Below are 69917 nucleotides of genomic sequence, written 5' to 3'. Positions count from 1 at the left end.
TGAAAGATCCCCTTCAGCAAGCAACAGCTTCAGTTCAAATGACCCCTCTCTCTTCCCACTGGCTCATCCGGCTGCTTGTCAACAGAGAACCCACTCTCTCTGGGTTTAACCCTTTACAGGCACTCGTTCATGACAGGACTTAACCTCTTCCTGCCTGCACTTTCACCCACGGACTGGAGATGGCTGGGTTGTGTGGGTGGCCAGCAGCAGCCTGCCTTAGCTGCCTTTCAACAATGTGGGGGCAGGAAGGGTCTAGCTGCTTCCAGGCACAGAGGAGTAGGGGAAGGGGAGGGAAGAGAAGATCTCTCCAATAGATGGCCCAGATCATCTCTACCCCCTGCTCCCAACCCCCTGCAGCTGGAATCAGCTCCCATCCCCTCCCTCCTACACAAGGCTGAAAGGCTCCTCCTGGCCATGCTCTGCTGTCAACCCTAGCAGAAATCAGGGGAGTGGGGCTGTGACCCTGTGCGGCCCCCACAATTTGCCTTGAGATGATGCAACTCCCTGTATCAGGAGAGGAGGGTCCATCCCAGGGTTCCATCCGGGCATGGAGGGTGGAGGGAAGCAGGGAGGGAAGGTTGGGTCTGGTCAGTGCATTATTACCATCCCCATGTGATAGAAGGGTGTGTGTGGGGGACTTTTCCCCATGCAAACCTCACAGAGAAGAAGGTAAATGAAGAGATTCCAGCTTCACAGTATTTCTTTTTAACAGGGTACAGTCAATTCGATGCTAATTTGAATGTTTGTGTTGCCTCATTCTGGCTGACAGCCATTGAACTCACTTGAACATGATCTCAGAGGGGTAGCCGAATTCATGTGCAATTTTGGCACATTTAAGCCGGAGCTTAACAGAGATCTCAGTTATCTTACTCATTGCATTACAATTTCCCCACCTTTGATATTTTCAGGAATGTCAGACATCCCACATAACTTACTCCTGCCACAGGTCCTATTAACCAGAGGTGACCTTTTCTTTCTCTCTTTTCTTTCTTTCTACTGCCTGATATATATATCTGCACCCTGCTTGCTCATTTTTGCTCCAAAATCTGAAGACGTGGGTCTTATCCAAGAAAGCTCATTACCTCATCAATACAATTCTTAGTCTGTAAGGTGCTACAGGACTGCCTGTTTCGCTTGAATAGGAGTGATTTTACCAGGAGATCCAAATTCAGCGTAGGGAAATGTGGTCGTCTCCTTCCTGCCTTGCTCGTGAGAGTCTGAGGAAGTGAAAGCTGCTGATTCCATACTGAGGGAGCTGAACCTTGTGAGGGATGTCTGTGGCTCAGTGCTTGTTTCCCCGTATCTTTAAAGCACCTCTGAGTAGCACAGCCCAGCCAGGCGAGATGGAAGTCAGAAAGAGGAAGGTTCTCATGGACTCTGCAAATCTGTTGTGCTTCAGCCTACGTTCCTGCTGATTGCAAGTGTGAGGTACGGCCGAAAAGCCTCTCCCACCACAAGACTGGGAGGTCCCAGCAGCCCTCAGCTGACCAGCAAGGTTATTCAGCGGAGAGGAGAGCGGTGTATCTACAAGGACCTAGTTTTGTCAAGGAAACTAACGTCAAAAGGCAGAAAACAACAACAGCAAAGTTTCCAAGGTGTGTTCCCTCTTGTCCCTCTCTCGACACACTGTGTTCACACTGAGAGCTTCCCTGCTGACCAAAGAGCAATGCATTGCGGGTATGAATGCCGCAGGGCCGGGCCACATCATTTATTGCTAGGCATTCTGGCAGTGCAGAGCAGGTCATCTTGAGGCTGTGCAAAATGTCCCCTCAGGCACCGCTTTGTTCAGGGGTTTCCAGCGTCCGTCTGTGCCTTTTTTCCAGCTGCCGTTCTCTGCTGCGCGCTCCCGAACTTCTCCCACGTGCTCTGTTGACGGCTGTGAGGACCTCACGCGTGGAAGCAGAGATCATCTGGAACTACCTGACAACATGCGTTGTACATACAGTGGTAAACTATCATTGCGTTTGGCCCCCGCCCACAGACCAGCTGTACAGGTTAGAACAGGGGGCCGGCGTCAACAACCCCCAGCACAGGTGCTAAGATTTTCATCAGCATGTGAGGCAGGAGCTCACCCCTACCCGTCTTCCCCCATGCAGCGGGGGCTTCCTCAAAGCCAGGCCAGCTGTGGAGTAAGCAAACACCAGCTAAGGCTACCAACCGCCCCCTCAATGGTAAAGCTCTGCCTCTTCATTCGTTTATTATTGAAGGTGTGGTAGGTAGGACGACACTGCAAAGTTATTTCGAAATAACTTCGAAATGGGGTTGGCTCATTTCAAAGTCGGTCAACGTTACTGTGATCGCATCTACACATAAAAGTGGATTGATCTTTTTCATCCACTCTGTCGACAAAAGCTCCACTCCCCGCCCCCGCCCCCGCCCCGGACCGTCTACAATGCCTTTTTGTTGACAGTTTCTGCCCACAAAACGCATTTTCTGTGTGGATGCTCCATGAGTTTTGTCTATAACCCCCCCCGTTTTTGTCTACAAAACTCTCCGGTGTAAACGTAGCCTCTGTGAGGAATAGTGCCTAGCAGAGACTAGAGCACGGGTGTCCAACCTTTTGGCTTGCCTGGGCCGCATTGAGTGAAGATAGTCTTGGGCTGCGTACAAATTATATAATATAGTTAATGTATATAAATCACATAATAATGTTAAAAGTTTACGATCTTGTGGGGCCGCATTACTAGCTGTCCACGACTGCATGTGGCCCGCGGGCCGCAGGTTGGACACGCCTGGACTAGAGTCTACTTCGAAATAAGCCCCTGTGCGTCCAGTGACTCTCTTTCGAAATAGGCTCTATGTGTAGATGCTCAATTTTGAACTAGCCGAGGGCTATTTCCAAGTGCATTTTGTGTTTAGCAGCACAGCTCAGCCAAGACCAGTGGCCACATTGAGGGGGTGGGGCCTTGTAGTATTTCTTTTTTCCCAGGTCCCAAAGGCGAGATGCCGCGAGGGTTAAAAGACAAAGACAAACATAAAGACAGCAGGGGACCAACAGTTCTGAAGTCTGAAGGCCCTGAGTTTATTATTCTCACAGCTTTTATAACCAAGTGAGAGCACATTATTATGAGAAAAGCAATCAGCTATAATTCAACTAGCTCAGCACAACTATCTCTAGTGAAAGCACATCGTTCCTCCCAGTCCTTGAACATGAACTCTTAGAAAACACCTGGTTCAAGCAACACAGCTCCCCCGTGGCTTGCCTCCAAGAGAGCAAATGTCTTGTTTGCAAAACATGTTATGTTGCTTCAGATGCCAAGAGTCCAGCTGGGCCTGGGAGGTATGTAGGACGGAAAGGCAAAACTCCTTCAGGGCCTCAGGCAGAAGGGGCGGAGCTGCGGGGGGTCTTGTTTCTCCAAACCGCGGGGTCACCCCCAGCCATGAGCAGCATGGCCTGGTTACTGGTGAAGGCAGGTTACTGGGGGGTGCCGGATCCCTGCCCTGGGCTGCCGAGGCAGTTCCTGTCACCTTTCCGTACCATCGGCTGTTAGTGGAGTATAACACAGGAAGATACACTCCCTCGGCCGCTCATTGGGAGCTTTGATACACTTGTCTCTTCAGAGCAGCACACAGGCACAGCGTAAAAGCCCGCAAGCCAACAGCGATGAATAGCTCCATTGTTAGCCAAACAGCCTGTGAAAACCGAACAGGGTTGCCATTGTCTCCTGTCCTCTTCTTCCACCGCTGGCATCTGGACCACACACTGCAACCCCTGCCTGGCCTGACATGCTAACGCCAGAGAGGCCGAGGCGTGGAATTCCAAGCTTTTCAGTAGCCCGTCACGCTCCAAAGAGACAAACAATTCCACACCACGCCCGCTTTCTTCAGCTGAATCGGTTGCTCGTTGACATCCCTTGACTTACATTTACTCCGTTACGGTCTTCCTCGAGAGTTTGTGACATCGGAGTGCACACAACAAGCTGAACAAGGATCATTTGCATTAAGGTTTCAAACCCGCCACAGAATACACCGTCTGAGACAGCGAGCACGGGCGGATTTTCAAAATCTGATTCATGCCGTGCGAGGGATGTTGAATAAACGATAACCACTGAAAACGGCTCCCCTCTCTGCCAGCTGGTTGGAGCTGGGATGCAGCATTTAAACCAGGCCAGGTTGCAACGAAGCCAAGGTCAAATTTCAGCACTGTGCCTTGGAAAGGTTGCTGCCCCCCGTTATCGTGTTACATGCATGATCTGTATTAAAAAAAAAAAAAAGGCAAGCTGTCCTGTGGCACCTCGAAGACTAACAATTTTATTTATTACGTAATGAGCTTTCGTGGGTCAGACCCACTTCATCAGATTCACATGCAAATACGGAGGCAGGTGCTGTTCTCGGCTACCCAGGCTGCCCCGTATTAGCTTCGTTGAGCTACAAAGGTAGATGTGAGGACAATGTACTTATGAACAGGGGTTTGATCTCATTTACTTGGACTCCTTAGGGTTGCTCTGGATTTATTTCTGTTTAAATGAGATCAGGGTCTGGCCCAAGTTGCCCACAGTAGGAAAGGAGAATGGGCCACCTAGATCTCACAGTAAGTCAGAAATAGACGCTGTTGTAATCATTTTTTTCTGAAACACATCAGCTTTCAGCAGATCTGGTTGGCGTCTGTAGAAAATCCCTGCTGTTGTTCCCCTTCCCTGACATCTGGCCAGCCTTCGGCTGTTTGCTGATGTATAGGGATCACCCCTTCTTGTGTGTCTGGAAAACGTCCTGCTGGTGAATGCTGAAAACAAAGGACTAATAACAAACAAGGCCCAGAAGTGTGGCACACTAGGGACTAAAACTCTGTCCCAGCTCTGCCATCTCAGGAAGCTGGCCCATAGAATCATAGAACCATAGAGCTGGAAGAGACCTAAAAAAGACATTGAATCCAGCCCCCTGCTCTAAGCAGGACCAAAGCCATCAGATCAGCCCAACCAGGGCTTTGTTGAGGCGAGACTTAAACACCTCCAGGGATGGCAACTCCACTACTTCCCTGGGTAGATCATTCCAATGCTTCACCACCCTCCTAAGCTACGTCTACACGTGAAGCCTGCATCGAAGTAGCTTATTTTGATGTAGCGACATCGAAATAGGCTATTTCGATGAATAACGTCTACACGTCCTCCAGGGCTGGCAACGTCGACGTTCAACATTGACGTTGCGCAGCACCATATCGAAATAGGCGCTGCGAGGGAACGTCTACACGCCAAAGTAGCACACATCGAAATAAGGGTGCCAGGCACAGCTGCAGACAGGGTCACAGGGCGGACTCAACAGCAAGCCGCTCCCTTAAAGGCCCCCTCCCAGACGCAGTTGCACTAAACAACACAAGATCCACAGAGCCGACAACTGGTTGCAGACCCTGTGCATGCAGCATGGATCCCCAGCTGCCACACCAGCAGCCAGAAGCCCTGGGCTAAGGGCTGCTGCACACGGTGACCATAGAGCCCTGCAGGGGCTGGAGAGAGAGCGTCTCTCAACCCCTCAGCTGATGGCCGCCATGGCGGACCCCGCTATTTCGATGTTGCGGGACGCGGATCATCTACACGTGCCCTACTTCGACATTCAACTTCGAAGTAGGGCGCTATTCCTATCCCCTCATGGGGTTAGCGGCTTCGACGTCTCGCCGCCTAACGTCGATGTTAACATCGAAATAGCGCCCAACACGTGTAGCCGTGACGGGTGCTATTTTGAAGTTAGTGCCGCTACTTCAAAGTAGCGTGCACGTGTAGACACGGCTCTAGTGAAAAAGTTTTTCCTAATGTTCAACCTGAACGTTCCCAACCACAACTTGAGACCATTGTTCCGTGTTCTGCCTTCCGTGACCACTGTGAACAGCCTCTCTCCAGCCTCTTTGCAGCCTCCCTTCACTAAGTTGAAGGCTGTTATCAAGTCCCCCCTCAGTCTTCTCTTCTGCAGACTAAACAGTCCCAATTCCCTCAACGTTTCTTCACAAGTCATATGCTCCAGCCCCCTAATTATTTTGGTCGCCCTCCACTGGACCCTCTCCAGTGTATCCACGTCCGTCCTATAATTGGGGGCCCAGAACTGGACACAGTACTCCAGATGTGGCCTCACCAAAGCCGAATAAAGAGGAATAAACAGAGGTTGTTTTAGCACTCTGGGGCTCAAATCGTTCAGATGATCCCAAATGTCATGAGCAGCCATGTCTGCAGCAGGTCGTGGGTGTTACCCCAACCATAGAACAAGACCAAAGGTATTTAGGGTGTTAGCCCAACCATAGAACAAGGTCAAAGGTATTTAGGGTGTTAGGTCCAACCATGGAACAAGGCCAACGGTATTTAGGGTGTTAGCCCAACCACAGAACAAGGTCAAAGGTATTTAGGGTGTTAGCCCAACCATAGAACAAGACCAAAGGTATTTAGGGTGTTAGCCCAACCATAGAACAAGGCCAACGGTAGTTAGGGTGTTAGCCCAACCATAGAACAAGGCCAAAGGTATTTAGGGTGTTAGCCCAACCATAGAACAAGACCAAAGGTATTTAGGGTGTTAGCCCAACCACAGAACAAGGTCAAAGGTATTTAGGGTGTTAGCCCAACCACAGAACAAGGCCAAAGGTATTTAGGGTGTTAGCCCAACCATAGAACAAGGCCAAAGGTATTTAGGGTGTTAGACCCAACCATAGAACAAGGCCAAAGCTATTTAGGCGCATAACACCTACTGAAGTCTAGGGGAGTTAGGCACCTCAAGATACATTTAACTGGGGGCTTAACAGAGATCTCAATTATCTTGCACATTACAAGGACAATTTCTCCAAATTTGATATGCATAGGAATGGCAGCCAGCCCACTTAATTTGCTCGAGGACTGCCTGTTTGGTTTTTTGGGGTTTTTTTGTGACGCTACCTTCTGACACGGATGCTCCTCTAACACCTGCTAATACCCGTGAGGATCCAGGCCCAAGCGCCTTCAGCTTGTAAGTACTCACTTTAAGAGCATAAATAGGCCCCTGGGAGCGAATGAGAGTGTTCATGGGCTTCATTGGACCAGTCCGAGTACACAAGAGAGGGAACTTCTGAAAATATCAACTGTCCTGCAAAGCAGAACAAAACAAAACCAAAAACACCCATGACAAGGAAATAGAAAAGGGTAAAGTTAATGTAAAGGTTAAATGTAAAGTGTGGGGGTCTTCTTGGCCCTAAATAATCCTAAACTCCAGAGGTGGGAACAGTACTCCAAAAGTTACTTGAGTAAAAGTGTAGCTGCTTTCACTTCTGGATACTTGAGTACAATTTAGATCCAAGGGGGGGGTGCGCGTACTTTTACTCAAGTAGTTTCCCAGGGACCACCTGTAACTTGTACTTCAGTACATGCCCCACCCCACCCCAAGTAGCTACACTTTTACCCAAGTAACTTTCTGGGTACTTTCCCCTCTGCTAGGCTCTTACTCAGAGGCATGCAAGGGCGGTGCTCACCTCTGGAGCGCCTCCTGCTGTTGCGTGTGGCCTTACTGTGCTTTCCCTGCTCCTGGTGCCCCCGGAGGTAATTGACCTCAGTTGGCCGGTGTCCAGAGGCTCAGTCCTCTGGTCAGGTCGCTCAGTCAAAGTGAACCCTCCTGGGGCAGCAAAAAGTCCGGTGAGGGTTTTCAGCCCCAGTCTGGGCCTTCCAAACTCAGCCCTTCACTTGGGCTTCCCAACGGGCCTTGTCCCTACCTCAGGGTTTACAGCACTTTGCCAGTGGCTGTGGGGAGCCTGGTCCCACCTGCTACTCTGGGTTTCAACTCAGGAACTCTGTCTGCTGCTGCCCCATACCTCTCCCTCTCCTGTCAGCTCATTCCTGCCACGTCTTTTCTCTGAGGCCGCTGGGCTCTGCGTGGCTCTTTCCAGAAGGGTAGGCCTCTCTAGGCAGGCCTGGAGAACCCACCTTTGCTATTCCACACTGCAAGGCAGGGTGCAGCAGGGCCGCCAGGCCTCCTGTAGGGAGCCACAAAGGCCAGCTTGTAACAGGGCACTTTCCTGGGCCATCTTCTGCACACCTGGACGGCAGCAGAGCTGAGAGATGTGGCCAGAGTCGTCACACTGGGGCACCGTGGGGCCCTTCCAAGAGGCCAAAACAAAAAGCAGTCAAGTAGCACTTGAAAGACTAGCAAAATAGTTTATTAGGTTATCATAATATTATTTATTAGGTTATTATAATAGTTTATTAGCAACTCTTTTGCTAGTCTTTCAAGTGCTACTTGACTGCTTTTTGTTTTGATAGCGTATAGACTAGCCTGGCTCCCTCTCTGTTACTATCCAGGAGGCCAAGAATGTCAAATTTCACACGGCTCCATCTGCACTATCCTAAAGTCAGGCCTGCTCAGGGCACCTGCAAACTGGGTGTTTGTTCCTAGAGAGCCCTCCAGGATGCAGAAGTTGTGGGATATGCTCCTGGAGCTTTTCGCTGAGGAAAAGGACATTGGCCCAGACACTCCAAAATATTTAGGCTTCTAACAGCCATGGCACAAGCACCCCGTAAATGGTGTCTGTTACAAAGAAGGAGGCAGACTCAGAAGGACACAGAACCAGGCAGCCAGAGTTTCCCATTGACTGGAGGCCTGGAGGCGCAAAAGCAGGTAGCGGAGTTTCTTCTGACCCTGTGTTGATGTGACAGGTGTCCTCCCTAGAGCTCTCTATCTGTTCCCTGCTTTTTTGGCATCAAGACCAGGAAGGTTCTCACCAGGCCAAAACCAAAACATTCCCTGGAATTCGCATCTTCTTCCCTATTTGCAGAATTAGGATGTTTTTTATTTTGTTTTGGTATTTTCCCCCGAAGTAGCTATACCACAGACTTCTCCAAAGGCCCATTCAGCTGAAAAGGCAATTTCAGCCAGCTCGTGGACTTCCCCAAGCCTCTGGAGGCTAATGAGTGCAAGTCAACTTTCCTTTCCTGATTAACTGCCTGGGATGGGAACGTGCTGGTGATGAGGCCTGCTGCCAGGGGCCAATAGGCCAGATACTCAGCTGCTGTAAACTCATGTCACTCTACAGGCTTCAGGGGAGCTATGCAGAGGATCTGGCCCCTGGGGGATCAGGTTATTCCCCAAGGTGTGTCATACCTCCCTTTCTACAGCCAAACTAACCCCTGCCTCAATCTGTCCTGGGCTGATGGACAAGCTCTTGCTGTCCATGGCCTTGGCACAGGTGACACCTCACCTCACGGAGTACATGCTCCCTGTGGCGATCAGTGGGGGTGTGTCACAGCCTGGCCTGTCAGAGGTGGGCTTGGGTCCACGGAGGCTCAGAAACACCATGTGAATTGTTCCTTGCAGGCCAGGGGTAGTGAAGGGACTAGATCAAGGGTCTGAAACCTGTGGCTCCGGAGCCACACATGGCTCTTTAAGGACTTCTTTGTGGCTCCTGATGCTATAATTGCAAAGTAAAAAAACAAAACCAAAACCAAAAAACAAACAAACAAACAAAACCCCAAAAAACCACCTCCTTTTTATTTTTGATAAACGGTGAATGTCTAAAAGCCCAACAATGAGCGAGTTTTTACTAAATAGCAAACGGTGTGTGATCTTGAAACGGTGGATAACTCCTCCTTTAATACATGCAGTTCATTGTGGGATATAACACTGTGTCTGTGTTTTGCTCATGTTGCTACTAAAATCTCGATTTTGCAAAGGAAAAGGGAGCTTGCGGCATTCCTGCCGGGAAGGGCAAAGCACCGTGAAAGAAAGAAAACGGAAATTACGCATGAAGTAAAACTGGCACCATTAAAGTAGACTCGGGAGTGAAAGTCAGGAGGACAGCGGTACAAACGCCCACGTGTAAATTGTGAGGAAATAGAATATGTAAAAAGACTGTGAACGTCCCGCAATACACACGTATCGCATCACAAATCGTAGTGCGCTTGCTGCTCTGAAAATCAGGGTTACACCAAGGCTGGTTCTCAAAGACCACCTCGTATTCACATGCGCGGCGGCTCTTGAAATACTGAATTTTCACTGACGTTGAAAAATGCGGCTGTTTAGGTTGCCGACCCTGCCCTAGGCCCAGCTCGTGCTGGTCAGTATTCCTACAGGACTCCACAGCTCAGGGGCTGCCAGCCCTGTGCAATTTTGTCTGTGCCTCAGGTGACCAGCTAACCCCGCCGCCGACCAGGGGAGGAGGAGCAGCTGCACTCAAACATAGTTTGTGCTTGTGTAACACTCCACAGCCACACTCCAACTTGGGACCTATGGAGCTTAGTGCAGAGCCACTTGGAGCTAAAAGCAGCTGGCTCTTAGCTAAGGCTTTAAAGACTCCTTCTTCCTCTGTGTAGGTGGTCTAGGTTATGTGGGAGAATGAACCACACCCTGTCCCGGGTCTGCTGCATGCAGGGCAGCCACCACTCGCCCCCCACAAACAGCTCTCTGTCCAGCTGTTCTCCTGCTCCGCTCACAGAGGCTGAGTTCTCCCAGGGCCCAGCTCAATCACAAAGCCTTGCACCATCTCTTCGTGGCTAGCCCGCTGCGCCCCATCCTGGCTAGAAGACCTGGGCTTTGCCGCCACCGCCTGGGTCACAGCAACACTCTCTACCTGAGTTTAAAAGCATCAGTCCCCAGCAAACTGCAAGTGGCGGAAGAGGAATTCAACAGGTCAACAGGGCCTTTGAGGATCTGGGCCTCTGTCCTCGTTGCCAACGCTTGGCTCGACTTGGGCCCAAGACACCTGCCGAAATGCTGCACGCTAAGACCTTGATCACCCCGGCAACTCTTCTCCTGGGGCTCAGAGGAGCTGCCCCAGTCAGAGTGATGATCCAGTGTGAAAGAAACAGCACTTTCTCAGGGGCCAGCCCACAACTGAGGACCTCTCCTCTCTAGGCACTAAGGCCCAGCCCAAATCTGCCCATATAGGAGACCGAAAGCAAAATAACTAATCAAAAACATGGCAGAGTCTCCCCTCTGGTGGAAGGGTGGTGCAGGGCAGCACCTCCTGGCAAACGGGCTAGTCACTAGGTTTGCGTGTTCAACTACCATGGTGAAGGGTGCCAAGGAAGAACCTGCGTGTAAGTACGGGAGAGCTGTTTGCTTCCTCATAGTACATTGGAATAAATTGCCAAGGGAGGTTGTGGAATCTCCATCACCGGAGATATTCAAGGGCAGGTTGGATAGACAGCGATTGGGGTGATCTGGATGGTGCTTGGTCCGGCTGTGAGGGCAGGGGACTGGACTCGGTGACCTATCTATGCCCCTTCCAGTTCTCCTGTTCTGTGATTCTGAACATTAGGGGCCATCAAATACAATTAATAGGCAGCAGGATGAATACAAACAAAACAAAGCACTTCCTCCCACGATGCACAAGCAACCTGTGAAACGCTCTGCCAGAGCCAGCTGTGAAGATCAGACCTTTCGCAGGGTTGAAGCAAGAGCTAGATAAATTCAGGGAGGGTTGGCCCATTCATGGCTATTCGCAAGGATGGGTAGGGGCAGTGTCCCTAGCTAGCCTGTGTTTGCCAGAAGCTGGGAATGGGGAACAGGGATGGATCACTTGATGGTTCCCTGTCCTGTTCATTCCCTCTGGGGCATCTGATGTTGGCCACTGTTGGAAGGCAGCACATTGGCTGGGCTAGATCGACCTTTGGGTTGGCCCAGTGTGGTCAGTCTGATGTTCTTCATCAAAACTAATCCAGAGGTATGTTTAAAGTGGACCTGGCAGTAACTCTATTTAAAGTAGCAGAACTGCTGGATGTGATTCTCTTCACTGGTGTGATGGACCTAGAATAGCTCACCTGTGCAGAAAAGGCCTGGATAGTGCAGAATAATACTTTTTTGGGTGGGGAATCTAGACTGGGGATCTTTGGAGGTCCCCCGAGAAGCCAGGCTGGCTGAGATCATTAGCTGTTTTACTCAGAATGCAGAAGTGATGTACTTTGTTTTCCAGTGCTGTGTCCAGGGTTTCCTTCCTCATGAGCTAAAATCAGACACAATTTGTGGAATCTCACTTCACTTTCTGGGTTGGTGCTTTTCTCCTGAACTTTGCCGAAGTTCTGCGAAACATGGCTTGTGTGGGCAGTACGGGCAGCATAAATGCCCCTGCTTTGCCTCTGAGTGCAAGGGAAGAAAGCAAGTCAGATAATCCACTCCACAGGCACCATGATCAGCCTGAGGACAGCTCTGCTGGTGGCCACCCTCCTGGCAGTGTCTTGTCAATATGCAACAGGTAAGTAGGAAACTTGCTGCAGGAGCAGAGGTGGGGAACAGGATCAGGCACCAGGTGGACTGCAGCAGAGTTTTGTTGGGAGGGTTAGAGAAACCACCTAAGAAAACTATAGCGGAAAAATAGTCCAGTTCTCAAGAGAATCAATAGAAATTGGCCCCCCTCCCCCGTATGGCAGGGCTTATTATAGTATTAAGATTTTATTCCTTCCTCTATTTCTAATGAGATCTGTGTTTAAGAGTTCATCTCCTTGGACTGCCATAATCCTGTTGTGGACTGATGATCATTCCCAGGTCAGGGAATTGTGACACAGCAGACACAGGATTCTGGCATCCAGTGGGGACAAAACAGCAGCAGAGAGCAAGCTTTTAAGAAATGGAAGCATCTTTAAGTCCTGGAGAACAAAGAGAGCGAAAGCCAGCATAACGCATGGCAGCAATTTGATTGTTAGTCACTAGAATGTACTGGCTACTGTGCATTTGTATCACTGCCTCCTACAGGATGGAATTAGAGTTATTCAACTGTGTGTCATGTGTCTGATACTGCTAGCCGTTAATGGGGAGTCTCCTTGAAGTGCTAAAAGTCGGGCTTTTTTTAAAGTGGGAAAATCTGACCCGTGTCACTTTGGAAAACAAGTTAGTTTGGGAACCTGAAATTCTGGGCGCCCAGAGGGAGACATGCTAAAGAGGCCTAACTTTCAGATGGTAGGTGCCCAACGCTTTCTGAAAATCAGGCCTCTTGAAGGCATCTCAGGTTGCGCACCCCAAACTGGAAGCAGCTGTAATCGTTAGGCACTTCAGAAAATCCTGGCTGGAGGAGCTGTAAACTTCATTGCAGCCCCGTTGTGCACCCTAGGATAACACCAATGAAGTGCACAGAGGCACAGGTGTGTTTGCAGGTCTAGCTGTACCATCAACTTTTACTTGTTCTCTTAGATTCAGAGCTCCAGTACAGCAGCCAACATGAACGGAGAGTCTTTGGAGTAGATGTCCTTGGTGCCTGCATCTTAGCCTGGGAATTCCCATTCCCAGGGTGGAGAGTTGGGGGGGTGAATATCAGAAAAGGTGGGGAAAGTACCCCAAAAGCTATTTAAGTAAAAGTACAGCTGCTCTCATTTCTGGGTACTTGAGTACAATGAAGAGGCGGCGTGTGTACTTTTACTGAAGTAATTTTCCAGCAGGACACTGGTGACTTGTACTTAAGTAACCCCCCAGCAGGTGTACTTTTACTCAAGTATTGTTACTTAAGTAATTTTCCCACCCCGAATGTCAGCCACAATTCTCAGTGTGGTAGTGCAGTTTTCTGAGATGACTAAAAGGGGGAGCGTACACCGTGAGAAAGCCCGTTAGCAGAGTGCTTCAGCGCAATGGCTATGGCATTAATTCTCACTCTTTTTCACAGCCAAACTGCTCGCTCCTGTCGAATGCTGCTTTACGTACACGTCTGATCCTATTCAGATTTCTAGACTGGTGGATTTCTACAGGACCCCCAGTGAATGTGCCCGTCAAGCTGTTGTGTGAGTAACTCCCATTCTTGCCTGGGGCCGATTCCCTGACTACTGGTGCACCAGCAAGTTAGAGAAGGGATCAGCACCATGTTGCAGAGATGGTTGACAGCCACAGAGTTAGGTTAAGTGCCAAAGAGGGGAGATTTACTTTGCAAAGAGATTAACAGGGGGTAACCTCCAAAAGGGAGAAGCTCCTTTAGACTCATTGAAGCCAAGAGCCCAAGCACACCGTTTTCAACATTTGTTTTATAATGTACCCCTTTAAAAAAATTGTAAGTACCTCCTGATTTGTCTCACGTTCCCCTAAGGGTACGCGTACCGCCAGTCAACAAACACGGTCCTAAGGTAATCTGAGGTCTTGAAACAAGAGCCAGCCAGGCTTTCCAGATTCCTGCACCCTTTTCAGGAATCAGGCTGGTTTTCCACACTGCCAAATTACACCTCACTTAAAAACTACTTACAAAAACATGCAAAAATCTCACAGCAGACTGCTACTGAAACACGCTGACTTTCTGCCAAGTATCACATAAATGAACTGGAATAGAAATATTGGAATAGAAATATCGTACTTACATTTCAGCGTTAGGCATATGGAGCAGCAGCAACGAGTCATTGTCTGAGTGAACTTTTCTACTGTCTTGACTTTGCTCGTGTTTCCATGCAGCCTGTTGTAAAACTAGGCTGATAGCTTGATGTGCTCCCTGGAAGACCTTGGTGTACCCCCAGTGGTACATGTACCCCGGGGTTGAGAAAAAACTGGTCTAGCAAGATTCAAGGGGGCAATCTAGCTATATGACGGGTAGGGCACTTAATATTTTGCATTACAATGGCATGACAAGGCCCCGGTTTAGCTCAGAGCCCGAATGTGCGAGGGGTGTAGAGACGTCTGGTCGCTGCACCAAAGACTTCACAGTCTAACCAGAGAAGACAGACAAGAGTGTGTGAAAGTGAGACCAGAAAAGGGAAGGGGAATCGGTTTTCAAATAAAGATGCGAAGTGGCCCTTCCTTACTGACCTCGCTTGCTTTTCCACGCTCAGGTTGGAGACCCGGGCTGGCCACAAGGTCTGCAGTGACCCCTCCAAGCCGTGGGTGAAGCGGGCAATGAGGATCTTGCAGGGAAAGAAGAAGCATACTGAGAACCACGTGTAAAGGCTCCATCCCGAAGGCGCAGCAGATCTCCGGCCTCTGCCCACGTCTTTACTCCAGATACCTCACGGGTTTCAACACTGACAGCCAGATGGCTCGGCCATGAGAGCTCGAGCGAGGCCGCGCTGTGAGCTTGCAGGCGGGCACGGGGTGCAGCACGCCCGAAGAGGTGGCTGTTCCCAAAAACAAGTGCCGAGCTGTAACAGGCGCACACCTATTAAAGCTCCCTTGCTCCACGGCGGGTGTTTGTGACTCCTTGTGCTCCTCAGGGTCTGGCCTCGTCAGCGCCTGGGCAACGGTTTGCGGAGCCATTGATAGCACCCCCGTCAGGAAGCCCTGTTGTGAGCAGGGGCTCGGGGAGAGCGGCAGTGGGGAGTTGGGTGTCCCCCAGCTGTGGGGAGGACTGTGCAGCTCATTGCACTAGTGCCCAGCCAGTGAGGCCGGGGGAGGGCACCACGCAGTCGAAGGCAATTAACTCCCCTTGGCCGGCTGCTCCCCGGATCCACTTAACCCCCCGCAGCGCCCTCCGCCCCTGCACGCGCGTCTGGGGGACGGAGATTTTTGGTGGCCTCCGAACTCAGCTGGGCAGGGGGCCTTTGGCGGGGGGGAAGCTGCTCCGAGGGGGTTGCAGGTCGTCCCCGGCCAAGCCAGGAAGCCACCCGGGGGCCTGACTCCCAGGCCAGTGCTCTATACTTTAGGCCGCACTGCCCTCCTGTGGGCAAAGGGAGCAACCGAACCCTGCCAGGGAGAGCTTAAAACAGCCGTGGCCAAGAGTAATTCAAGGGTCGCCTCACTTGTGCGCGGGGTCCTTCCGCATTCGCCACTCCCCCGGCTCCCCCCCCACTACAGGCCCCTCCCCCACAGCCAGTCACCCCAGCCCCCAATAAATAAATGCCCCTCCCCCACAGCCAGTCACCCCAGCCCCCAATAAATAAATGCCCCTCCCCCACAGCCAGTCATCCCCAGCCCCCCAATAAATGCCCCCTCCCCCACAGCCAGTCACCCCCAGCCCCCCAAATAAATGCCCCCTCCCCCACAGCCAGTCACCCCCAGCCCCCCAAATAAATGCCCCCTCCCCCATAGCCATTCACCCCCCAGCCCCCCAAATAAATGCCCCCTCCCCCCACAGCCAGTCACCCCCCAGCCCCCCAAATAAATGCCCCCTCCCCCCATAGCCAGTCACCCCCCAGCCCCCCAAATAAATGCCCCCTCCCTCATAGCCAGTCACCTCCCAAATAAATGCCCCCTCTCCCCACAGCCAGTCATCCCCAGCCCTTCCAATAAATGCCCCTTCCCCCATAGCCAGTCACCCCCCAGCCCCCCAAATAAATGCCCCCTCCCCCAGAGTAATGCACCCCCTCCCCTCCCTCCTGCTCTAGCTGAACGCTGCTGACTTGCCAGAGCTGTCAGCACTAGAACTGCAGGGCGGCTGCTGCCACCTGCCTGTCCCCCGCCGTGGTGCCCTGCTCGCCGCTTGCGGCCAGCGGCGACGTCTTGCCCGCCGCAGGCTTGCCAAGAGCCTGGAGAGCGCCCTGCCCCTCAGCACGGCTCGTAGAACCCCCCTCCCCAGCCCCAGAGCGCCCCTGCAACCGCCGCCATTTTGCACTGAGTTGAAGCCGCAAAACGCTGTGGAAAGCCAGACGCCCCACAGCCCCAGAGCCCGGCAGTGTGCCTGGGTAGCACAAGCTGGTGCCAGGGGGAGATGGAAGGGCCCTGCTGGCCTCTGTGGCGGGAGGCAGACAGCATAAGCCGGGGCCTGGGTCGATAAGGGACCACATATATGCCACATGCATACCACATGCGTGCCCACATGAGTGCCACATGCGTGCCACACACATACCACATGTGTGCTACATACATGCCACATGCACACCACATACATACCACATGGGTGCCACATACATACCACGTGCACACCACATGCATACCACATGGGTGCCACCTGTGTGCCACATGCATGTCACACGCATACCACATGCACACCACATGCATGCCACGCTGCTGGCGAACACAGACACGCAGTCGCCTCTCTTGATGTTCACAGCTCCACATGAATTGCTGATAATGGGCCACATCCTCTGGGACTGAACAGGCCTGGTCAGCTCTGGCCCTCTGCTTGAGTGTGTCGCAACCAGCCAGCGGGGCTGGGACAAAGGAGAGAGGGTCTCCGACTGTCTGTCTGTGTTGAAGAGCAGCAGCGTGTCTGGGGAGAGAGCAGAGCCTGCATTTGGAAAAGGTGCCAACGAGGAAACTATCCCATTGTCCGAGGAGGATTCCCCAGCCTGGGGTGGCTGGCGAGGGAACCAGGAAAGAGCATTCCAGGTGTGACTCTAAACCCAGCCATGGGGGCTGGAGCAGAGGGAATGGCTCTGGGATGGGCTCTGGCATCCCTGCTAAGGACGCTGGTCCTTGGTGCAAGAAAGGTGCTTCTGCTTCTAGGGAAGTGAATCCTTTGTCTGAGCCTGGGGGGGCTCGAGATGGGGCCAAGATCCCAGAGCTGGATCTGAGGGCAGCTGAAGCCCAGATGGGAAGTGGGCCTACCTCTGTGTCTCGCAGGGAGGATGATGCTTTAACTCGGTCTCATCCAGTTAGTATCATCAGGGAATCCCAGAGACCAGACAATTCTGGTCCTTGTTCTTTGCCTGATGCTGAGGTGTTACTGGGAGGGGTGAGAGGACTCTGTCTGACCAGAGTCATCTTCTAGCCAGGACACAGGAAGAGCAGACTGGCAATGGCGTTACGCTGCCTGATGAAAATAAAGAAGCGGGTAGCAGAAGGGAGGAAAGGGATCCTGACCTTCTGTCTGGTGGCACTAGCTATCTGCCTGGAGGGCGATTATGTGGGAATCTGCCTGATGGGCCAGAAGTGATCCTGGGAGTAAGTGAAACCCAGGAGCTGGTTGTGGCTCAAGGGAGCAGTGCCCCTGTGTAGCCAGACAAAGGTGAGTTGTTGTTTGGGGAAGCTCTTGAGGAAGAGAATTTCCCTGAAACTTTTCCTGACCCGTCTGTGGGGACTGCAGAAAATGGGAGTGAGGTGAAGGAGAGTGAACAGGAAAGGTGCTTGTCTGTGAGAGCCAGAGCAGCCCTTTGCCTGAGGAGAAGTTTGTTTCCGCTCCTGATGGCCAGGACCTACCTGAGGGTGAAACCACTGGCTGTGCTCTGGAAGGGTCCAAAGCAGGCAGCGTGAAGGTTTCTCAGGAATTGGAAACCCTCTTTAAATCCTTCTCTGAAACCCGCTCCCCTTCATGCATCTGACGAAGCGGGGCTTTGCCCGCGAATGCTGATGCTCCAAGATATCTATTAGCCTACAAGGTCCCACAGGACTTCTTGTTGTTTTTGAAGACACAGACTAACTTGGTCACCCCTCTGATACAGACACGCATGAAAATCTCAGCACCAGTCTGCAGACCTCACTGCTCTGCTCCAGCCTGCCGGAGTGTTGGTCCTTCCGGCTCCCAGGTGCCTGGCGTTCTGCTTGGCTGCCAGACCTGCACGGGGGGTTCTGGGGTCTGTGCTTGGCCACTGGCCCAAGATCCCAGGGAATGGTGATGAGCACGGACAGGACTAAAGAGAGGGGTTGTAGCTCAGCAACCTCCACCTCTAGAATTGTTCCAGCACCAATGCTCTGGGCTGTCCGTCGACCCATGCGCAGTTCATGGTCTGTGCTCCATTCTCAGAAGCAGAAATGGGCGTGAGGTACCTCACACCATCCAAAATAGGCCCCGGAGGTGGGTGGGACGTAGCATGGCAGAGGCACTCCAGGTGTTGCGGCTGTGGGGGAGACCTCATGGAAGGCATGACGTGCCAGGCTCTGCATGTCTCTCCCATGGGTGCACACTCCGCCCCAGCCCCCAGGATAGCCCTGAGTTTATCATTCCATGTACAGTACAGAGTTCCTTAAAGTATGTTCCATGCACACCTCACATACGTTGAGGGTCTAGGCAGTGACAAGTATCAGAGAGGTGGCCGAGTTGGCCTCTATCTTCAAAAGAAGTCCTGGGGTACCTTATAGACTGACAGATATTTTGGAGCATAAGCTTTCATGGGCAAAGACCTGCTGACGAAGCGGGTCTCTGCCCACAAAAGCTGATGCTCCAAAATATCTGTCAGTCTATAAGGTGCCCCAGGACTTCTTGTTGTTTTGGAGGGCCTATATTTTCTGCTGTTAAAGCCCGATACAATGTTACTTCTTCGTTGCTGTGTTACCCGATTAAATTACTTCATTTTGGTTTTCCTGTATGTGTTTCTGTTGAGGTTTATTTTGGCCTGACAACAATTTTTTTTTGGGCAGAAATATTCAGAAGTGTTCTGCAGAAACAATGTTATCGGTTGGTAATCCGCAGTCTCGAAAAGTTTAAGAAACACTGAGGAAGGGTGCTGTGTTCCACGGAAAGGCAAGTCACCAGACGACAGGCTGAGCCTCTCTAATCTGGAACTCTCTCGTCCGGCAACCTTCGCAATCTGGAACGATTTTAGTTAGCCAAATAACCACTTATCAGGGCAGTGGTCAACTTTCCTGTGGTCTCTCAGTGTTCTGGGCTGTTATTTAGCTCTAATTTATTCCTACATGTTTTCTAAGAGATGTCGTAGAATCTGTCTCAGGAAACCTCATCACCAAATAAATCATTTTGTTACAGTGTTACATGATTGCTATTTTGTTTTATTAGAATACAGACTAACACCGCTCCTCCCTGGTACTATTCTAAGAGCCCGGTAAATAACAAAAGTGTTGGTAATGCTGCTAGACAATATTGACCACCCGTGGGCCAGCAAATTCTCTCATCTGGCACCAGTCAGGTCCCGTGGATGCTGGACAAGAACGGTCCAATTTGTAGATAGAAGCGCTGGTTGCAGGGACCTCATAGCAAGCGATTTTGCTAGCGAGACAGTAGCAAACGGCAGGGCCACCTAGGAGTGGGTCAGCATGGGGCTGTGCTCCCTGGTGTGTGCCCTTCTGGGTGTACCACCCAGAGAGAAGCTGGCTGCTTGAAAACACGGGAGAGGAACCCAGCAAATGAAACAAGGAGCTGTGGGCGCCCCCGAGAGATAGGGCGATCTGTAAACTGTGCTGATGGCGCGGTCCCAACATGGGCACCAAACCCAGAAGCCGCTTTGACAAATTTTACCCTGTAGCTAGCTAGCCTCTTATTTCGACGGGGAGCGTTTGTGTGCGGGACGCTCCGCATTTCCCTCCGGGGCAGCTCCTTTCGACGTTCTCCATCGCCACTTCGGCACCAGCCCTGGAGGACGTGTAGACGATACACGTCGAAGTAGCCTATTTGGATGTTCTTACTTCAAAATAGGCTCCTTTGACGTAGTGTAGACGTAGCCTAATTGACAATTATGGGTGTAGTACCCAGAGGCACTGAGACCTCATCTGGGGTGAGTGAAGTTTCTGCTCTACAGCCTCACCTGCCAGCCAGCTGGCCTTTGGCTCAGACGGTAGAGTGCAATGCTTCAGACCCTCCCCTCATGGGTTTTATTCCTGGTGCTGGTAACTTGGGTCTGTCAGCATTACAACCGGTGCATTGACTGGGAAGAACTGCTGGAAGGTCTCAGAAGCTTGGGATGTGTTTCCTCAGCATGGGGTAGCTAGGTCAGCTGAGGCTGTAGAGCAGAGACTTCACTGACGCCAGATGAGGTCTCAGTGTTACATGTGTGAAGTGGTGATGTGGGCATCTGCATCCCTTGCATGGATGTGACCCTTCATGTGCTCTATGTAAAGAATCAAAGCAGATGGTAACAGACAATCAAGCATTTGTTCCTGTCCCTCCTCTGAGGCATCCCAAGGCTCTCTTCCTGAAATGTGGTTGCCAGGATGGCCTGTCCAGGGGGGCTCAATGGAGGGGGAACTCATGGTACTGCTGCTAGACCTAGTTTCCAGACCCAAATTCAGAGCAGTGGTTCTTAGCAGAATATCATTGCTAGTCTAGGAATTTCACCCTATAATGGGTAGTTTTACTTTGCAATTATAACATTGGGAGCCACAAAGAAGTCCTTAAAGGGCCAGTTGGAGCCCCCTGAGCTAGGGGCAGGTTAGATAAACATCTATCCTAGTTGCCGCTAGGTCCTGCTGTGGGTGCAGGGGCCTGGACTTGAGGCCACAGAAATTTCTACAAGAGGGTCACTTGCCTCGTGCCTTCTGTCCTGACTGCCAATTGGGCTTGTCTCTCCTGCGCTCAGGATATTTCCAGAGCTGTGACATTTTGGGACATGCGTGTACAGGGAGACAACTTTTCAGAGCAGCTGGGACTGGAGCCAGAGGGCCCTGGTTGGGTTTTCCGATTAAGCTCACTTGTTAGATTCAGTCTTTACAAGCACTGAGCGGTTCAAAAGAGGATGATTCTGTTTCCCAACATTCATTTGCTGCTATTGCAAACAGGAGCCTCACAGGCTCTTTGTGGTCGCTGGCCCTGCTGTAAGCTTCTGCAGCCGTGGGGCAGGAAGTGGGGCTGACTGCAGCTGCAGGCCCATGCTAGGCCCCTGGGTAATTTCAGGAAGCAGCCACCTCAACTGTCATCTGGATGGGACCCAAGGAGCTCAGGGCAGCCCAAGGAGAGAGCCCTCTTCTCTCTGCCCCACTGCCCTCTCCCAGTGCCAGGACACAAAGTGGCTGGGCCCCAGGATGCTCTGTCCCCTCCCCTGGTGCTTTGCCAAGCTAAGACCCCCCTGGTAATCCCCTGGCTCACATTGCTTGGGGGAGGGGCTTCGGGCAGGGGGGTGGAGCAGGAAGCAAGGGGCTGGGTGGGACAGAGAAGGGACGGGGCTTGGGGAATTGGAGAAATTGGAGAGGGTCCAGAGGAGAGCGACGAGAATGATCAAAGGTCTAGATAACATGACCTATGAAGAAAGGCTGAAAGAATTGGGCTTGTTTAGTCTGGAAAAGAGAAGATTGAGGGGGGACATGATAGCAGTTTTCAGGTATCTAAAAGGCTGTCATAAGGCAGAGGGAGGGAACTTGTTCTTCTTGGCCTCTGAGGATAGAACAAGAGGCAATGGACTGAAATTGCAGCAGGGGAGGTTCAGGTTGGACATTAGGAAAAACTTCCTAACTGTCAGGGTGATCAAACCCTGGAACGAATTGCCAAGGGAGGTGGTAGAATCTCCATCACTGGAGATATTTAAGAAGAGGTTAGATAGGTGGCTTTCAGGGATGGCCTAGAAAGTGCTCGGTCCTGCCATGAGGGCAGGGGGCTGGACTCGATGGCCTCTCGAGGTCCCTTCCAGTCCTACTCTTCTATGATTCTATGAATGGGTGGAGCCAGAGTGGGATGGGGGCGGGGCCAGCAGCCAAATGGGCCTGGCACGTGTTGTGTCTTCAGCAGAGTAGCTCTCGATCATTCCAGGGCGGATGGCTTCCCAGGTCATTGTTCCAGCTGAAGCCGTTGTAACATCCCTTGAGAGCCACTGTGGACTACCAGGCACCTGTAGATTCCCAGGGCCTGTTCTTGGTGCCTCTGTTTCTGTGCCTGGGGCAGAGGTTGAAGTTAGGCAGGTGAAGGTGGCTTTAAGCAACCTTTGCATCCATGTGTGCTGTGGTTCTTCATGCCGTGCTGGTCTATAAAAGCCTCCTCGTGGTTCCTCTGACTTATGTTCCGCTTCCCACGGCCTCCTCTGGTGCTCGGACGTCAAAACCAAATTGCTGAATTAAGGGGAAGTAATTGGGAAGGAGACCTCAAAAGCCTGTGTTGTAACCAGTGTTCCCGCTAGCATTTTCCATCCATGTGCAGAAGAAATGTTGTTAAGGCGTGTGTGGGTGGGCACCACCGGCAGAAACACTCACTGCCAGCTGTGGGTGCTCTGCTAACCAGCTGGGCAGCCTCTAAATCTCTCCTGGGTGGCTACCCACATGCTCAGTTTGCAGGGAACACTGGTTGGAACCCCATGCTCTTAAAAAATCAAGGAAGGACTCAGGATGATATTTGCATGCCTGACCTCCTCCAGAATCCACATTCAGGCACGGAAACGAAGGCCTGATCTGCAAGGAGTCGGGGAGGAAATGCAGAGCAGGGGAGAGCTGACGCTGTTTCGCAATGGCTGATCTCCTGGGGCAGCCTGCAGGAAATGTAAAAATGGTGCATATGAAACAGAGCAGGCGAGTGCTCTCAGGCTGGGTGCCGGGGACTTCCGCCCAGCTGGGGCTGAGGGCATCAGGGAGACCGGTTGAAGAGCCAACATGCACTCAGGCACGAGGGTCCGCGTAGGGAAGCCTGGTTTGCACCCCCGAACCAGGCCCTCACACCTTGTTTGGTGGTTGGGCCCCCAAAGCCCAGCTTAGACAGGTCTTGGCGGGCTGGAGAGACTCGACTTACACTCGTGTGCTCCAGATGGAGCATAGGCCACCTACGAGCCCCCTCCGCTTCACTCTGCCTCCGGAGAAAGCTTCTAGCTGACCACAGGACTGGCCCAGTTGTTGCCCTTCAGTCTCAGGAGATCTTCTCCACGTTGCTTTCTGCCTTTCCCTTGCGGGTTCCACTGGAGAGCTCGACGGACTATGCCGGAGAGCCAGGCTGCTATTGAATAGAGGCCCAGACCGGCCAAGACTCATCACAGTGTGTCACTTGGGGCATTACGGTGGCAGTCTGAAAGAGACGGCCCAGCACGGGGGCCTCGAGGTGACTCTCCCCAGCTGTGGAAAGGGACAAGTTGGCTTCTCATTTCTTCCCTCATCAGCTGCTTGTATCACTTCCCTGGCCTGGCTCCCCTCCTGGCACCTCTCAGCCCGGCTTTTCTGGCCTCTCCTCAGCACCCACCCACCCTGCTGCGGCAGCCTCTTGAGCTCGTGGGTCTTCAGCCGTCCTCAGCTGCATCGTCTGGTGATACTTGTCCCGCACACATCCCCCCTGCAGCCCTGTCTGTCCATTACAAGGCCCAGGCTGTCTGTCTTGTCTCCCACTGGCTGCCAGCAAACCTCTTCAGCCTCCGTAGGCAGCCTCCCCCTCCTCCCCACTCACCTACTGTCTCAGGCTCCCGTTCTCTTGTTCCTCTTCTTTGTAGCCCCCTCTCGGCCCAGCTGCCCCGTTTGCCCTTCACAGGTCACTCCACCCACCCCTTCTCGCCCTGTGCCCAGTGTTCCCTGTAAGCTGAGCGCTTGCGGTTGGGAAGGTCCAGGTTGAACATTAGGAAACACTTTTTCACTGGGAGGGTGGTGAAGCTTTGGAATGGTCTCCCCAGGGAAGTAGTGGAGTCTCGCCTCGACAAAGCCCTGGCTGGGCCGATCTGATGGGCTTGGTCCTGCTTAGAGCAGGGGGCTGGACTCGATGGCTTTTTTAGGTCTCTTCCAGCTCTATTCTATGAGTCATCCAGGGGAGAGTCAGAAGCCACCCAGATGCTTAGCAGAGCATCCATGGCCAGTTGCATGTGTTTCTACGGGTGGTGCACAGGCCTTGGGACACACAACAAAATTTATTCAGCACCAGGAAGGAAAAAGATTAGAGGGAACATTGGCTGTGGCCTGTCGTCCCCCGTCTCTTCTTTCACGTTGGCTTCCCCCTGTCCCACTCGTCAGCATTGAGGTCAGGCACCATCCTGTCTTGCGTGGCCGTCCCATCTGTCTCCACCTGGTCTCACTTCCCTCTGACTTCCTTATGTGTGTGCAGTCAGATTTCTAGAAAATGAGAAACCTCCAGGGCTGAGATGGAAGATAGAAAGTTGCGGTGCTTTTCCCAGCTTTGCTGCTGCTCACAGCAGACTGTCCGTGTTCCAAACACGATCACACAGAATCCCAGGGCTGGAAGGGAGCTCAGAAGGTCATCGAGTGCAGCCCCCCCTACCCAAAGCAGGACCAACCCCAACTAAATCCTCCCAGCCAGGGCTTTGTCAAGCCAGGACTTAAAAAACCTCCTGGGATGGAGATTCCACCACCTCTCTAAGTAACACATTCCAGTGCTTCACCACCCTCCTATGGGTCTTTGACCCTCTGCTCCCCAGCCTTCGCAACCCAACCTAACCCGGCTTGTTCTGTGGTGGCACATGACCTTGCATGAAAATGCATAAAGAGCCTAGTGAGAAGCAGAGATCGTCACAGGCAATAACAAGAAAGCAAGCAGTAGAGAAGGAAGCATGCGAGTGGAAAGGGGAACTAACCAAGAGAGAAGGAAGTAGGGGACAGACAGCGATCTCAAGAACAGTGGCAGGAAAGAGACGTTTCTTAAGCGTTCGCTGATATTCCATGCTCAATACGTGAACATTTTTGGGGGGGAGCGGGAAGAGACGGAGAGAGAGAGAAAGAGGAATCCTCAGAGTCAGTGGGTGGCACCCAGAAGGCCCTGCGTACAATAGCCACAGCAGAATCAGCCTCAAGGAGCGATTGCGTCACACCAGCCAACATGAGCCACCTGCTGAAAACTACCTTGCTGGGTTTCCTCTTTCTCTGTTGCCTTGATGCAGGTGAGTTTCCCCTTTGAATGATGTATTTTCACCGCAGAACGAGGGTTGGGGTCTCCATGGCTTGTTTCTTTCCCCTGTCCAAAGCAGAATCAAAGGTTTTCCAAAGGGTTTCTCCGTGGATTCTTGCAGAAGCAAGCCAGGGAGACCCCTGACCCTTGCTCTGCCGTGAAAACACAGCATTCCTCGGAGACGGGCTGATGCTCTGTAAGCCGGTGACCCCAGAAGCTTGTGGGAACCGACCTAGTGACCGGCCTGAACCAAAGAGGTGGAGATTTCTGGTTTGTTGGGCTTTTGGATCTTGGCTTTTGGTTTCAGAGGGATTAGTCTTTTGAGGCATCAGTATGTTCCCAACTTTTTAGTTCATTTAAGACATGGTCAAGGCAGGGAACAGCACACATCTTTTCTGAAAACTTTGGAACTTGCTGTAGTCTGTACCAGCGACAGAAAGGAAACAGATTGGAGATCAATATGTGTAGTTCCTTTAAAAAATGGCTTTCCTGAGGAATTTAAATGACTTTTGTAGAGTTGAGTTTGCTGTTTCTCTTACTTGGTAGGTGAGATCAGTCAGTTTGGTCTGCTTCTGTGGCGTGATTTCAGGATCATGGCTTTCATTAGCCTTCACTTAGCAACATGGGAGAATTTCTTTAAAAAGTAAACAAATGTGACTATAAAATCCCAGAAACAGGCAGGTTGGGGTGGCTAAGGGGCATAGATATTGCGGAAAAATATTGGAATGTTATCGGGTTTGCCCTGACCAGCTTTCAGGCTGACTATATTCCTTTAAGTCCAAGCAGCTACAAAGAAGGGAACTGGGTTGTGGCTCTTGCCTTGTTGTGCAGGGTGCATAAAATAATCTAACTGATGCCATGAATGTGATAAGGACGCCTGACTGGCATCTGAAAGCGCAATTCGCACAGTGCGTTCTCCGCAGACAATTCTGTTTTAAGAGGTGAGGCATGATTTTTATTTCATGCTGCGAAATGGTGCTGGGTTTACGTGTGTGTTTCTGTCTTGTGAAGTATCAGCGACCACAGGGCAGGAGATGGCCGAAGGTTCCTCTTTGGAGGGAAACCGTCTGGGTTCTCAATTCGTTTTTCTGTGCAGTTTTCATTCAACAGGGTTTCCTCCCATTCCCAAGCTCCCCGTGATGGGCCTGGCCGAATTGCTCCTTCTGCCCACGGAGCTTGCCCTGGCAGAGGCTACTGGCATAGACCAAAAAAGGTGTAGGGTGCGAAGGGACTTTGAGAATTCATCAAGCTTGGAATGTGGGTGCAGGAGGGTTTAGGGTACGGGGTGTGGAAGGGAGGGGGCAGCAGCAGGGTAGGGGTGGGAGGGAGAGTACAGGAAGGGGGTGAGATGGGGGTCCGGACAGGAGGTGGCACAGGAGAATTTGAGGGACGCAGGTTGTGGGCGATGGCGGGGGTGGGATGTAGCTTTCCTGGGGAGCAGCCCCAGATGCACATGGCTCTGCGCCCCCTCCCACGCGCCTTCCTCCGCCGCTCTGATTGCCTAGAATTCCAGCCAATCAGAGGAGCGGAATAAAGCTGCGGGAAGTGCTGCCGAGCAACAGCGGAGCCCAGAGCTTCTTCCTGCCCCACCCCGCCAAGCAGAGCCTGCGGTCGAGATCCAGCCTCGGCTTGCCTGATGCAGCCCGTGAGGCTCAGGGGTCTGCACCCCCAACTCTGCCACAGGCTGGATACCAAGGAGGGGAGCCCCAGGCCTTCGGGCGCAGAGCCAGACAAGACATGGGTCTTCACCCCTAGCTCATGCCAATGGGAGCGAGGTCTTCCATCAGCTTAAAAAGCCCACCTCTGCGAGTGGCAGTAGCTGTGCCTGTGGGAGCAGCTCTCCTGCCGGCACAGTGCTCTCCACGCTGGTGCTTAAGTCAGCGTACCTTGTGTCCCTCAGAGGAGAGGCCTGTTCACATCCCTGGGAGACAGAAATGATACCGACATAAGCGGTACAGCTTGAACCTCTTTAACCCGGAACTCTCTTGGCCAGCAACATCCGTAATCGGGCATGAGTTTAGTGAGCTGGACGACCACTTATCATGGGTGTGGCCAAGTTTCCTGTCCCATAAAGTTTGTTTCCAGCCCCAAGTCCTGGCGCTCAGTGTTCTGTGCTGTTATTTCGCTGTAATTTACCCCTAAATGACTTCTAAGAGACAAGTAAGCAGTGGAAGTGTTGTAAATGGGCTAGACAATATTGACCTCTCATGGTTGGGCAAATTCTCTCATCCAGCCCCAGTCCAGTCCCGAGGGTGCCTGACTCGAGAGGTTCAACCTCCAGTGAGTTCAAGTCCTAAGTGTGTCACATCAACATGGTTACCTTTATCCACCCAACTTTTTACCCAACAGTTACACCAATTGATTGTCTGGGATACAAGTCAGATTAACTAACTGATAGTCACAGAGAGGTCACTGTGTTAGTCTGTATCTTCACAAAAAGCACCAGCGGTCCTGTAGCGCTTTAAAGACTAACAAAATCATTTAGGAGGTGCTAAGCTTTCGTGAGACAGACCCACTTCTGCTTCTGAATTTTCCAGATCTGAAGAAGCGGGTCTATCCCATGAAAGCTCATCGCCCAATACATTATTTTGTTAGGTTTTAAAATGCTACAGGACTGCTTTTTTGTTCTGTATCCAGTAGATAGGTTTCCAGGTTACCCTATGTGCCCCTTTAAAATCCTGGCGTAACATTAGCTATTTTTCTTCTTCTTTGGAATTTCCCCATTTTGCCAAGATTTATTAAAACCAAAAATGATTCATCAAGCTCTTCAGTCAATGCTGTTTATATTTTGGGGTGCAGGACACACACTCCAGAAGAGTTAGAATAAAGATTTCCATTCACATGGCTAGTTCACATCCTAACTGCTGACGGGATGGAAAATATTGCCTCTGCACTGGAGGAGAGGTATCCATTGTTCTGCTCAGCCTGCAGAGTTCTATGCTCATTAGCCGTATGGTGGAACAATAAGAATTAAGGGAGAGGCAACGTGTCCTACTGCAGTATTTCTGAACCTTTTTTTTTATAAAAAAAAAAAACTTGTCAACTCAGAGGGCCAAGGATGGAGAGAATTATGGATTTGCTTCAACACAGAGCTGATTAGGGATAATATACTTCGTTTGTTGGAATACAGACTAACACAGAGACTTCTCTGTTACTGTACTTCATTAAGCTTAGCTACTTCAAGCTACTACAGATTCACAAGTATCAGAGGAGTACACCATCATGGGTTTATTCAGCTGCACATCTACCAATATAATTTATGCCATCATGTGCCAGCAACGCCCCTCTGCTATATACATCGGACAAACTGGACAGTCTCAATGTAAAAGAATAAACGCACACAAATCAGATATCAGAAATGGCAATATACAAAAACCCGTAGGAGAGCACTTCAATCTCCCAGGCCACACAGTAGCAGACTTAAAAGTAGCTATCCTACAGCAAAGAAATTTCAGGACCAGACTCCAAAGAGAAATTTCTGAGCTACAATTCATCTGCAAATTCGACACCCTCAGCTCAGGCTTAAACAAAGACTGCGAATGGCTGGCTAAATACAAAAGCAGCTTCCCCTCCCTTGGTGTTCACATCTCCAGATCAACTGCTGGTAGTAAGCCTTATCCTTCCTGACTGAGCTAACCTTGTTATCCCCAGCCTTGCTCTGGCTTATTTATACCTGGCCCTGCAGATTTCCAAGACCAACATCTGATGAAGTGAGTCTGTGCTCACGAAAGCTCATGCTCAAAACTTTCCTGTTAGTCTATAAGGTGCCACAGGACCCTTCATTGCTGTTACAGATTCACAAGATACACATGAGCAAGCAAACAGCACAACAGGAATGTACTCAACCAGATGTGAGGCATTTAGGAATGCTTATGGCCCTTTCTGCCACCAGGAGTCCTGTTTCAGCCTCACATCAGGGTCATGGTGGGCATGGCTCCAGCTGGGGGTGAAACACCTCTGAGGCTGGAAGTCAGTGGTGGAACTCAGCCAGGGGTGGGACCTCACAGAGATTTTGTCTCGTAGCTGTTTACCGGCTGTGCGTGTACTGGGTCAATGCCACTTTTAATGTTCCCATGGGGCTGAAGCTGAGGGTGCCAGGGCTGATATGGCTACAGTAACTGCTCAGAGTACGGGAGGGTTCCTTTCCATGCACTCTTGCATAAACCCAGATTTCACGCAAGTTGGGATCTGGCTTTTTCCCTGGCAGAACACATGTTCTGCAGCCGGGGAAGCAGCAGAATGGTAGGTCCTGGTCTGGGGGTGGTAGTTGGGGAAGGTTAAACCTGGCAGTGGGTTGGGGCTGTGGGAGGTGGAGCGGGGGGCTAAGCCTGGGGTAGGTTAGAGCTGCAGGGGGGTGAGGGGTGGAGTTGAGCATGGGTGGTGAGCTGGGCTGAGGGGGGCAGGGAGTTGAGCCAGAACCAGAGACATGCCTGGGTGGTGAGCTGGGGGGGGGGGAGGAGGGGGGTTGAGCTGGAGCCATGCGGGGCGGTGGGAGTGGCTTGAACCAGAGCTGCTTGCAGGTGGCTTAAACCAGGCGGTGGGGGGGATAGTCAGATGCGTAAGAGCGGAGTCGTCTACACTGAGTTCGTGTACTCTGAGACCTGACCGTATTTGGTGTTTGTGTCTTCAGGGTTTAAGGCTGTAACACAGGGATGGGAACTTGGTTGTACTACAGGAATGGAAACGTCCACTCCTGCTCCTTAAGGCCTGCTGGGGTGTGACATGACATATCCCCAGACTTCTCTCGCGTACCCCCTAAGAGTCTGCATACCACCAGTTGAGAAACATGGTCCATAGATAATCTGAGGTCTTGAAACAAGAACCATTCAACCGTCCCATATTACTGAAGCCTTTTCGGGAGTCAGACTTGCTTTGGGTACCACCCATTTACACCTCACTTGAAAACTACTTACTGACAAAAAAATCTCACAGCAGACGACTACTGAAAACTTGCTGACTTTCTACCCTCATGATCAAATCAGTGACTTGGAATGGAAACCTTGTACTTACATTTCAGTGCAAGGCTTTTGAAGCAGAAGGAACAAGTCATTGTCTGAACAAACCTTGAGACGGTTCTGACTTTACTGGTGGTTTTTATGTAGCCTGTTGTAAAACTAGGCTTGTATTTAGATGATGTACCCCCTGGAAGACCTTAGTATACCCCAAGGGTACTCAAACCCCTGGTTGAGAAACACCGGTCTGTTGCAGTGGTTCCCAGCCTGGGGTCCTCTGGCCCCCAGGGGTCTGTGAGGTTACTACAGGGGGATCATGATAAAAAATGTATGAATCAAAACGATCCTAGAAAAGAAGTTTAAAATAAATCGCAAAGTTACAATCAGTTATTAATTATAATTAGTACAATAGGATAATAATTATAATAACAATTATTATTTTTAAATTAAAGCTCTTCCGCTAATGTTAATTGTGGTCCTAAAATCTGCGTTGTGGTTTCTTTTGTCATTGACTGAAGTGTAAGCAGTGGCTAGATCTGGCTGTGAGGAGGGGCCACGAGCAGCCTGGCGGTTACTTGGGAGCCCGTGAATGGTTGGGGGGTGATGGGAGGTGCGCACAAGTACCAGGCTGGGAACTGCTGGTTGAGTGCTTAGGCAGAGGCAGTGCTGGGAAGGGCCCCCCCCCTACACATTTGTCTTCACCCCCAGTAGCCACCTTGCTGGAGTTGCTGCTCTCCAGCTGCCCGCCTCTGAAGGCAGAGTAGAGACAGCAGTTGCTCCTGGCTGGGAATCAAGCCTGGGTGTGGGGCTGGGAAGCTGGAGAGCAGCCCCTGGCCCATGTCCCTGCTCTCTGAGATGTGCTCCCCAGAGCAGAGGGAGGCTCTGGGGCTCCCTGTTGCCACCAGACTGACCCCTGTGGCCTGGCTCCTGGGCCCTGCCCCGATTGAGCTCTGCTCCTCCAGTGCTCTCTGCTCCTGGAGCCAGATTCCCCCGCCTCAGCAGCTCTTATTGGCTGCGCTGTCTGGCTCTGGCCTGCAACCTGGCTAGGAGGCAGGGCCATGGAGGGGGCAGGGCCTGGCGGTGCGGGGAGCACAGCACCCACAATTTTACCTCAGCCTCCGCATGGAGAACAGGCTGGCACTGCCCCTGTGCAAGGGGACTAAACCAAGGGTGCACAAAATACGGCCTGCAGGCCACATCCAACCCACCCAGCCGTGGATCCGGCCCACAGCCCTGCCTGCTCCTTCCCCTCTCACTGCTCTGACCGGCCTGGCTGGGGGGACCCTGCTTCTCCGAGGACTCCTGTGAGTGGGAAACAGGCTGCAGCCACTTGGCCAATTTCCAGCCAATGGGAGCTGCGAGATTGTGCTGGGGGCGGGAGCAGCGTGAGAAGCCCCTCCCCTGCCTTTGCTTGCAGCAATGGTCAGAGAAGCACATGGTCCCCGCAGTCAGCCGCCCTGAGTGGCGTGCTGGGGCGCAGCAGGCAGGGAGACACACAAGTAAGCACCTCCGGGCCAGAGGCTGCTTCTGGTCCCCCAACTGCTCCCCCCGGCACCCAACCGCTGCCCCCTCTAGCTCCAAGCACCCCAAGACCCCCGCAGCCCTGGTCTTATACCCATACCCTCTCCCAGACCCTGCCCCCAGGTCACAACCCCCTCCTTCACCCAGACCCCACACCCCCTCCTGCACCCCAAGCCCCTACCCTGAGCCTCTTCTGCGCCCAACCTTCATCCCAAACCCTGCTCCTCCTCCTCCTCCGCGACCACTTACCAAATTCCCGGAATAACCCATCTCCACCAAAAATGATTGCCCAGCCCCGCACTACGCTAAGCAGCGCCCCCTTTCCACGTCTTTCTTCCATGCCGGCTTTCGCGAGCCCTTGAGGTAGCTAAGTCTGCTCGGGACCTAGAGCAACGAGGCGCCAGTGATGGCTGAGGACTCTGGGTACAATGGCAATAAACATGAGGAATAAATAACAATTGTCCTTAACCTCCCTGCCCCCACCGGCATCCTGCACAGGGCCCATTGCTGGGGGGAATTGCCTCCCCGCAGCTGCCAGTCCACTGTGAGGCCTGCAGGCCCCATTCATGGCATGGAGGCTTGTCTACATACGTAGGTGCTCTCCAGTTACTTACTGAGAGGACCTCTGGAGCTGGTCTGGCCGGCTGGAGGCAGTGTGGCCATCCAGCTTACAGCGATGGTTGTGGTGGGGTACACGCAGCAGAGCCTCATCACAGCCTTGACTGTGCCGCCAGCTACAGAGTTGGAGCCGTGGCAAGTTTATACCGAGGTGGCTACAGCTGGTTTGCCCCCTCGAAGTCACATGAGACCCCTGCAAGTGGGGCTGCCCCCCTCAGTGCAGACGCCTGGCTACTGCAATAGTTACTAGTAGAGGAACTCTCCAGCAAGATGAGGCGGGACAACAAAAGAGGAAATACTTTTTTCTACCTCACTAAGGTCTTTGAATCTCTATTTTTGCTTTAAATTTCTGCCTTTCCTGCCTTTGTTCCGAAACCAAAACCCCAATGACAGTAGGACCCCTCCCCACGCCCTGCTCTGAGTTCATGCTGGTATCTTTGGCAGAGGGTTCGTGCTCATGCACTCGGGGTCCTTCAGAGAACATTTTGCAGTGGATCTTTTGTAAACAATTGTGTTTGATTTAATTCGTCCTCCTACTGCAAAAATTTCACATGGTGACCCGGAACTTTGTGTTGCAGGAGCCGCCACAAATACTGCTGTCATAGTGGTGAGTCAGACGCCGGAGTCCGTCCGTGCAATGGAAGGGGCAGAGTTCACCATCACGTGTACATTCAACACAAGCCGTCGTTCAAACAAGTGGTTTGTTGAGTGGTATAAAGACAGTACCGATGTCACAGCAAAGCTGTCCAATGGAACAGATGGAATCATTCAACACGTGGATAAAGACAAGAAGGTTTCTTCCCTCACTGTGAGGAAAGCCAAAGCCGAGGATTCTGGAACCTACCTATGCGAGTTTGGGTTCTTCACAGGTGCGCGCGCTAATGGGAGTGGAACCCAAGTGACGATCCAGGGTAAGACCCAGCGGAACTCCCCTTTCGTCTCCTAGAAAACCCGTTGAGGAGCGCACAGGACGCTGACAGAGGGGTGTGACCCAGAGAGGGCTCCGGTGGTGCTGGTGGAGACGGTGCAGTGCAAAGCATAAAGGGCAGAGCTGGGGAGCTTGTGTAGCACACCAGATCCTGCGTTCTAGGGATGGCCGTGGGGGTTCTGGCTGCCTGAGGGGCGCCGGGTTAAGCCCCAGAGTGGAGGAGCTGCTTTAAGTTTGGTATCGGGAGGTGTCCAGCTGGCTAATCCCAAGCGGATTTAGCCCAGGGGTGGGTGAGGATTTTCGCAGGGGAGCACCCTATGAATTATGGTCAGTCCTCCTGGGCCGAGCATTTCTCCTGTGCTAATGGGGGCTTGCAGGGCCTGGAAGGAAGTGTGGGTGCAGGACGGAAGTCTGGGTGGGGCTGAGTGTGGGGTGAGGGTGCGGGTGAGGGCTCTGGGAAGGAGTTTGGGTGTAGCAGGGGGTCCTGACCTGGCGCAGGGGCTGGGGTATAGGAGTGGCGGGGGAGTCGTGGGGGAGGCGGGATCAGGGCTGGGAAAGGGTGGGGAGACCCATGGGTGGTGTGAGGACCTTGGTGCCAGGTTACCTGATGCTGCCGAAGGGAGAGCGGCTGAGCATCCTCAATCACTCGAGGTAGCAAATTCCTGCAGAGCCATTTCACAGCTCCCCTCTGTGTGATTCGCGCCCCAGCCAGAGGGAGACCGTGTAACAGAATCACAGAATCCTAGGGCTGGAAGGGACCTCAGGAGGTCATCGAGTCCAGCTCCCTGCTTCAAGCAGGATCAACCCCATCTAAGTCATCCCAGCCAGGACCTTGTCAAGCCAGGACTTAAAAACTTCTAGGGATGGAGAATCCACCACCTCTCTCGGCAACATGTTCCAGTACTGCACCACTCTCCTGGTGAAGTAGTTTTTCCGAATATCTAACCTACACCTCTCCCTCTTCAACTTCAGACCATTGCTCCTTGTTCTGCCATCTGACACCACAGAGAACAGTTTCTCACCCTCCTCTTTAGAGCTCCCCTTCAGGAAGTTGAAGGCTGCTATTAAATCACCTCTAAGTCTTCTCTTCTGTAAACTAAACAAGCCCAAATCCCTCAGCCCCTCCTCATGGGTCATGTGCTCCAGCCCCTTTGTCATTTTTGTTGCCCTCCACTGAACTTGCTCCAGCAAATCTACATCCTTTTTATCCTGGGGGGCCCAAAACTGGACACAATATTCAAGATGTGGCCTCACCGGTGCCAAATAGAGGGGAATAACCACTTCTCTAGATCTGCTTGAAATGCTCCTCCTAATACACCCCAGTATGCCATTAGCCTTCTTGGCTACAAGAGCAGACTGTTTACTCATATCCAGCCTTTCATCCACCATAACCCCTAGGTCCCTTTCCATCGTACTGCTGCTGAGCCAGTCGGTCCCCAGCCTGTAACAATGCTTGGGATTCTTCCGCCCCAGGTGCAGGAGTCTACACTTCTCCCTATTGAACCACATCAGATTTCTTTTGCCCCAGTCCTCTAATTTATCCAGGTCCCTCTGGATTCTCTCTCTACCCTCCAACGTATCTACCTCTCCCACTAGTTTTGTGTCATCCGCAAACTTGCTGAGGGTGCAACCCAGTCCCTCATCCAGGTCATTAATAAGGATGTTGAATGACACCAGCTCCAGAACCGAGCCTTGCAGCACTCCGCTTGAAACCAACTGCCATCCAGATATTAAGTCATTGACCACCACCCGTTGGGCCCGACCGTCAAGCCAGCTTTCTATCCATCTTATAGTCCAAGGATCCAAACCATATTTCCTTAACTTACAGACAAGAATGTTGTGAGAGACTGTATCAAAAGCCTTGCTGAAGTCAAGGTATATCACATCCACTGAGTTCCCCGTGTCCACAGAGCTTGTTACCTCGTCATAGAAGCTAATCAGATTGGTCAGGCAGGAGTTGCCCCTAGTGAATCCACGTTGGCTACTTTTGATCACTTTCCCCTCTTCCAAATGCTCCAAAATGGATTCCTTGAGGATTCCCTCCGTTATTTGCCCAGGGATTGAGATATGGCTGACCGGTCTATAGTTCCCTGGATTGTCCTTCTTTCCATTTTTAAAGATGGGCACTACGTTTGCCTTCTTCCAGTCATCTGGTATCTCCCCCGATCTCCAAGAGTCTTCAAGGATAATGGCCCAAGATTCAGCAATGACCTCTGCCAATTCCCTCAGTACCCTGGGGTGCATTAAATCCAGACCCATGGACTTGTGCACATCTAGTTTTTCTAGAGAGCTCAGAACTTGTTTCTTCCCCACAAATGGCTGCCCTCCACCTTCCCATACTGCCTTTTGTCTAGGACTGTCATGTGGAAGTTAACTTTGTCCATGAAGACTGAGGTAAAAAAAACCATTGAGTACTTCAGCTTTTCCTGCATCATCTGTCACTAGGTTACCTCCCTCATCCAGTAATGGCCCCACACCTTCTCTGATAACCCGTTCATTGTTCACATGCCTGTAGAAACCCTTTTGTTATTCTTCACATCCCTTGCCAGCTGCAGTTCCAATTGTGCTTTTGCTTTCCTGATTACTGCCCCCCATTCTCCAGCCGTATGTTTATATTCCTCCTTAGTCAACTGTCCACATTTCCATTTCTTGTATGCACCCTTTTTTAATTTAAGCTGACTAAGGATTTCCCTGTTAAGCCAAGCTGGTTGCCTACCATGTTTGCATTTCTTACTATGCAGAGGGATGGTTTATTCCTGAGACCTAACAAAGAACCACCATGGCTTAACAGCTATGTTAAAATGTCAGTGAGAGAGAAAAGGGCAGCTTTTAAAAAGTGGAAGTCAAATCCTAGTGAGGAAAATAGAAAGGAACATAAACACTCCCAAATTAAGAGTCATAATGTAGTAAGAAAAGCCAAAAAAGATTTTGAGGAACAGCTAGCCAAAAATTCAAAAAAATGATAGTAAAATGTTTTTTAAATACATTAGAAGCAGGAAGCCCGCTAAAAAAGCAGTGGGGCCCTTGGACGATACAAATATAAAAGGAGCGATCAAGGAAGACAGTGCCATTGCGGAGCGATTAAATGATTTCTTTGCTTCAGTCTTCACGGCTGAGGATGTTACAGAGGTTCCTAAATCTGAGCCAGCCTTTTTAGGTGACAAATCTGAGGAACTCACTCAGATTGAAGTGACATTAGAGGAGGTTTTGGAGTTAACTGATAAGCTGAATAGTAACAAGTCTCCAGGACCAGACAGTATTCACCCAAGGGTTCTGAAAGAACTCAAATGTGAAATTGCGGCGTTATTAACAGTGGTTTGTAACCTATACTTTAAATCCACTTCGGTACCCAATGACTGGAAGACAGCCAATATAACGCCAATATTTAAAAAAGGCTCTAGAGGAGACCCTGGCAATTATAGACCGATAAGTCTAACATAAGTACCAGGCAAATTAGTAGAAACAATAGTAAAGAATAAAATTGCAAGGCACGTAGAAGAGCACGAATTGTTGGGCAAAAGTCAGCATGGTTTCTGCAGAGGGAAGTCGTGTCTGTCTAATCTATTAGAATTCTTTGAAGGGGTTAATAAACATGCGGACAAGGGGCACCCAGTGGACATAATATACCTAGATTTCCAGAAAGCCTTTGACACGGTCCCACACCAAAGGCTTTTATGTAAATTAGGTGGTCATGGGATAGGAGGAAAGATCCTTTCATGGATCGGGAATTGGTTAAAAGACAGAAAACAAAGGGTTGGAATAAATGGTAAATTTTCACAATGGAGGAGGGTAACTAGTGGTGTTCCCCAGGGGTCAGTCCTGGGACCGATCCTGTTCAACTTGTTCATCAATGATCTAGAAAATGAGGTAAGCAGTGAGGTGGCAAAGTTTGCAGATGACACCAAGTTGTTCAGGACAGTCAAAAGCAAAAGGGATTGTGAAGAGCTACAAAAAGATCTCAGCAAACTGAGTGATTGGGCAGCAAAATGGCAAATGAAATTTAATGTGGGTAAGTGTAAGGTAATGCACATTGGAAAAAATAACCCAAATTACACGTACAACATGATGGGGTCAAATTTAGCTATGACAGATCAGGAAAGGGATCTTGGAGTTATAGTGGATAGTTCTCTGAAGACATCCACGCAGTGTGCAGCGGCAGTTAGTAAAGCAAATAGGATGTTAGGAATTATTAAAAAAGGGATCGATAATAAGACAAAAGATATCATACTTCCCCTATATAAAACTATGGTACGCCCACATCTTGAGTACTGCGTGCAGATGTGGTCTCCTCACCTCAAAAATGATATATTGGCATTAGAAAAGGTTCAGAAAAGGGCGACTAAGATGATTAGGGGCTTGGAACGGGTCCCATATGGGGAGAGGCTAGAGAGACTGGGACTTTTCAGTTTGGAAAAGAGGCAATTGAGGGGCGATATGATAGAGGTATATAAAATCATGAATGGTGTGGAGAAAGTGAATATAGAAAAATTATTTACCTCTTCCCATAATACAAGAACTAGGGGACACCAAATGAAATTGATGGGTAGTAGGTTCAAAAGTAATAAAAAGAAATTTTTCTTCACGCAGCGCACAGTCAACCTGTGGAACTCCTTGCCGGAGGAGGCTGTGAAGGCCAGGACTCTATCAGGGTTTAAAAAAGAGCTCGATAAATTTTTGCAGGTTAGGTCCATAAATGGCTATTAGCCAGGGATAAAGTATGGTGCCCTAGCCTTCAGTACAAGGGCAGGAGATGGATGGCAGGAGATAAATCACTTGATCATTGTCTTCTGTTCTCCTTCTCTGGGGCACCTGGCATTGGCCACTGTCGGCAGATGGGATACTGGGCTGGATGGACCTTTGGTCTGACCCAGTATGGCCATTCTTATGTTCTTATGTGCCTTCAATAAGACTTCTTTTAAAGTACTTCCAGTTCTCTTGAACTCTTTTCCCCTTCATCTTCATTTCCCAAGGGATCCTGCTCATCTGTTCTCTCAGGGAGTCAAAGTCTGCTCTCCTGAAATCACCCTTCTTCCTTTTGTCCGGATCCTGAAATCTACGATCTCATGGTCGCTGCAGCCCAGGTTCCCTCCCACTTCTATTTCTTCTACTGGTTCTTCCCTGTTTGTGAGCAGCAGGTCAAGTTGCGCACAGCCCCTGGTCGGTTCCTTCAGCGCTTGTACCAAGAAGTCACCCCCAACATCCTCCAAATCTTCCTGGATTGTCTGTGTGCTGATGTATTGGTCTCCCAACAAACGTCCGGATGATTAAGTCTCCCATGAGAACCAGGGCCTGTGATTTGGAAGCTTCACTTAGCTGCCTGAAGAAATCCTTATCTATCTATCTCATCTCCCTGATCTGATGGTCTATAACAGACACCAACTACATCATCACCTCTGTTACTTCCACCTCTAAGCTTAACCCAAAGACACTCAACTGGATTTTCTTCTTCCTCATACTGGAGCTCTGAGCAATCATACTGCTCCCTCACATAGAGCGCAACTCTTCCTCCTTTTCTCCCATCTGTCCTTCCTGAACAATTTATAACCTTCCATGACCGTGTTCCACTTATGCGAATCGTCCCACCAAGTCTCCATTATTCCAACCACCTCACACTTCTCTGACTGTGCCAGGGCCTCTAATTCTTCCTGTTTGTCTCTTAGGCTTCTGGCATTAGTGTACAAGCATCTTAGAGAAGGGGCCAATTGGCCCACTTTCCCCTGTTCACCCAGGAAACCCACTTGATTGTTCCCTCCTCCTTCCCCACTTACCTCAGGGCTTGTGCCTCCTTCCCCTGACGAACCTAGTTTAAAGCCCTCCTCACTAGGTTTGCAAGCCTGCCCGCAAAGATGCCGTTTCCTCTTTTTGTGAGGTGGATCCCATCTCTTCCCAGCAATCCCTGTTCACGAAACAGAATCCCATGGTCAAAGTAACACTCGCGGGGGGCGGGGGGGGGAACAGAGGAACGGAAGGCCCCCCCGAGGCCTGACGCGGGGAGGGCAGGGGGCGTGGACCTGGGGGTAAGGCTGCAAAGGGAGAACTTCTGAAGCCCCTAGCACGCAGGGAGAACGGGGACCCTGCACTGGTGGACGTGGGTGGGGGGGAGAATTAGTGCACAGAGAGCTCCTAGCTGGGGGAAGAATGGAGGACCCCAGCCACAGGGGTGGACAGTTGGGGTGCTGGGGGCAGGGGAGATGCTGCAGTGTCTTGAGCTTTTGAGCCTCCTGGCCACGTGCCTCTTCTGCCTGTGGTCCCAGCTGCCATCCCCATGTGCAGGAGGTTGGTCGCTGTCCCTTCATGCAGGGTCCTGCCCAAGCATCAGGCCTGGGGCCTCAGATGGCAGCTCCAGCTCTAGGGGGCAGGGAGGGGTTTGGACAGAGGTCGGAGGGGTGTGGCTTAGCTCCTGCACTCCACAAATGGTTCCAGCACCCCTGGCCCCAGCGTGCAGGGGGCACCCAGAGCGCCTAGCGTGAGGGTGGGGGTTCGGGATTCCTGAAAGATCGGGGGAGCTGGAGGGTGGCCCCCAGGGACCTTTGGGGGACAGACCAAGGGGTGCAAGGAGCCCTTGGTGCATCCAACATCCCAAGAGCCCTCCTTCGAGGAGGGAACCCAGCAGACAAGAAGAGCCTCTAGACACCTGTCTCAGGCTCCCCCAGGCGATGACCATCTGCCTCGTGACCTGACTTCCCGACTCCCCAAGCTGGGGCTGGCTCTCAGTGTCCTGGGCTGTTCTTCATCTGTAAGTTACCCCTAAATGTCTTCTAGGAGCCCAACAAGCAGTGGAAGTGCTGGTAATGTGCTAGACAATATTGACCTCCTGTGGTCTGGCACATTCTCTAGTCCGGCACCAGTCAGGTCCCCACCGTGCCAGACAAGAGAGGTCCATTCTGTACATCTCCCCTTGCCTGCTGGCACATGCACCGGTTTCTGAACGAAGGTGCCGTGATCTGTGATTCTCTTCCTGCAGAAATAACCGACCTGATGGTGAATCAAACCCCAGCCAATTTCAGCGATTTTGAAGGCTCGGAACTTACCATGAACTGCACCTTCAAGACAACCTCTAACCACAGTGCCATGTCTGTGCGATGGTATCGCTACGGGACGGAGGGCCTGAAGGAAGAGCTGGTGAAGGGGTGGGACGTGCTCCCAGCTCTGCATTTGGAAAACGGGTTTGCCTCTCTCACCTTGAAGAATATGAATTTGTCAAATGCAGGAAACTACCTGTGCGAGGTGGGGAGCACAGCGAGAAACCTCTCTGGGAATGGAACAGGAACCCTGGTGACCATCGAGAGTAAGCGCTAGACCCTCCTACCTGATCTGGCAACAGAGGGTTGTGAGTTTGATCCTTGCTAGTGCTTTCCAAGGTGCCGGGGCAGGTTAGATTAAATGAAAAAAAAAGGGTCTGTGAGGGATGGTGATAGGTTCTGCTGTGAGTGTCATGGACTGGCCTAGATGACCTCTCAAGGTCCCCTCCAGCTCTATGAGATGTGCATATCACCAAACTATCATCTCCTAGACCCTGCACATAGCCAGCCCCCAATTCTGCCTGTCCCAGTATGATTTCCTCATGCTGACAAGGTACACCAGGTGGTGGTGAGCCTGGTTAGATCGTTCACCTCATTCACCTGCTTGCTGACCTTGAAGGGGCCATCCCAGTTCTGCTTCCAGCTTGTTCTGCTGCATGGGCATGAGAACCATCACCTGGTCCCCAATAGCATAGGCCTGGGCAGAAGAATCATAACAAACCTTCTGCTTTCCTGTGGCCTGGGCCAGGTTCTCCCTGGCCAGGCCAATACCAATTCCCCACCCACTCATCTCGTAGGGGAAATGCAGGTGAGTGGGAACAAGACCACACAGCCCCGGAAGGTGAGCAGGGCCTTCAGTTCCACCTTCAACAGGAACTAAGGATGCTCAACACCTCCAAGACTTGTTCCCCCTTAATATTGTCACACAGGCCTCAATGTTTCCATTTTAGATCTTTTCAAGGAAATGTTTCACTTGGTCTCAGGCTGTGTTCTGGTCCATACTGCATGCACACCCACCGGTGCATCTGAAGCCTGCTTGTGTGCATGGGATCTGGGACTGGAGAGAGAACAGGGTAGTAAAACATGGAATTTGTGACTTACTTGTGCATGGGTGAAGCCTGGATCTGCTTCATGGGCAGCCAACATAAATCTGCTTAAGGCACACCCTAGCCCTGCCCCATACTGGTAGGAGCTCAGCTCTGCTGCAGGCTGGAAGGTTGGTGTTGGGGGCAACCAGAAGGCTACCAAGCACTGAGTCTGGCTGGAGGCCCAGGGTGGTTGTGGGACTCCAATGGACAACGGAGTTGGGGGGCCTTACGCACAAAGGGTGGGTCTGTCTGGCTAGTCTCCCCAAAGGAGGGCTTGTAGGCCACCCAGGAGCTGCTGCTTGTGACCAGGGCTGGTTGACATAAGGATGCCTATTGCAGGAGAGCCATCTCACTGAACATCTGTGGGTTGCTGGTCCCCGGCCAGAAACAGAGGCATCCTGTCGTGCGTCATACAGCTATGAATGGATTAAGTGAAACATGTAACTGCCCACAGGCAGAATCAATGCCCAGACTTCTGGAGCTCAGTGCAGGAGCCACTACAGCTTGAACTGACAACCAGCTGGCTCCCAGCCAAGGCTGTAGAGGGGACTTATTTTTCTCTCTTTCTAAGGGGTCTAAGTGCTGCTACCTGGGCAGTGACCCCCCACCTCAGTGTGTAGCTCACAAAATCATCACTTTAAACTCTGGTAATCAGGGTCTGAGAAATGGCCAGGCAGGAAAAAAAGAACCCATGCTACTGGAGAGGGAGACGTTTATTGTAATACAGCCCCAGTCACTCCAGCATTGCCAGGGAAATTCTCCTGCATCAAGGTGAAATAGTTTGTGTTGCTCTCTTGCAGAGCTGCCCGAGCTGACAGTGAATCAGACCCCAGCCGAGATGCATGAGTCAGAAGGGGCAGAGCTCACCCTGAAGTGTCACTTCACAGCATTGAAAAGACCCAACCGCTTGTACGTGAAATGGTATAAACACAACGGCTCTGGGGAGAAGAAGGAGCTGGGGGGTGAAGGAGGCGTGAGATCCACAGAGCTGGGAAATGGGCGGAGCACTTTCACTCTGAAGCACGTGAATATAACAGATTCAGGAACCTACGTGTGTGAGGTGGGGAGCACAGCTCGGAACGTGTCTGCGTCAGGAGCCGGAAGCCGAGTGACCATCACTGGCAAGTACCAGCACTTTCCTGTCTGCTCTTCCCTGGGAGGGAGAAGGAGAACGACAGCGTCATGGACAGAGAACGAATGATGGGTCCAACCCGTCAGGCACTGGGGGTAACATTTTCATCCCTGGACCACTGCTGGAAGCAGCTGTCTCATCCGTGTGGGCCCTGAGGCAGGCAGGGAAGGGGATCCACGTGCCTCCAGGTACTGCCCCCACAGCTCCCATTGGCCAGGAGCAGAGAACCACATCCAATGGGAGGTGTAAGGTCAGAGCCTGCAGCCGGGGGAGCTCATGTAGCCATCTGCCTCCCACCTCGGCCACTTCTGGACGTTCCAGCTGCTTTCAGGAGAGGCACAGGGCCAGGACGCAGGTGAACCTGCCTTAGCCCCACTGGGCCACCGCCCAGGAGCTGCCTGGGGGAAGTGGTGCCCACAGAGAGAGAGAGAGAGAGAGAGAGAGAGAGAGAGGCTGCATCCTGAACCTCTGCCCCAGCTCTGAGCACCTCCTGCACTCCTACACTCGGCCCAGCTCAGCCTGGAGCTCCTTCCGCACTGCAATCTGCATGGTTCAAAACCAGCACCTGCTTCCCCCCCCCCATCCACACACTCCCCAGCCCCCTGTCCTAGTCTGGTGAAAATGACTGGGAATGGAGGAGGGGTGGAGTGAGCAGGGCAGGGCCTCGGAGCAGAGATGGGAACAAGGGTGTTCGGGTTTGAGGTAGGTCCTGGGGTGCACTTAAATTCAAGAAATGATCTTGTCCTTAAAAATGTTGGAGACCACCGAGGTGGAGGTTTCCCCCTCACTCACGTCCACATCTCCCTCCTCCCACCTTACCAGGCCAGGAAACGGGGGTGGGGCTCCCCGTCAGGTCACTCAGGACGGCTCATTTGGGAGATGAAGCGGCAGGTCGGATTTCTGCCTTGGAAAGGTGGCTGACCCCCGGCCAGTCCTTTGTGACTCCTTGGATTTTATATCCTGACCCAGTAGGTTCCAGAGCTTGTCCTTAATTGCTTGTGTGGCCTCTTCCTGCAATTCAAACCTCCAGTTCAAAGCAAAGACTCGGCCCAAGCAAGTTCTTACCCCGTGAGGTGCTGAGGAGGGAGAAAAGTTACTTTCTGTTTCATCCACGGTCATCTTCCTCAGCGTCCAATGCTTCCAGCAGAGGTTTTGCTGTTCTTGATGCCGCACCCTCCTCCATCTTCTCTGAAGCTCTGGAAAGGTCCACGAGGCTGAGAAGTGAAACTGAGCTTCAAAGCTAGATTAACGTCAGCTCCGTTTCCCTGGTACTGACCTGTAAGTGTAGCGGGGAGTGGCGCATACCCAGAATGGTTCTCCGCGGTTCTTCTTTTGAGGGGCTAACAAGTTAAATTCCTATTGTTCTCCTAAGAGCACTTAGGACTCTCAAAGCTCAGATCTACCCTCCTCAGGGAAAAGCAAAGTCTCCAGTGACACTCGAACATGAGACAGTGAAGAGATCAGGTTTACTCATTGTGCCGCTCACAAGAGGAATTGTCATCCCAGCAAATGGCCAGAAAGCTTTTGCAGGACGCACTGAGCTTGCTACGGCCTTTGCCTCAAAGTCTACCCGAGACTTTTGTCAAACATCTCTTTGGATAAAGCCTTTTGATACAAAGAAGTTCAGGAAGCTGTACTATTCTTGCTTTTTTCAACGGCCAGAATTTCTGCTGAGAAACACAAGCTTGCTTTGGCTGCAAAAACAGGAGAGGATCAGCCAACTTCTTAATACCTGCAGGGGATAGTTTAATGGCTATGGCCAGGTTGAACCTCTCTAATCTGGAACTCTTGTGTCTGGCACATCCATAATCCAGCAAGATTTTAGCTAGCCAGACGACCACACATCATGGGTGTGGCCAAGTTTCCTCTGGTCCCCTAAAGTTTGTTTCCAGACACTAGTCCTGGCTCTGTGTTCTGTGCTGTTATTTAGCTGTAATTTACCCCTAAATGTCTTCTAAGAGCCCAGTAAGCAGTGAAAGGCTTGGTAATGTGCTAGACAACGTGACCTCCCATAGTCCACCCAATTTTCTCATTCAGCACTGATCAGGTCCCAAGAGTGACAGATTAAAGAGGTTCAGCCTGTACTGATATTTTAATAATGACCATTAAGAACAGAATATTTTATTACTTTGTATTCAGAGTTCCATGTTACTAGAGTATTAAAATTTCTGAGTCTTCTTGGGTATCATCAGCTGCAAGTGATCATTCCTATAAGTATCTGTGATACTTGGCACTTAAATTCTTCCACCAGTGTTCCGGTTCCATACAGAGCCTCGAAGGGGTGTTAGGAGCCATGTCTACCATATCCATACCACTGGGGCTGTTGTAAAAGAATCCACAAGCCGCCTTTGCTTTCAGGAAGCTATGGCTTTTCCATGGAGGTCAACCAGAGCCACATGTTCTGACGAGGTCTAATTTTAAGGGTATGTTCATATTACGTGGAAGTCTCTGATTTCATGCACCTGGTAGAGACATGCAAAAATCAAACTATCTGGGTTTAACAGTTGACCCCTGTACCTCTCAATATCAGAAGTAGTGAGAGTTTCTCCCACCGACCTCCCTCTGTGTGGAAGGCCAGGTAAGTCGAAGGCAGATAAGTCGATTCTAGCTACTTAATTACCATACCTAGAATTGCAAATCTGCAATCGACTTACCTGCCAAGGGTAGACCTGCCCAAAGTAAAGAGGAAGAGCCAATAGGGAGAGGACCAGAAGGACACTGGCAGAGCTTTCCATTTGTTCAGATTTCTTGATGCCATATGGAACAAGGGGACAAGACGTCTTTTGATGATGTGAGTCAGTAGCTGAGGGAACCACCTACCAAGTGTCTTAGGGCCCTTGCCTCTGCCCCAGACTAAAAACAAAATTTAGGTCCACAACCAGAAACTGGGAGAATCTGCAGCGCAGAGCAGTTCATTTTGGATGGTGGTGAGTAAATTGGGTTGTAACAGGACCAGAGCATTTGAGAAGACTTCAGTGAACATCCTACATCTGGGGTCGGGGTGCCAAGAGTGTCACGTGAGCCAATTTTCATCAGCATGTGAGGTGGGAGCTCAGCCCTGCGCCATGCAGCTGGGAGCTTGCCCAAAGCCATGCCACAGGAGGAGTAGCAGAAGGCCATCAATGCTACCAAACACCACCCAAAGGGTAAAGCTCTCCCTCTTTATTTATTTATTAATGATTCTGTTGTGAGTAGGACTCTGAGTGACACTAAAAAGCATCACCGGCCCTCAGCCCACACACAGAGGTCAAAAGGTCAAATTTCAGCACACCGCCTCCGAAAGGTGGCTGACCCCTGTCCTACGCTGTCAAGACTTGCTTGCAAATAGGGTCCTCCAGATCAGATCAGTGAGCCAGATCCTGAGCAGATACCAAAGGAATGAGGCGGATTCACTCCAGCTGAGGATCTGGTTCCAGAACCTCACAACTGGGATAGGAAGAAGCTCTGAGACAGACACGCCCTGTTGGTGCAGAGAGTTTTTAAAAACTGTCCTTCTAGCCGGACAGAAACAAAAGGCGCCCAAGACTCTCAACATGTTACTTGACTACAGGGGAACCAGAAACTGAGACATGAGAACAAATTATTGCAGAAACACCCTGCAGCCAGAGTAGCAATCTTACTTCCTCCCCTGGGAGGTCTTGTCCAATCTTCTGTATCATGACATTCAACCTCAATCTAAATCAACAGAAACGTTCCTGCACCCATGATGAGTCATTTCTGCTTCTCCCTTTGCAGCTGTGGACCTGCTTGTGAATCAGACCCCTGCTGTAATGAATGGATTGGAAGGAGAAAACCTCACTATAGAATGCAGGTTCAAGGTGATGAAGGACTCCAGTGCCACGTACAGAGTTACATGGTATAAGAGTGGATTGGATGGACATGAGAAGGAGCTGAAGAATGGAACAGGCGGTGTCACAACAGCTCTCGATTCCTTGAAGGGCCTGGCCTCTCTCACCTTGATAAAAGTCAACAGGAACGACTCTGGGCTCTACAGATGTGACTTTGGCAAAAATGGGAGAGGAGATAAAACCAGAGTAACTATCCCTGGTAAACCGCAGCATTGTTCTCTCAGATCTTCACTGTGTTTCCTAGTGAAGAATGTGACCTAGGAGAGGACGAGCTAATGCGGATAATTGCATGGTGTGGCTGTGATGCTGATTGGGTGGGAGTTGGTGGCAAGCACAAGGAAAGGAGGGAAAGAGCTCAGTGGTCAGAGCATTGGCCTTCTAAACTCAGGGTTAGGATTTCAGTCCTTGAGGGTTGGGGGCAGGTTAGATTAAAAGAAAAATCTGTCAGGGTTGGTGATAAGTCCTGCTGTGAGTGCAGGGTTTTGGACTCAAAGACCTTTCAAGGTCCCTCCCAGTTCTAGGATATGAAGGCTTTGCAAAGAGAAGTCAGTGATTCCAGATGGCTTTCCAGATCCTACCCAACTTTTTTCTGTTATCCAAGTATCTGCACTTTTTCCCCTCTTCCTGATGTCTCTCCTACAATAGCACAGCCTTGCTGTTCATCAAATTTCTCAAAGTCCCTTCACAATGGGTGAACCACAAAGGTTTCAGAGGTCCAGAGAAACACTTGGACGTTGGGAAGTTCTTCTCACCCCTCTGGGCAGTAAGATTCACCATGATGGTCTATCTTGCATGATTTCATTTCCCAATTTGGAGAGGGATGGGAATGCCCCCCAGTAGATGGCTGATTCTGCTTTTTAGACCTGGACAAAAACAGGAGGCTATGTGTGCACCACAGTGCTCTTTTGAAAGAAGTTCTTCCGGAAGATCTCTTCCGGAAAAATTCTTTCAAAAGATTGCGTCCACACACAGAAAAGCAGATAAAAAAAAATCAATCCGCCCTTTCAATAGAGAGCGTCCGCACAGCCCGCCGCTCTTTCGAAAGAGCAATGAAAAATCCAGCTCCTTGAGGACCACTCTTCAAAAAAGGGCCCCCGGGGTGACTACACAGGGTTTTTCCCCCCCAAAAAATGTGCTCATCTGGGAGAGGAAGAGGGCCACCAGAAAAAGTGCTCCATTCTTTTGATTTCAGATCAAAAGAACATATTTTGTGTGTAGACGCTCTGCAGATTCTTTTGGAAAAAGTCCATTTCTTCCTGCAGAACTTGCTATTGTAGATGCAGCCGAAGTGTCTACAGCAGGAGTTCTTAAGCTTTGAGACCACAGAACACCACACAATAATTTTTTATGCGTTACACCTGTGAAAATTTTCTTCCAAAATATTGTTGTGGGACTTAAAAAAAAAAGCACATGTTACTGGTTCATCAGTAGTAGTATTTTCAACCACTTCCGGCTTTTTAAAAAAGAAATAGAACTCACTCTGTTTACTCCTGTCGGCGTGTCATTGCGAGTTGCTACATCACCGTATGGCTAAGAGGAGACGATTACAGAAGAGGGCAGGCAAGCACGATGTTACTTGACCTTGCTATGTCTCTAGGCTATGACCCCTCTTGCGAGATGCCGAACTAAAATTATATTTTAGTATTTTCCATTGCTGTTATCATCGGAAAGCGATTATTTATCGTTAAACTTTTCATTGTTTTTCTAAACACTCGTGGCACATCTGGGAGTTGTTCATGGAACACCAGCGTTCCGTGGAACATAGTTTAAGAAACGCTGGTCTAGAGTACAGCCCTAAAACCCACCCACTGGAAAACTACCATTGTAAGCTGCAAGATCTGGGGCCAGGACTGTAGAATACCGTATATATATTTTTTATAGGAGAGAAGTCTCATTGAACTTCAGTCCAGGTGCTGATTAGATTGTGGGTGAGGCTGGTCTTTTTTCATCCTGACCAGTCAGCCCATTGAAGATAAATCCACCAGGGTGGTGTTAATCTTACCACTTTTCCACCAGCGGTGGCTCGGTGATTCAGGTTTCTCCTGCCTTGGGATACTCCTGCCCTGTTCTGCCTTGGGATTCCCAGACGATACGCCTACTACACAGCAAAGTTATTTTGAAATAACAGCATCCACACAACGCAAACGCTCTTTCAAAATAATTTCAAAATAGCTACTGTGTGTAGACACTATTTCGGAATACATTTTGCTTATTCTGGGGGCTTCCCTGTAGTGTAGACACATTATTCTGGAATATTTTATGTTGGAATAATAACTCTGAAATAAATTATTCCAGAATAACCTGGCTGGGCAGACCTACCCTGCAGGGTGGTGATCTAGTGACCCAGCCTCACAGTATCTTTCCTTGCCCCTGTCCAGCAGGAATCCCGTTAAAGGTGCTGACACATGAGGCAGCCTCCGCTGTCTTCCCCTAGCACTATCCAGAGGGATCCCCGTGGTGATAGGGGTGCAACAACCCAACTTGGCCTGCTCTGCCACCCTGATCCAGTGGGACAGGGGCTAATGAGGGACAGGGGCTAATGAATGTTTCTTTCAACAGCACATGACCCTGGGCTGATGAACACTTACATTGTTTCTGGGGCTGTGGCTGGGGCACTTCTTCTCTTGCTGTTGCTCTGTATCCTCTTGTGGAGATGGCGGCCATGTTCCAAAGGTAAGGTTTACTTGGGCAGTCAAAGTAAGCAATTTCTCTATGAGGTGACCTCACGGGATGTCTATAGATCCTGCTTGGTATCCTTCCGTTAGTTGAGTAAAGAGTAATTTGGGTCATATTTGCCAACAAATATACAGCAGTGGTGGTGGTGAACGGTCACCCCTGCTTAAGTGTTGAAGCACAAGACTTCTCTGAGTTTAGACAGCTAACATTCAGCTTTATTGAATTCAATAAGGCAACAGATGAGCCAAACTGGACACTAGTAAAACCAGGTCCAGCAAGGCTGCTTGATGCAGCTAACTCTAGTATTGTACACCCTTCCACAAACAAAGCCCAGTGTCAGAGGCAATTAGTTAGAGGATCGTAAATCACTTTCCAAAGAGAAACCGTTACCAGCAAGGAAAAACAGCTACAAGGGAGCTGGATCCCCAACTCCAAACGTTTCATTAACACATTCCATAGAGCTCATCCTCCCAGCCATTCCCAAACAGGTCAAGGAAAGGACAGCCTCCTGTGTGCGTGCAGAAGTAAGGGATGTGAAATGGCTTCTTATACAAGATGGTTTCCACATAGGCCACTCTCATACCTATGCATGGGTGGTGGTAGGATTATTCTATGTCTCCCCCATTAGCTGAGGAACACCTCAAGATGTCAAAGGTGCATTCGGTCTTCGTGTCTATTCCACCTTGGGCTGGAGTGCGAGAGAGCTGCCAATTATTGACAACTGGTTGGGTGAGAATATGTGGGACGTAGATGCTGCTTCACTACAAAACCTTCTTGACCAACCACTAACACCTCCATTTAAGTTATCCAAACGCCATCAGAGTATGACTAGCTTGTCCATAACTTCGCTTTTTTCAGAACCAGTTCAAAAGGGGCCAGAGGCGGAGATGAATCCAGTGGAGCCGGTGAGTTGGAGAACTTCTTGAATTTTTTTCCTTCTAGCAAAGGGGAACTTGGTGTTGAACTCCAGGAATATAAAGGTCATAAAGAAATCAGTACTCCTTTTATATGCGACAGCTGTGAGAACTTCAGAGTAGCAGGAAATGCAGCACAAGTTCTGAATGGGATCAATGGCAACACTAGAAGTCAAAAGATTGAAGGGGGGGATTGAAAATAAATTATCTTTACAGCCACCTTAGTGAGAACATGAATTAGTGATTGTACAGGAACTTGGGAGAGACTAGAGAAAGCAGCGTTCGTTCTAGGCGGCGGGACTGGGCATTTCAGGCCAAGGGGGAGCCTGGTGCTCCAGAAGGCTGAAGATACTGGAGAACGCAGCATTTCCTCCATAGAGGTGCTTGATAATCCAACTACAGCTTCCTAAAAAGTCAGTGTGCTCTTTTATGGCATCTGTGTCAGCGGAAGAGGGTCTAGTGTTATGAGCGCTTGAGATGGGCCATTACTAACCACTTACGTTAGGCCTGAGCTGGGGAATATATGGCTCACAGGCCAATCCAGACTGCTAAGACACTGGATCCGGCCAGTGGATGTAGCAGGAGCCTCAGTCAGGCTCCTTGCCTGGCCCTCCCCCGCACACTGCTCAGAGCAGTGTCATCAGGACCCTGTTTGTCTGGGAACAGCCGCAAGCCCAGGGGGAGGGAGGCAGAGGCTCCACGGGTGGCCCCTGCTCCCAGCAACATCTTATGGCTTCCATTGGCCGGTTTCCAGCCAATGGGAGCTGCCTATTTGAAGAATAGGCCACAGGCAAAGTATCCCTCCCCCAGGTCACAACCCAAACTCCTGCATCTGAGTCCCCCGCCCCAGATCACAACCCCCTCTTTCACCCAAACTCCCTCCTAGATCCCACACCCCCTCATCCACCACAATCCCTTACCCCAAGCTGGCTTTTGCACCCAACCTCCTGCACCTCCTTCATTAGTATCATGGAAGAGTGAAGCCCTTGACCATTTCCCAAATTCCTGGAGCGGCCTCCCCATCAAAAAGTATTATCCACCTCTGCTTTAGACCCTGCAAAGCAGAAAGAAAGGGCTCACTCATTTTCATCTTGCTTTGCAGCCTTCTCCACCAGCTGATGAGGTGACTTATGCCGATCTGAACTTTCTCAAAAGGGATGCCAAAGAGACCGAAGATATCTACGCAAAAGTGAAGATACGGCCGAAACAGAGAGAGGACAATGCCACCTCTACAAATATCAACCCTCATCATCGCTAGGGGAAGAATTAGTGGGAATTAATAGAGCAGTAATCTCACGTCCACCCAAGAGCACACTCTTCACATTTGTGTTGAAGAGCTGGAGTTTTGTCTTTGCAGATTTTATTTGTGATCTCCGCATGGGACAAAGAGTCTTGAATGCAGCTGGTGCTTCCCCTATACTGGCATTGATATCCTCGTCGGTTCCTCCATCTGTGCCCATAATAATTCCCAGGTAGGTGAACTGCTCCCCATCTTCCAGGTCATGCCGTCCCGGTGTGATGGTGTTGTTTGTGTACGAGACCTGGCATACTAAAAAGTCTTCAAATCACAAGCTACAGACATTCATAAACAGATGCCTGAGGCGCATCCTTCACATCAAATGGCAAGACATTGTCTCAGATGAGGAGCTTTGGACCAGAGCAGGACAAGACCCACTTGACATTCAAATCAAGAGAAGAAAGTTGGGATGGTTAGGCCACGCTCTCAGAAAATCATCATCCAGCAGAGTCCATCAAGCTTTCCAATGGAACCTGCAAGGAAAGCCCGAAGGAGAAAGACCTCGAATGACATGGAGGACATCTGAAACTGAAGAACAACTGGGGTTCTCCGGGCGTCAGCTAGAAGTTTTGTCCCAAGACAGAGTGAAATGGAAAAGACTTGTAGCTGACCTATGCTCCACCCACAGTACATGTGTTTAAAGGAAAAGAAGAATGGAGGAGTGACCATCATTTCACGCATGTATTGAATGCAAGCCTCCACCGAACAGCAAATTATCCCTTAGTAAAAGATGTCTCTGGAGATCAGAGTCCTCTGGTTATGAACAGAACGGGTAACCTTGCAAAATCCTTCGTTTCCTGCTGCACCAGTGGCCCTCAAATCAGATCTTGAGAGACAAATTCTGTGGGTAAAACAGAGTTCTGTAAAACCCATCTGCTTCTGGCCTTTGTGCTGTGGTTGCAGCCAGGAAACCAGTTGTGCTGTGGACAGTGGTTCAGTAGGAACTAAGTCAAGACCAGCGGTTAATCTAACCATCTCACAAGACATCGGACTGTAGCTGTTTTCAGTTGCTGACATTTACCAGCACTGGATCTGAATGAGAGACCAGAAGCCAATCCCTGGAGCTGCCCAAGTATGGAAAATGTATGGAAGCACTGTGTCTACACAGCAAAGTTATTTCGGCGTAATGGCCGCTATTCTAAAACAACTGTGTGAGCATCTACACAGCGCAACTGTTATTTCGAAATAATTTTGAAGGAGCGGACAGCTTATTTTGAATTCGATAAACCTCATTATATGAGGAATAGTGCCTATTATGAAACAGATATTTCAGGATACGGACTGTTAGACAGGGAATGGGGCCATTTCGAAGTAGGAGGCCTTGGGCTATGTCTACACAGCAGCGCTATTTTGAAATGCATTTTGTATGTAGCTGTGCCATTTCTAAACAAGCTTGTGGCCAGGTTGCCCAAGCAGTGAGGTGGTTTAGGGGTTAGGTCCCTGTGTTAACTGGGAATCCAAGGGGTAGGACTTCCATCTGCTTACCGGAGTCTGTTCCTTTAGCTTGGGGCAGGGCTGCAAGAGTCCATGTTCCCCCTCCTCAGTGGGGTTTTCCCTCAGGGGAGGATTTGGAGGCTGCATCCTCCTGATAGCGACCCAGCAGACAGCTCTGGCTCAGGTCCTGCAGAACCAGCTCCTACCTCTTTGCTGGTCAGCCCCCAACTGAGCCAGGCTCCCTCCTTTTATTCTCCCTCCAGGCCTGGCATTGGCAGCAGGTAAAACAGGGCGGGGCTATTTGAGCAACATGGCCATGTTGAACCCCCGCACTGCCAGGCCCTCCTCTCACTCCTTCACAAAGCTATTCTGGAATAACACTGCTGTATAGACATAGCCCAACTGTGCTAGATGACGAAGGAAGAGCCCTTAAGGAGCCATGGGTCTTCCAGTGAAGGTTGCGCAATAATGCCATTAAGGCTCTAGGACTGTTTCCCCTGTTTTCGTGACTGAGACCGACAAATTCACCAAGCTGGCCGTCGTTTAACTTTTCTAACCCCCCCCCCCCCCCCCGCCCCGAGCAGGATTCTCTGTTGGGAATGAATTAAGTTCACCTGGATTCTGCACGAAAGCTCATGCTCAAAACTTTTCTGTTAGTCTATAAGGTGCCACAGGACCCTTCGTTGCTGTTACAGATCCAGACTAACACGGCTACCCCTCCGATACTCTGAAACATCTGGAACTGGTGAAAAGACAGTATACCGGGCATGGTGAACCTTTGGTCTGATGCACTGTGGCCTTCTCTCCATCTTTTGCTAGTATAATTGCTAGTGACTTAGGCCGTTACGACATGCCACTGCACATGTGTCTGACCACATGGAGTGCTTCCACAAACCAGCTTCTTAAAATACTCCCAATACCGCAAGATTTGAAAGAGCAAAATGGGGTTTTTTGGTTGGTTTTATTTTTTGCATTTGTGAAAGCCAGACCCTCCCCTGCAACGCTCCTGCAGTTTGAGGTGTGAAAGTGGTGGTTCTGAGTCACTGCAAAAAGGGGAAGTAAAGTCGCGGGGCAAATTCTGGCTGCTGCAATCATGTGACTTTTTATTTGCTACTGAACCTGTGTCTATATTCCCCTCTGAAGAGGGAGAATTTGGCGAGAAGTCAGCGGTTCATAAAACCACAAATAAAATTCTCCTTTATTCTTGGATCTTTCGTCTGTCCACTAGAAAACGGGGTAGTCCATCGTTTCAAAAAGCAGCACGTTTGAATGAAAGTGATGATTTCAAAAGGGTCAACACAAATGTTAGACCCAAGTCTCAGTTAAACCAGAGTAGTTGGGGACCTTCCTACATTATATCCTTTTGACAACCCAGTTCTAAGACAGTGGCTCCCAATCTGGGGTCCACAGGCCCCTGGGAAGTATGCGAGGGTGTGCGAAAAAAAATAAAAGATTAATAAAAATGGTTATAAACCTACGTTTCAAATAAATTGCAAAGTTACAACCAATTGTTTTTTTAGATTAAATATTTTCCAGTCACGTTATTAACCTCTATCCAAAAATCTACATTGTGGTTTCCTTTTTCATTTAACGATGTGTTACTAATGGCTAGAATTGGCTTTGATGGGGGTCCATGAACGGTTTGCGGTGGGGGGGTCGTGTGGTGATGGGATTCCACACTAGTGAAAAAGTTGGGAACCACCAGTCCAAGATATGTACGTTGGGTCAGAGCCTCCTGGAGTCGCGCTGATTTACAACTGATTAAGTTTGCGATATTTAAACAGGAATTTGCCAACAAGATACTTTGTTCTAAATGCTCCCCATCAGAACGTCATCTTAACAAAAAAGCAGTCCAGTCGCACTTTAAAGACTAACAAAATAATTTATTAGGTGCTGAGCTTTCGTGGGACAGACCCGCTTCTTCAGACCCTAGTGTGACAAAGTCAGTCCAATTCCTGAGCCTCTGTCCTCTGACCAGTCCGCTAGGACCCCTTAAGGGCCCCGTTGCCCTCGTTGGGGTGAGGGGTGGTCCGGGGGGAACCCGGCCCTCACCCGCTCATGCTGGGTTCCGGCCCAGGGACCCTGTGCAGCTGCCAGTGGGAGGAGCTGACTCCCTTGGTCCTTGGCACGGCAACTCTCCTCCCGGAGCCACTTCCCCAGATGATTCCCCCTGGTACCTTCTCCAGGCCGTAGCAGTCCCGGGTCTTCTGTCTTGATCATGTAGAAGCTCCTGCTCTCTCTCTGTGATCTCCAGTGTTCCTGTTGTTCTCCTCTGTTCCTCTCAAACCTGTTCTCTCTCCACTCTTCTCTCACTCTCTGATCTCCTCTCACTCGCTCCCGCTTCCCGTCCCACTGTGGAGGGTTTTAAAGGCCTCTCATTGGCCCAGTCATTGGGACCAGCTGGCTTTAATTAGGCTGAGCCGTCTCCCACCCAGCTGCCTGTAATTGCCCTGAAGGCCCTTCTGCTTTGTAGGCTTCCTTCGCCCTGGCCCTGCCACGATAGCCATGTTCTGGCATGGTTATGGTCTGAAGAATTGGGCTTGTCTAGTTTGGAAAAAACAAGATTAAGCGGGGACGTGATAGCGGTTTTCAGGTATCTAAAAGGGTGTCATAAGGAGGAGGGAGAAAACTTGTTCTTCTTGGCCTCTGAGGATAGAACAAGAGGCAACGGGCTTAAACTGCAGCAAGGGAGGTTTCGGTTGGACATTAGGAAAAAGTTCCTAACTGTCAGGGTGGTCAAACAGTGGAATAAATTGCCTGGGGAGGCTCTCTGGAATCTGCATCTCTGGAGATATTTAAGGACAGGTTAGATAGATGTCTATCAGGGATGGTCTAGACAGTACTTGGTCCTGGGCTGGAGTCGATGACTTCTCAAGGTCCCTTTCAGTCCTAGCGGTCTATGATTCTATGATACTTCCTCTTCACGCCTGCCAAGCTGTGATGTCCAATCAGTTCTGAAGTGACCCAGCCACATTAATCTGAAAATGTATTTTTTGGTCACGCCCACTGGCCATGTAGCCACATGTGCTAACGTGTTGAACAGTATAGCTGTAAAGTTTCCTCCCTCGTGATCAATTCCCAGGCTTCTCTTACAATGCCTTTTGTTGCGGGTAGTAGACAGATTGCTCGGCAACCTGGACGTGCACCTTTACGGGGCTGGAGCACGTGACTTATGAGGAGAGGTTGAGGGATTTGGGCTTGTTTAGCCTACAGGAGAGGAGAGGGAGGCGGGAATTTGATAGCAACCTTCAGCTACCTGAAGGGAGGTTACAAAGAGGATGGAGAGAGGCTGTTCTCAGTGGTGGCAGACGGCGGAACAAGGACCAATGGTCTCAATTCACCGAGTGAGAGGTCTAGGTTGGATATTAGGAAAAACCATTTCCCCAGGAGGGTGGTGACGTACTGGAATGCGTTGCCTAGAGAGGTGGTGGAATCTCCATCCCTAGAGCTTTTTAAGTCCCAGCTTGACAAAGCCCTGGCTGGGAAGAGTTAGTTGGGGTTGGTCCTGCTTTAGGCAGAGGGCTGGATTCGATGACCTCCTGAGGTCCTTTCCAGCCCTATGATTCTATGACCAGCTTTCTGGCTTCCTGTACCTTTACTTGCTCTCTGCCTCTGCTGTTGACCTTCCCTAAAGGATGGTGCTGCTTTGAATTGAAACGGGATGGATGAGTTTTCACCTCTTCTCTTGCCGCTCGTGCTTCCTCCTTCTTTTGGGTTCTCCACCCTGGGCGAACCCCTGTGAAATGCAAGAGGGGGCAGCTGGGGGTAAGACAGTTTAAAGGCTGGGCATAATCCCACTTACTGGACAGCAGTAACTGGTAAGGCCTTGGCATGGCCTCCTGCTTAAGATGTAAACATTCCTACAGTGAGGGTGCCGAGATCATTGAACAAAACTGTAGCACCACTATATGATGAAGCCAGGAAGTGCTGCCCTTCCACACGCTTCATTCCAGCCCCCTGCATATGGCCTCTGTTCATGGAGTATAAAAGGAGCCAGGTGAAGGTAGACGGCCAGAAGGAAACACTCACTTCACACCAGATGGAAGAAGCAGAGCCTGTTAAGTGTTGACTCATTGCTCCTTTCCTGTAAAGCACAACTTCACTGAGGCTATTCATTTATGATCAATGTGACATGTCCTTATGTGTCAGTACAGGGTTCTCTGTGCACACACTGTTTGCAGATGCGTATATAGCTGAGGGAGGTCCTATCTTTTACTGGATGAATGCCGGCTGATGAGAGAGACGAGCTTTCCAGCGACACTGAACTCTTCCTCGGGCCTGGGAGAGGTCCTGGCAGCCTCACAGCGAAATGCCAGGTTAAAAAGATGGCTTAGCAGAGGCAGTTAGCACATGTTTTAAGGGACCATTCACTTGTCTTTTAAAGGCCAAACTTCTGTGGGTGCGAGAGGGACAGTTCCCTTAGAAGACGTGGTGCAGAAGAGCTCCAGAGCTTTTGCTGCTCACGAACAGAAGTCGGTCAAGGAAAGTATATGACCTCACCCATCTACTGTCCTGAGGCCCACAACATTGCATACAAACATAGACAGGGACATCACCTTTAGACAGCAGCCAGGCAGGCAGAACTCAGCTGCTGCAGGAGCAGGTTCAGCGGAGAGCAACAAAAACGATCCAGGGGGCTGGAGCACATGACCTATGAGGAGAGGCTGAGGGATTTGGGCTTGTTTAATTTACAGAAGAGAAGACTCAGGGGTGATTTGATAGCAGCCTTCAACTTCCTGCAGGGGAGCTCTAAAGAGGATGGAGAGAAATTGCTCTCAGTGGTGACAGATGGCAGAACAAGGAACAATGGTCTGAAGTTACAGAAGGAGAGGTAGGTTGGCTATAAGGAAAACGTATTTTCGACAGTAACAGAGAGAAAGCCGTGCTAGTCTATATACTATCAAAACAAAAGAGCAGTAAAGTAGCACTTTAAAGACTAACAAAACAATTTACTAGGTGAGCTTTCGTGGGACAGACCCACTTCTGAGTCTGTTCTGGGCTGGCTATGGATGGTCTGAAGAAGTGGGTCTGTCCCACGAAAGTTCACCTAACAAATTATTTTGTTAGTCTTTAAAGTGCTACTTTACTTCTTTTTTATTTCCCACAGGAGGGTGGTTAGGGTTAGAATGTGTTGCGTTGAGAGGTGGTGGCTTCTCCATCCCTAGAGGTTTTTAAGTCCCAGCTTCACAAGGCCCTGGCTGGGATGACTTAGTTGGGGTTGATCCTGCTTGAAGCAGGGGGCTGGACTAGATGGCCTCCTGAGGTCCCTTCCAGCCCTAGGAGTCTATGATTCTATGATTCTTCTATTAAGGCAGGCTGCAGGTCTCCTACCCCATTCCACAGGCCACGCCCTCAACTGGAAGAGCATTAACCACAGATCCTCAAAGTTATTGTGGCACCTAACGCCCAGAGAAATCAGTGGAAATCTGGCACCAATACCCCTTCAGGATCTGGGGCTGAATGCCTGAGAGTGCTTTTGCTTCGGAGGGCTGCCACAGCAGTGGAAGTATAAGAGTTACATTGTAAAAATCACAGTGTGATACCATGATGCTTCTGAGCTCAAGAAGGGGAAGTTATGTTGATGCTCTATGTAGGGTGGGTTTGGTTGGAGCTAGGTGTGCCTGGGAAAGCAGGAACCAGAGCAGTAGGTGTTAGACGGTAATTATTTAAGGTAACCAGAGAGTCCTAAATAGGAGATTGCTGAAGGGGATATGGAAATGAAGATACGTGACTAGTCTCAGGGGCTATGTGGGGTGGGTGTGTGTCTGCTTTTTTTTCTTTGTTTATTAACTTGCCTTCTTTTGTCTGCATAAATTGAGAGACCTGAGCCCTTGGCGGGTGCTCAACTTTTTCCGACTGTATTAGCAGAGCAGCTTTGCTAATAAACAGAGTGGTCTGACAAATTGTGAGTCTCGAGTCTAACTTTGACACCCCATGCTGAAATTAGACCCTCAGGGAGTGTGAACTGTCCCAACGCTGGCCGCTGAACTGTCCCTTAGACCTGAGTCGTTCGTTCCACCTTCGACAGCTGGCTCCAGCGGCTCACTGGGGTGAGCTATGGTTGGGTGAAGTCAGTTCTGCAGGGGGGGTTTGAATAAAGCCCAGCCACCCCCGGGCTGGACTTTGGCAGCACCATGGAAAGCAGAGGACCGGCTGCAAGGAAGCTTGACGTACAGCCGTCGGTGAGCACGGGAGGAAGAAACACCTTCACTTCTGGCTGAGCAGTGCAGTGCGGACGTGGCAGGAGAACAACATGGTTACCACGAGCCCTGGGGAGAGGGTGATCTGGGGTGCAGCTCAGGCAGTGTTTTGAGTGTGCACCAGTAGCTCTGCTCCTCACTGGGGCTGGGCGCACAAGGAGCTGTACGTGTTGTGGCAGCCGTTGCAGCAGCCAGTGAAGACTGGAGCTGCTGTGAATATTCATGTCACGTGACTGCAGCCGGGAAACATGGACCAGTCCCTTGCAAACAGTCCAGTATCCCTGGGTGCCAGGAGAAAGCTCCACCTCAGGGCAAACACAGAAGGCACGAGGCTCCTGAACCCCATCCCAGAAGGGGAGAGAGCTGAGCTGGGGTTGTGCTAGAGAAATGCAAGCGGGGAGCTGATCTGCACGGCTCCTTGGGGCAGGCCTAGAACCACGGTGATCTCCAGTGCACCCCACTGGGAGCGCAAGGTCCGTAAACGGCCAGCCAGGGCTTCAGAGATGTCCGCCTGCCGTCACCAAGGCAACACCACTTGGGAAGGGCCCGTCTTCTTTCCAGGAACAGGCCAAGATGCTGGGTGAGAGCACTGAGTCAGAGACTCGTGGAGAGAGACACCTGGAACTACTGGATACCACGAGGGGATATTACCCTTTTGTAGCCCTGGCCCGCGCCAGTTGACTGGGACTCTCTTCTCCAAGACCTCCAGCACCCCGCACCTTTAGTACAACCTTTAGTACATTGACTCGGCAGAGGGGGATTGAGCTGGTTGGGTACATCACGGAGCCAATGGAACCCGATGCCCCACAGGTAGCACGAACTGGGAGCAATTAGTCCCTACGGGAGATGCACTGGGGACAGGTAGGAAAAAATGATGGGCCAAACCAGGAGACATGCTGAGGTTTCCTGTAATGCTTTTGTAGAACCAGCAGGTGGTGGCCCAGCACCAGAGCAGATGTTTGCGGCCTGTGACCTGGGCCAAGCACTGTGCAGCTCCTTCCCTTTGACTCTGCCCTGCAGGACACATCGGTCACGGCACTTTTCGGTCATTCATCTCTATATCCGCCCCCGGGTACAACACCACCTATGGCTGGCGCTCAGCTGGGACTGGGCGGCCTCATCTCCCCAAATGCAGATGATGTCCAGCACTTCAGCATGGCTCCAAGGAGGTGGTCTCCTGGTGCATGGGGCAGGTGAGGTCACCTGGGAGAAGTGCCGGGAGTGCTGTGGCCATCGGCTGACAAGTGCTTTGGGTGTCCCCGAGCAAACAGGACGATGACTGTCAAGCGCTAAAAACGGGGGGGCCAACCTGCAGCTCTCGCGGCTCTTTGAGCTGTGAAATGTGTCCCCTTCTTGGAGACGTGCACCAGAAGTGCCATCCGGCCCTTTGCACACACAACCCAGCTCTTGGTGGGAGAAGTGCATGGTGGTCGTGGCAGATCAGCTCCCCCGCCAGCATTTCTCCAGCATGACCCCAGCTCAGCTCTGGTGAGCGGCTGGCATCAAATCAGTTCAGCAGAGGGCACTGAAAATGATTAAGGGGGCTGAAGCACATGACCTATGAGGAGAGGCTGAGGGGTCTGGGGATGTTCGGTTTGCAGGAGAAGACTGAGGGGCGATTTAATAGCAGCCTTCAGCTTCCTGAAGGGGAGCGCTAAAGAGGAGGGTAAGAAACTGTTCTCAGTGGTGTCAGACGGCAGAACAAGGAGCAATGGTCTGAAGTTAGAGGGAGAGGTGTAGGTTAGATATTAGGAAAAACTACTTCACCAGGAGGATGGTGTTTCCAAGACAGGTGGTGGAATCTCCATCCCTAGAGGTTTTTAAGTCCCAGCTTGACAAAGCCCTGGCTGGGATGACTTAGTTGGGGTTGATCCTGCTTGGGGCAGGGGGCTGGACTCAATGACCTCTTGAGGTCCCTTCCAGCTCTGTGATCCTATGATTCTATGAAACTTCGGCATGTGTTCCTGGCTTTGGGGGAGGGGAGGGGGATTGGGTTACAGTGGGGGTCTAAGGGTGCCTGGTTCTGGGGGAGGGGAGGGGGATTGGGTTACAGTGGGGGTCTAAGGGTGCCTGGTTCTGGAGGAGGGGGAGGGCATTGAGCCACTTAGTATATATTTATTTCTCTCTCTCTCTCTAGATAGCGAGATAGAGAAAGAAAAATAAATATATAACCCGTGCGTCTTTGCACTCTGTCCTTGGCTCTTAGTCCCTAGCTGTTTGCCCGCCCCCCATGCTAAAGGAATGCAACGGGCAGGTTGGAGGGTTGGTAATCCGCGAGCAGGGCAGTAGAGTTCAAACCGATGACCTGAGAGGCAAGAACAAGCATTGTGGGATAGGTATTGGAGGCCAGTCACAGGGCTGTTATAAGCCCCCAACAGCAGATGGGAACCCAGGACCCCTGGAGCGTAACACAGGTGCAGCTGTAAGCCAGCTCGCCCTCAGCTATAGCTGTAGAGGAGACCCAGTGTTTTTCTGTGTAAGGGGTGTAGGTGCCCCTACATGGGACAGTGAACCTCCCCCCGGTGTGTGGGTTACACACTCTGGCTTAAGGGAGCATGTCCTGAGCTTCAGAGCCCCTGCTCAACTCTCAGACAAGCCCCCACTTGTGATTGCCCACAGGAGCACTTGACCCTGGGACCTCAGTGCAGGAGCTGCTACAGTCTGAGCTGAAAGCCAGGAGCTTCCCGCACTGAGTGCCCGAGGTCCCAGGTGTGAGTCCAGCTGTGAGTGATTGGCCCTGTCGTACTCCCTGGTGTCCACCCAGGCATTGTTTGAGCTAAAAGCCTCCTGCAGCCAGAGCTCAGGAAGCTCCACGCCCTCATCGAGGGGATCTACCCAGAGTGGAGCAACTGTGGAGTGTGCGCACACTAAGCCCTGGCCAGTGTTGGCTCCTCAGGAGCCCAAGTGCTGGGAGTGGATTGGCTGGTCTGTAACTGCTCAGTGTAGACAAGGCCTCGGTTTTCAGAACTGCAGTGTGGCCTGGCTGGCTTCACTTCTTCCCTCCCCACCTCTTCTTCTGTGGTGCTCAGGCCAGGCCGGCCCACCAGAAACCACCCTGTGCTAGAACTCCACCAAAGACCCCTCACCGGGGCCCCATCAACTCTGTCTTTGATTTGGCTCTTGAAGCAAAAGAGAAATACAAGTATTTTCAATCCGCTGAGCAGCTGAGTAACACACATTGTGATTTACAGACCCTGGTGTGTCCATAAGCACCCGTTGTGTATTGCGTGACAAGTCCCATCGTCACAGGGAATTTGGCGTGAGGGACCCAGAGAAATGCCGGGTGGGATCCTGCCTCCCCACCTCCCCCAAACCAATACCCAAGAATACATCAAGATTTTAAAGGGAGGCCTCCTGAGCCCCAAATACAACTCTTCCTTCTTGGTTTTTATCTCACCTAATGGTGGTTTCCACAGTGGCACGGGCCTGGAATCCTGTTTAACCAGAGACCGTGCGCAAGGCTGAGCCATTTCAAAGAGAGTTACCTCGAAGGGGGAAGACTGAGGCACAAGCCGAAGTGCAATGCTGCCCAGGGCGCTTCCTGTTCAGCGGCTGGGTGCAGAGCGTGTGCAGGGAACAGGGACACTTATCTCGCTACTGCCTGGGGATTTCATTAGCTGGTCCCTGGGGGAGGATCCTGTGGGTTTTGGCGCAGGCTGCAGAACGGAGGCCAGGAGGAGCTGGGAGCTTCTCAAGCTTCAGAGGCGGTCTGAGAGCCTGAGGCAGCTGGGGACTGTTGGCCCACTGAGGAACTGGAGGGGTCTTCCCCTCAGCGCTGCAGCTGTGGTCTAGGAGAGACCCCTGCTCTGGGTGTCCAGGAGCAGCTGAGTGTCCGTGTGCTCTGCAAAAGGACGGGAAGGTTGTGCCTTCCTTTCTCATCAATGGGCCAAGACTGGCCGTGTGGTAGTTTCTAGGGTGCGGCTGAGGTTGGGGGGAGCCGCACAATTCACCGACTTCCTTGCTTCTGGTGTCCGGATGCCTCCAGCCACGCTGGTCATTCTGGGTCTCCAGTGGCACCTGGCAAACGAGAGAAAAGTGCACCATATGGACCCGTTCTGAGTACCCGAGTGTGCTGGCCTCTCTCGGCACCAGCTCCTCCCCTTCATACTGGTATCACTCCTCACCTGTCTCACACATCAGCCAAGGGTCCCGGCCTGTCTCTGAACAGCCTGTCTATGGCAGACCTCAGCAGTCGAGGTCCAGCTTTCACACAGGCGGCCTTTATATGCAGTGTCATAAGTCAGGTACCCCTTACAGAGCAGGCCTGCTCCCCCCAGCTCTGGAATCCCAACCTCAACCACCCCAGGTAGCTGAGGGAGTCACAGGGCTTCCACTTGGTCCATCGGTCTCTGTCTGGGGACTGCCCCTACTCTGACGAGTTATGGAGCCCTCGTTAAAGGCAGAGTCACGCACCTTGTGAGGAATCGTGCTCTAGCAGAGCGTCATCCAAAAAACCCAGTACTCATGAAAAAACAGATTCCCCCCAGCCCCTGGTGAGGTAGGCAGATATTGTTATCCAATGTTTTAGCTCATGTGGATACCAAGAAACAGGACGATATGCCTTACCCAAGGTCCCACAGGGACCGAGTGAGACAGAAGACCCGAGAGTGCTGGGTTACCAGCCGTCTAGCCACCCTTTCCCTCCCCCTTTACGGTGTCTTCACAAGTGCGTCGAACAAGGACAAGGAATGCACCTTCTCCCAGTGAAACAGTTTCATAGCCAGTGAAAACTGTATCTGACCCGGCCACACTTCTGGTTGATCTATCCCTGGCCCACAGGTCAACCATTCAATATTCTCCACTGATGATCGTCGAGTGAGAGGAGATGCTGAAGCGCCACCTGTCTGTTTACGTACGTATGAGAAAATGAGTCGATTGTGCTCTACCTGACTTGAAATGTACGACAACGTTCACGAGCACGAGAGCAAAGAAGAGCACCGCTCCCAGGATGTTTCTGAGAAGCAGAATGTCAACTCTTACAGACGTCCCTATAAAAATATAAAAGGGGGAAAGCGGTTGTTAGTGTTTGGAGTCATAATAGGCTGTGAGCAAACGGAGAGAAACCCGTGTCCCTGGGGAAATGAGGTTCCTTATGGTTCCAGATCTAATGAATGCCCTGTCGGCCAAAGGGCCCAAACCGTGACAAAGTTGCCTCGATTTATTAAACTGGTTTGGCTTTCTGAAGGTCGCAGTAAGTTGGTTTTATGAGCTGAAGTCGGGATATGAAACGGATCTGCTTTACACCCAGGATGTTCTGTTCCAAGCTTGCTCATTTGAAAACTGCTGAATGTTCACCGTGCTGCTTCCTCTGGTTGCTTGGGAGAAGAATCTGCAAGCCAGTGGCGGGCCACCTGTGGCTTTCAGGCCACATGCAGCGAACCAGAAGCTTGGCTCACAGACCCCTGGGTGCACTGTGGAATCATGGCCCCCCATGTCCTACACCGCTCCTCCCACCTGGCACTTTCAGAGCGGCCTTAAATTGACTGACTGGGTTTCCCATCTCACCCCTCCCCGAACCTTAATCCTGCAAAGCAGCTGTTCCTGGCATTCCAGCTTGGGGAGGAAGTGGGAAGGGCGGGGACAATTCGCAGCTCCGCCAGAAGCACTGGGAGGGAAGGGGAGGAGCGAGTGCGCATGGGGCTCTGGGGGCCCCGAGCATGATGGATGTGTGGAGGAGATGGATGCATCGAGGGACTGTGAGGCTGCATATGAAACCCCAATGGGCCACATTCATTCAGGCTGCTTAGGATCCTACTCGCAACAGCTTCATTAATAAACAAATAAATAAAGAGGCAGAGCTTTACCCTTTGGGTGGTGTTTGGTAGCATTGCTGGCCTTCTGCTACTCCTCCTGTGGCATGGCTTTGGGCAAGCTCCCAGCTGCATGGCGCAGCAGGGGCGGGGCTGAGCTCCCGCCTTGCATGGCAATGAAAATTGGCTCACGTCTCGCTCTTGGCACCCTGACCCAGTGATGTAGGACATTCACTGAAGTCTTCTCAAATGCTCTGGTCCTGTTACAACCCAATTTACTCACCACCATCCAAAACCATCTGTTCTACTCTGCAGATTCTTCCAGTTTCTGGTTGTGGACCTAAATTTTGTTTTTAGTCTGGGGCAGAGGCAAGGGCCCTAAGACACTTGGTAGGTAGTACCCTCAGCTACTGACTCACGTCATCAAAAGACGTCTTGTCCCCTTGTCTCATGTGGCATGAAGAGACCTGAACAAATGGAAAGCTCTGCCAGTGTCCTTCTGGTCCTCTCCCTATTGGCTCTTCCTCTTTAGTTCGGGCAGGTCTACCCTTGGCAGGTAAGTCGATTGCAGATATGCAGTCCTAGGTATGGCAATTGTGTAGCAAGAATCGACTTATCTGCTTTTGACTTACCTGGCCTTCCGCACAGAGGGAGGTTGATGGGAGAGTTTCTCCCAAAGAGCTCCCTTACTTCTCGCCATATTGAGGAGTACAGAGGTCGACTGTTGACCCCAGATAGTTTGATTTTGCACATCTCTACCAGGCATGTGAATCGAAGTCTGTAAGTTCGACCCTGAGCAGGGTTGATCTTCCACGTAATATAAACATACCGTTAAAATTAGACCTCATGTTAGAACATCTGGCTCTGGTTGACCTCCATGGAAAAGCCATAGCTTCCTGAAAGCAAAGGCGGCTTGTGGATTCTTTTACAACAGCCCCAGTGGTATGGGTATGGTAGACATGGCTTATAATGCCCCATTGAGGATCCGCATGCAACTGGAGCACTGGTGGTGGAATTTAAGGGCCAGTCACCACAGATATTTACAGGAATGATCACTGGCAACTGATGCTACCCAAGAAGACTCAGAAAATTTAATACTCTAGTAACATGGAATTCTGAATATAAAGTAATAAAATAATCTGTTCTTAATGGTCATTATTAAAATATCAGTACAGGTTGAGCCTCTCTAACCTGGCACTCGTGGGACCTGAGAATTTGGACGAGAGAATTTGGTGGACTATGGGAGGTCACGTTGTCTAGCACATTACCAAGCCTTTCACTGCTTACTGGGCTCTTAGAAGACATTTAGGGATACATTACAGCTAAATAACAACACAGAACACTGAGAGCCAGGACGGGTGGCTGGAAACAAATTTCTGGGACCATGGGAAACTTGGCCACACCCCTGATAAGCGGTCATCCTACTAACTAAAATCTTGCTGGATTATGGATGTTCCAGACAAGAGAGTTCCAGATTAGAGAGGTTCAATCTGGCCGTAGCCATTAAAATATCCCCTGTAGGTGTTAGGAAATTGACTGATGTACTCCTGTTTTTGTATCCAAAGCAAGATTGCATTTCTCTGAAAAAATTCTGGCCGTTGAAAAAAGCAAGAATAGTACAGCTTCCTAAACTTCTTTGCATCAAGAGGCTTTATCCAAAGAGATGTTTGACAAAAGTCTCAGGTAGACTTTGAGGCAAAAGGCCGTAGCAAGCTCAGTGTGTCCTGCAAAAGCTTTCTGGCCATTTGCTGGGATGACAATTCCTCTTGTGAGCGGCACAATGAGTAAACCTGATCTCTTCGTTGTCTCATGTTCGAGTGTCACTGGAGACTTTGCTTTTCCCTGAGGAGGGTAGATCTGAGCTTTGAGAGTCCTAAGTGCTCTTAGGAGAACAATAGGAATTTAACTTGTTAGCCCCTCAAAAGAAGAACCGCGGAGAACCATTCTGGGTATGCGCCACTCCCCGCTACACTTACAGGTCAGTACCAGGGAAACGGAGCTGACGTTAATCTAGCTTTGAAGCTCAGTTTCACTTCTCAGCCTCATGGACCTTTCTAAAGCTTCAGAGAAGACGGAGGAGGGTGCGGCATCAAGAACAGCAAAACCTCTGCAGGAAGCATTGGACGCTGAGGAAGATGACCGTGGATGAAACGGAAAGTAACTTTTCTCCCTCCTCAGCACCTCACGGGGTAAGAACTCGCTTGGGCCGAGTCTTTGCTTTGAACTGGAGGTTTGAATTGCAGGAAGAGGCCACACAAGCAATTAAGGACAAGCTCTGGAACCTACTGGGTCAGGATATAAAATCCAAGGAGTCACAAAGGACTGGCCGGGGGTCAGCCACCTTTCCAAGGCAGAAATCCGACCTGCCGCTTCATCTCCCAAATGAGCCGTCCTGAGTGACCTGACGGGGAGCCCCACCCCCGTTTCCTGGCCTGGTAAGGTGGGAGGAGGGAGACGTGGACGTGGGTGAGGGGGAAACCTCCACCTCGGTGGTCTCCAACATTTTTAAGGGCAAGATCATTTCTTGAATTTAAGTGCACCCCAGGACCTACCTCAAACCCGAACACCCTTGTTCCCATCTCTGCTCCGAGGCCCTGCCCTGCTCACTCCACCCCTCCTCCATTCCCAGTCATTTTCACCAGACTAGGACAGGGGGCTGGGGAGTGTGTGGATGGGGGGGGGGAAGCAGGTGCTGGTTTTGAACCATGCAGACTGCAGTGCGGAAGGAGCTCCAGGCTGAGCTGGGCCGAGTGTAGGAGTGCAGGAGGTGCTCAGAGCTGGGGCAGAGGTTCAGGATGCAGCCTCTCTCTCTCTCTCTCTCTCTCTCTCTCTCTCTCTCTCTTTCTGTGGGCACCACTTCCCCCAGGCAGCTCCTGGGCGGTGGCCCAGTGGGGCTAAGGCAGGTTCACCTGCGTCCCGGCCCTGTGCCTCTCCTGAAAGCAGCTGGAACGTCCAGAAGTGGCCGAGGTGGGAGGCAGATGGCTACATGAGCTCCCCCAGCTGCAGGCTCTGACCTTACACCTCCCATTGGATGTGGTTCTCTGCTCCTGGCCAATGGGAGCTGTGGGGGCAGTACCTGGAGGCACGTGGATCCCCTTCCCTGCCTGCCTCAGGGCCCACGCGGATGAGACAGCTGCTTCCAGCAGTGGTCCAGGGATGAAAATGTTACCCCCAGTGCCTGACGGGTTGGACCCATCATTCGTTCTCTGTCCATGATGCTGTCGTTCTCCTTCTCCCTCCCAGGGAAGAGCAGACAGGAAAGTGCTGGTACTTGCCAGTGATGGTCACTCAGCTTCCGGCTCCTGACGCAGACACGTTCCGAGCTGTGCTCCCCACCTCACACACGTAGGTTCCTGAATCTGTTATATTCACGTGCTTCAGAGTGAAAGTGCTCCGCCCATTTCCCAGCTCTGTGGATCTCATGCCTCCTTCACCCCCCAGCTCCTTCTTCTCCCCAGAGCCGTTGTGTTTATACCATTTCACGTACAAGCGGTTGGGTCTTTTCAATGCTGTGAAGTGACACTTCAGGGTGAGCTCTGCCCCTTCTGACTCATGCATCTCGGCTGGGGTCTGATTCACTGTCAGCTCGGGCAGCTCTGCAAGAGAGCAACACAAACTATTTCACCTTGATGCAGGAGAATTTCCCTGGTGATTCTGGAGTGACTGGGGCTGTATCACAATAAATATCTCCCCCTCCAGGTTCTTAGGTTCTTTTCTTCTTGCCTGGCCATTTCTCAACCCCTGATTACTAGAGTTTAAAGTGATCTCTTTGTAATCCTAAGTGTGGCTCACTGGCCGAGATAGTGGCCATTAGACCCATTACACAGACAGAAAGAATGAGTCTCCTCTACAGTTGTAGCTGGAAGCCTGCTGGCTTTTAGGTCCAACTGTAGAGCTCCTGCCCTGAGCTCCAGACGTCCAGGGGATTAAGTCTGCCTGTGAGCGGTTACACGTTTCACTTAATCCATTTATAGCTGTATGACACACAGCAGGACTCCTCTGTTTCTGGCTGGGGACCAGCAACCCACAAATGTTCAGTGAGCCATCTCTCCTGCAATAGGCAAACAAGACAAGAATGCAGAAGCAAGATTAGAAGGGCAAAGGCACAAAATGAGCTTAAACTAGCTACAGGCATAAAGGGAAACAAGAAGGCTTTTTATAAATATATTAGAAACAAGAGGAAGACCAGGGACAGGGTAGGGCCATTGCTCAGTGAGGAGGGAGAAACAGTAACAGGGAACTTGGAAATGGCAGAGATGCTCAATGACTTCCTTGTTTCGGTCTTCACTGAGAAGTCTGATGAAGAAATGCCTAACATGGTGAATGCTAGTGGGAAAGGGGTAGGGTTAGAAGTTGAAATAAAAAAAGAACAAGTTAAAAATCACTTAGAAAAATTAGATGTCTGCAAGTCACCAGGGCCTGATGAAATGCATCCTAGAATACTCAAGGAGCTAATAGAGGAGATATGTGAGCCTTTATCTATCATCTTTGGAAAATCATGGGAGACAGGAGAGATTCCAGAAGACTGGAAAAGGGCAAATATAGTGCCCATCCATAAGAAGGAAAATAAGAATAACCCAGGAAACTACAGGCCAGTCAGCTTAACTTCTGTGCCAGGAAAGATAATGGAGCAGGTAATTAAAGAAATCATCTGCCAGCACTTGGAAGGTGGTAAGATGATAGGGAACAGCCAGCATGGATTTGTAAAGAACAAATCATGTCAAACCAATCTGATAGCTTTCTTTGATAGGATAATGAGCCTTGTGGATAAGGGAGAAGCGGTAGATGTGGTCTACCTAGACTTTAGTAAAGCATTTGATATGGTCTCTCATGATATTCTTATAAAAAAACTAGGCAAATACAATTTAGATGAGGCTACTATAAGGTGGGTGCATAACTGGCTGGATAACCGTACTCAGAGAGTAGTTCTTAATGGTTCTCAATCCTGCTGGAAAAGTATAACAAGTGGGGTTCCGCAGGGGTCTGTGTTAGGACCGGTTCTGTTCAATGTCTTCATCAATGATTTAGATATTGGCATAGAAAGTACGCTTATTGAGTTTGCAGATGATACCAAGCTGGGAGGGGTTGCAACTGCTTTGGAGGATCGGGTCAAAATTCAAAATGATCTGGATAAATTGGAGAAATGGTCTGAGGTAAACAGGATGAAGTTTAATAAGGACAAATGCAAAGTGCTCTGCTTGGGAAGGAACAATCAGTTTCACACATACAGAATGGGGAGAGACTGTCTAGGAACGACTACAGCAGAAAGGGATCTAGGGGTTATAGTGGACCACAAGCTAAATATGAGTCAACAGTGTGATGCTGTTGCAAAAAAAGCAAACGTGATTCTGTGATGCATTAAC

At 50.8% G+C, this 69917-nt stretch overlaps 3 protein-coding genes across 3 annotated transcripts in view; 2 read left to right on the top strand and 1 right to left on the bottom strand.

Annotated features, from left to right (window-relative positions):
• Positions 1-12043: 12043 nt before the first annotated feature.
• Positions 12044-15008, top strand: LOC142020863 (monocyte chemotactic protein 1B-like). Its single transcript, XM_075009102.1, has 3 exons — positions 12044-12127; positions 13526-13640; positions 14670-15008. Exons 1-3 carry the CDS (start codon positions 12061-12063, stop codon positions 14779-14781), a joined length of 294 nt encoding a protein of 97 aa, XP_074865203.1. The 5' UTR covers positions 12044-12060; the 3' UTR covers positions 14782-15008.
• A 10035-nt stretch (positions 15009-25043) lies between these two features.
• Positions 25044-52118, top strand: LOC142020814 (polymeric immunoglobulin receptor-like). Its single transcript, XM_075009026.1, has 7 exons — positions 25044-25166; positions 32844-33176; positions 40158-40481; positions 46171-46482; positions 48843-48956; positions 49818-49864; positions 50976-52118. The coding sequence occupies exons 1-7, from the start codon at positions 25106-25108 to the stop codon at positions 51129-51131; spliced, it is 1347 nt and encodes a 448-aa protein (XP_074865127.1). The 5' UTR covers positions 25044-25105; the 3' UTR covers positions 51132-52118.
• A 15724-nt stretch (positions 52119-67842) lies between these two features.
• LOC142020882 (uncharacterized) overlaps positions 67843-69917 on the bottom strand; it is an 11953-nt gene continuing 9878 nt past the window's right edge. The window contains exon 6 of the mRNA XM_075009125.1: positions 67843-68150. Coding sequence (XP_074865226.1) covers positions 67843-68150 — 308 coding nt within the window. The remainder of the gene's footprint in view (positions 68151-69917) is intronic.

Source organism: Carettochelys insculpta, chromosome 14 (genome assembly GCF_033958435.1).
Source record: "Carettochelys insculpta isolate YL-2023 chromosome 14, ASM3395843v1, whole genome shotgun sequence".
NCBI classification, from domain to species: domain Eukaryota; kingdom Metazoa; phylum Chordata; order Testudines; family Carettochelyidae; genus Carettochelys; species Carettochelys insculpta.
This window is presented reverse-complemented; position numbering and strand designations above follow the sequence as displayed.

Excerpts from the sequence above, each read along its gene's own strand:
- LOC142020814 (XM_075009026.1), top strand. The coding sequence starts at position 25,106 with ATGAGCCACCTGCTGAAAACTACCTTGCTGGGTTTCCTCTTTCTCTGT. Across the intron at positions 25,167-32,843 it reads TCTCTGTTGCCTTGATGCAG|GAGCCGCCACAAATACTGCT; the intron begins GTGAGTTTCCCC and ends TTTGTGTTGCAG. Across the intron at positions 33,177-40,157 it reads AACCCAAGTGACGATCCAGG|AAATAACCGACCTGATGGTG; the intron begins GTAAGACCCAGC and ends CTCTTCCTGCAG.
- LOC142020863 (XM_075009102.1), top strand. The coding sequence starts at position 12,061 with ATGATCAGCCTGAGGACAGCTCTGCTGGTGGCCACCCTCCTGGCAGTG. Across the intron at positions 12,128-13,525 it reads GTCTTGTCAATATGCAACAG|CCAAACTGCTCGCTCCTGTC; the intron begins GTAAGTAGGAAA and ends TCTTTTTCACAG. Across the intron at positions 13,641-14,669 it reads TGTGCCCGTCAAGCTGTTGT|GTTGGAGACCCGGGCTGGCC; the intron begins GTGAGTAACTCC and ends TTCCACGCTCAG.